This window comes from Brachyhypopomus gauderio, chromosome 18 (genome assembly GCF_052324685.1).
Source record: "Brachyhypopomus gauderio isolate BG-103 chromosome 18, BGAUD_0.2, whole genome shotgun sequence".
In the NCBI taxonomy this organism is placed as follows: Eukaryota; Metazoa; Chordata; class Actinopteri; order Gymnotiformes; family Hypopomidae; genus Brachyhypopomus; species Brachyhypopomus gauderio.
This window is the reverse complement of record NC_135228.1, coordinates 5459474-5531562: the sequence shown is the minus strand read 5'-3', so window position 1 is coordinate 5531562 and position 72089 is coordinate 5459474. Positions and strand designations below refer to the sequence as shown.

The following is a 72089-nucleotide window of genomic DNA, read 5'->3' as shown; positions in this document are numbered from 1 at the left end:
CCAAGCCAACAGTCATCTTTATTTGGGGGGAAAAGTTGTTAAGGTTAAAAATATTGTGTCTTACAGGAATGAAGTATATGTTGCATACAGTACATTTGAGCAGCATGAACCATTCTTTCAATATCCACTATCATCATCGATGTTTGGCATACATTTGGTCCATGGACAGACAAATAGAGGGGAAGGCCTTTGTTATTCCATACAAAGACAAATTTGTGTCAATTCCACTTTTGCATGCAAAAAAGCAGTAAATCACCCTTCAGAACTTGGAATCATATGTTATATATATTTTAAAGTTATTTGTAGATAGTACTGCAAGCTACACATCAAAAGGTACTGATATGTTCTAAATTACTAATAAATTACTAATAAAATACTTTTAGTATTTTGTGATCAACAATGTGATCAAAAAGAATTTATTAGATCTAATTTTCTAATTTTATGCCTGTCACGGTACAGCGGGCCCCCCCTCGCTTCCTTTTTATTTCGCACTCCCTGCCCGTCACAGAATGACCAGCAGCTTTCGGAAGCTGCCAGTCTCCTTTACTTTCTCCTTCGTTCGTGGTCATGTCTCGTGGTAAGTGTTTGTCTGCGTGTATAATATGTTGTTTGTGTCATCAGAGAGTGAACTGGGTTGGTCTCCGCTAGTCACACCGCGTTTTAACGTTTTTTTTTGTTTACTTGGTGAAACGCGGCGAGGACTAGAGTTGGTGACCGCTGTACTCCTCTCTGATGAACCTGCGCGTCCCTCGCTTCATGCTCGTCCGTCGATTGTGTTTTGTCTTTATGTGTGTTGAATGTGATAACAGGACTGGAGCAAGAGAGAGAATGTATTTTTTTTTATGTGTTTATGTGGACGTGTGGACCGGAGTGCGCTGCTCGCGTGCGTTTGATGTTGTGTATTTGTGTTTAAATGTGACACGAGCCAGTTTGGCTCGTCACCGTACGCGAGTTAGCACGTCTCATGCGTGTTCGTTTTGTCCTAGTATGTTGCGTGAATTGTTTTGGTGTAATTCCACACATGCTCCTCCCCCTTGAGTGTGTGTTGGGGGTGGACCAGTGGTGGTCCCGTGCCACGGAGTGTGGTATGGAGGGCACAGCTCCTGAGGGAGGCCCTGACCAGGAATGTGGGGGGGTTCTCTTGAGCCGGTGGACGTCCCCTGCTGCGACGGAGACCCCTCCCCCATGGTAGAGGGATCAGGGTAAGTGCGCGTATGTGTTTTGTGTTGGTATGAGTGTGTGTGTGTGAGTGTTATGTGCAGGTGCTTCTCCCTGACGGTGGATAGCACCCCTCCTGGACCTTGTGGGATCTCCCAAGTAGGCAGGAGCCCCCTTATGTGATGGGGTGACAGGAGCCTGGTCTAAAAGAGCCCCCCCTGGAGGGTGAGGGCTCCCCGGATGTGTGGGGACCTGAGGGCTCTTCTGTCTGAAGAGCTCCTGCTGAAGACAGAGGTCCCCCCTAATGCTCGGTGTGACCAGGAGGTCTTGGGGTGTAGGGAAGGAGTGTTTCCCCCCTGGAACCTCCGGTGGGGTGGAGGAGTCCACACTGCTATGTACTTCCCCGTGAGGGGCGGTCTCCTTGGCCGGTTAGGGTTGCCCAGGGTCATGGTACTCCGAGTCGAGAGGTAGGTGCGGGAGCGGTGAGTGGGTGGTGTAGCCGTGCCCCAGGGAGGTGACCTGTACACACAGACACCACGGACGAATGAGGTATCGTAGCTCCTCGTCCACACACGTGTGGGGCTAAGAGGCCAAATGCCGGTTAGGGCGTGAGGGCCCTGTGATCGACTGGGGCGTGGTTTTGTCTTGTTGACAGCCCAGTCGGTCCAGGGTCCCACCCAGGAAGGTGAGCTAATCTGTGTTTTATGTTCTTTGTTTCAGCTCCTGGACTGCAGGGAGTGTGTCCCTGCCTTGTCCCTGCCTTCCTGCCCCTTCATGTTTTGTGTTCTGCCGCTGTGTGCCACATACCCAGTGGAGGGGAGTGCGGCTTGGTGGGGGGGTCTGTCACGGTACGGCGGGCCCCCTACCGGTCGCCTCCGCCTACAGCGGTAGTTGTCGTTGTTGTTGTTGTGTTGTGTTCGTCCCTCAGAGGGGCGGAGCAGTACAGCTTACAATGTACCTCATAGTGGAGTTTGTTAAGGAGGGGCAAACTGGACCAGTGGCAAAGTCCTGGTACATGGATGGGTTCTCCTGGTCTCCCTATAAAGATCAAAGCCGACTTTTAAAAAGTGTTTAAAAAGCGGAGGTTCCCCAGCCAAATAAAGGGTGGAAAAACACAGTGTGTGAATCCTTTATGAATCAGGTAATAAAGACATGCATATGTTAACATATACAATACAAAATATTAATATGACCTTATCATAGCATGACAGATGGTTCTTTTTCATGGCCGTCATTCTTTCCCCTTCTTTTCTCTTTCCCCTTCGTCATTCTTTTTAACATTATATTTAGGAAGTCCACTTTCTCCATTCCCTTATTCCCTAACTATCTACCAACCTATCTATAACTCTAACAATCTATCTACCTATTAATCTACCTACATCTCTCTTTCTATCTATAACCATTGTGTCCTGTCCTTCCTGTCTGTCTGTCTGTCTGTCTGTCTGTCTATCTAATCTTTGACTTTTTCCTTACATTTCCATGTTAACAGCACCTACACCACAAGAAACAAGGTGGAACATGCCCAATACGTACACATGGCCATCTCAGGACACAAGACAAGGCCAGGATGTTCTTCATCATACAAATGGTGAGTGTACCTTCAACTTTACAAGCCATATACACACATGCACCTCCTTGTATCTATGCTCAGACCATCCAGAAAGTCGCGATGTTGCGATTTGCAACTTCAACGCAACTTCAAGCAAACCCCGCAAATTCAGGGCGGTGTTGCAACTTCAGCCAATCACCGCAACTTTCCCGCAAATTTGACCAATCACTGATGTCGTATTGATGTGACGTCGACAAACTCCCGCCTTACTTCCGTATATACGTTCAAGAGGAGCAGACTGAAAGCAGCATGAGCGACGAAAATAACAGCAAAAAGATAGGGAAAAGCAGTATCCCGGTACACTACATGAAAGCGGGGGTAAACTGTCCAGATCCGACCCGCGAATTGATTATCTATGGCCCCCTGGATGATATTTAACTACTATTAGAACCGGCCCGCAGGCCACAGCCGCCCGATGGTGTTTTGCACGCACAAACACTACATTCCCCACAATGCAACGGTAGCCTGCGAAGTCACTGCAGCGCACGCAAGTGGCGAGGGTCTGAGATAAAGTTTATAAGTTTAAACTTTAAACTGAGATAAAGTTTATTTATCTCTGATCCATATCTATGAGTTACTAGTTCGCTCTGGCGCCAACCACTGGCGATCGATCTCGATATAATACTTAATTTGTGTCCATTTTTCAGGCCGCCCGGTAACAACTTACGTTCGCTAACCCCGCCCCCCCCCGTCAACAATTAATGTTCGCCACCCCCTCCAGGTGCAAATCTCACTTCAAGCGATCTTGAAAAGTTGGCAACCCTGATTAAATAGGTAAATAGATAATTAAAATGGACTACTAAATAGAGGAAACCATACAACATTTACTCCCTATTGTAATGTACTCACAAAAAAGCAAAAACACACCGCAACTTCCATCGCAATTTTTTTGAGAAACACCCGCAACATCAAACATTTTAGCCCGCAACAATCACAAAATAGGCCCGCGAAATCCTGGTGGGACTGTATGCTTACTGTCTATTTTATCAGCTCCATTTTGGAGCACGTTACAGTTTGTATAGACATTTGTCAGTATGTATAAATAAACACTCATATTTACAATCACTTCTTAGATTACTAAAATTAATATGTTTATTTAAACCTTGTACTGTAAACTGCACCCACTGCACAACAGGGACCCTCAAGGAGGTTCATCAATAATCAGTGCACACGTACGTTTGGTCTTTAAGACAAAGTAGTTTATAAATTGCTTACAATGAGTAAAAGGATAATTTGTATCTTATTTTTGCAGCTATAGACAGAACAGTGTTAGAGGCACTGAGAGAGATGGACCTGAAGATTACTTACCTCACATCACTTGTTGAGTCTCTTGTGGGAGGCCAGCGATTTTGCCCCCACAACAGGTCCAGGATGAGGAGGAAATTAAAGTTTTCCCGCTAAATTCAATGGAGGCCAGAGAAGATTTTGAGAAAAGACTGTTAGACAATGGGCTGAAGCAGAGGATGGTAAGTTCATTTATAGATGATTTCCCATTACAGTTTCTCTCAATCGATTTGGTTCATTTCTCAGATCAGAATTGAAATTCTCAAAACTGTTCATTCAATCTCCACATCTCCTTATTACTTGTGCACATCATAATTGCATTTCTCATGTGTCAAACCCTAGACGTCAGATAGGCTACCATGTATGTCAATCAAAATACAACCATCAGTGCAGACGGACTATAGCCTGTCATTCATCCACTACTTTTTACAGTAATGTCATGCGATCTACCCACAATTCCTTCGCGATCGACCCACACTTCCTTCACAATCGACGTAATGGGCACCCCTGATGTATTTGATATACCATAGAACGTACAACGTTCTTGAAATCAAAAGCTTAGCTAGTTTCCATCAGAATATACAGTCTGCACTGACTGTGACTTATAGTTGCACTGACAACATGACTAAGTATTTTGACTGCATTGTTCATAGGCGATGGCACACAAACTAGATACTCTGATGGCACTGATAAATTGACTGACCTAAAAATTTGCTTTTAAGGCAAAAACAAAGTATTTTGAGTGAAGTATGTGCTTTTGCAGGTATTTCATTGAGTTCTGCTGTTTGCACTGTTTTGAGAAATGCACTAGTTGTGATGCCAATGTAAAGCATGATGTGAGAAATGAACCACATCGACTGAGAAAAACTGTAACACCAGATGTGCTGCAGCAGCAGTTCAGTTCAGCGAGGTGAAGGAAGTGTCTTCAGCTTCGGTCACAACTTTGACGATGACGATGGGGTGTATGAATCAGCAGATGATGGAGATGATGAAGATGATGAAGCTGTGTATGTCAACGACGGCGAAGGAGAGGAAGAAGATGCTGTGTACGAACCTATGGAGAGGAATGAGGTTGTAATGGTTTCGGCCGTAGAGAACCGGGTGTTCATCAGAAGACATTTACATTGACTATATCAACACCCAGAACTTTGATTCTAGTTACCTTATACTTAGCCTAATTGTGTGATTTGTTTGTGACTTGTGTATTCGTCTGTATAATTTGTTTTTGTGTAATTTGTGTGTTAATGGGCTGCCCAATGGAGGATGGGTTCCCTTTTGAGTCTTGGTCCTCCCAAGGTTTCTTCCTATTCCTCACCATCTAGGGAGTTTTTCCTTGCCACTGTCGCCTTTGGCTTGCTCATTAGGGATTTGGACCCATAGTATTGTTAACCTTGTAAATCCTGTAAAGTGCTTTGTGACAACATGTGTTGTGAAAAGCGCTATATAAATATATTTGATTTGATTTGATTTGATATAAAACAAAAATATGGAATGGCGCTTTTAACGAATAGCGGTCTTTAAACTGTGGTGGTATGACGTTATATGCCATATCATATGACATAGGTAAATATGTACGTAGTATTAGGACGTAGTATGTCCGAGGTTATGAAAACTGACCAGTCTACTAAAAGAACGCACTGCTTAAAGATTTGAGCAGAACGTACTCCATTGAAATCTAGTGCCTACGGCACGGCATGTCGGACGGAGCCACGGATCCTCCAACGTCAGAGTCTTACTATGAGGTTATCCGAAGTGAGCATTTGGAACAACAGGTCCATGAAATGGTTACTGTTACCTTTTACGATGTCAATACGCTTGTACTGTTTCTAATGAACATTTTAGTATATAATTTTAACCGGGAGGGATCTTCATTATGCAGTAGCAAAGAACTCCATGCAACACTGGACAAGCATTAGGAATGGTGAAGGTGCAAAATGTGGTAGTGGGCATGTCCCTTGTGCTGGGAACTTAATGCACTGTGACGTGATGTGGGATGTTTACTTCATTTGTGCCCAGGGGCGTGGCCTGGGGTGGGCTTCCGGGGCTTCAGCCCCGAATGATTATCCAGTAGCCCCGAACCTTTTCGCTCAGCTGTACTATTACAATTTTTGACGACTGCTAACGTGCGTTTGTCCAATCTGTAGTCACATTTTCAAAACTCCAAACACAGTGAACACAACATCAGATTTCAGTGGTTATACTATTAGTTCAATTCATGTTATGGCACAAAATGCAGTCATTTTACATGTTTTTATAATGCTTACATTTTCTATACACACAAGGTTATCCAATAACAAAATTCTGGATCGTTTTTGTCTTATTTACAATTGCTTGTACACAGCATGTCAAAATTGAAAACCTAAGGTTCAAAACCTTAAATATCATATAAAATGCCAAGTTCTGCAAAAACAAAGGAAATGTCACTTCCTCATTCTTGCAAGAAAATTCGAATTCAAAATGTAATTCGTATTGTAAAGTATTTTACAGTTTTTGACGACTGCTAATGTGAGTTTGTCCAATCTGTAGTCACATTTTCAAAACTCCAAACACAGTGAACACAACATCAGTTTTCAGTGGCTATACTATTAGTTCAATTCATGTTGTTATGGCACAAAATGCAGTTGTGACGGGCAGGTGTGAGCAACAAAAAGGAAGCGATCACGCCAAGTCTCAGGGAAAAAGGATGGTTTAATATAAAGTGTGCAAACCTAAAACCCGTGCAATAGATCCAAATTAAGGATATAATGACCAGCGGTCAACTGGTACAAAGACAAGACATATATAGGCAAACAAACGACCCTCAGGTGAGACGGATCACGGGCTCCGCCCACCTGAGGGACGCACATGACGTCACCAAACAACAACAACAACAACAGCCGCTGTGGACAGAGGCGGCCGGTAGGGGGCCGCCTCACCGTGACAGACCCCCCCACCAAGCCGCACTCCCCTCCACTGGGTGTGTGGCACACAGCGGCTGCACACAAAACATGAAGGGGCAGGAAGGCAGAGACAGGCAGGAACACACCTCCTGCCGTCCGGGAGCTGAAACATAAAACACAAAACATTACACAGCACACCTCCCCGGGCGGGACCCTGGACCGACCGGGCCGTTAACAACACAAAACCACGCCCCGGTCGGTCACAGGGCCCTCATGCCCTAACCGGCATTCAGCTGGTAAGCCCCATGGGTGTGAGGACGAGTGGCTACGGCTCCTCTCTCGTCCCTTGGGTGTGTGTGGGTGTGCAGGCTACCTCTCCAAGGCGTAGCTACTTCACCTCCTGGACCTACCTCCTCCCAGAGCTGACCCCTGCCTTCTGCTAGGGGTCACCCCAGCCTCCTGGGGAGCCAACCCCTCCCGGGGCCTCTCATCTCAAGGTGGACTCCTCCACCCAACCCAGGAGCGCCAGAGACCGAGGCCCAGAGCACCCCCGACGCGGGCTAGGAAGCAGCCCCAAGGGCCTCCTGGTCACCCCGGGCAGGAGGGAGGATCTCCATCCCCAGCAGGAGCTTTTCAGACCGGAGCCCCATGGTCCCCAAACATCCGGGGGCCCCAGCCCTCTAGGGAGGGGCTCTTCACGACCGGGCTCCGGTCACCCCACAACACAAGGGGGCTCCTGCCAGGTGGAGACTCCCACAAGGTCCAGGAACACTGCCAAGGAGAAGCACCTGCACAAGGAACACAACCTCACACACACACACACACACACCACACACATATACAAACACGAAACACAAACGCGCCCTACCCTATTCAAAGCCTCCCTTGGGAGAGACGCCTTCCGTGCCACACCCCATGGCACGGGACCACAGCCGGTCCCCCCCCCAAACACACATTTAAGGGGAGGAGCATGCGTGGAATTACATGTAACAGTTGACAACACGCTAGGACAAAACACACACGCAAAGACTAGACAAACAAAATAGTGCTGACAGTAAACGAGCGGGACAAACACGTGCGCGCTCGACATACACAGTGACGCGCCGCTCAGAGTCGCAGTCGCTCCCCACATCAAACACAAGACACACGGGGAGCGAGGCGACAGCGACGAGCGGCGACCGCGCCACACACACGGAACAGGCGAGCACGCACACAGATCCTCCGCTCGTTCACCCGTACACACAAGACACCACAAGAGAGTTTTCCCAGGCAGACACCCTGGTCCTCGCCGTGCCAAACAAACAAACGCACGGCGGAACTCTCACAACAAACAACGAACACGAAGAGCCTTCTCAGGGCAGACTGCCCTGGTCCTCGCCGTGCTACACATACACACACACACACACACACACACACACAAAACACAAAAGCACGGCGGAGCTCTTCAAACAAAACACCACGCAGACAAACACTTACCACGAGACATGACCACGAACGAAGGAGAAAGAAAAAGAGACTCGGCGGCTTCCGAAGGGTGGCTGGTCATTCTGTGACGGGCAGGGGTGAGCAACAAAAAGGAAGCGATCACGCCAAGTCTCAGGGAAAAAGGATGGTTTAATAGAAAGTGTGCAAACCTAAAACCCGTGCAATAGATCCAAATTAAGAATATAATGACCAGCGGTCAACTGGTACAAAGACAAGACATATATAGGCAAACAAACGACCCTCAGGTGAGACGGATCACGGGCTCCGCCCACCTGAGGGGCGCACATGACGTCACCAAACAACAACAACAACAGCCGCTGTGGACAGAGGCGTCCGGTAGGGGGCCGCATCACCGTGACAGCAGTCATTTTACATGTTTTTATAATGCTTAAATTTTCTATACACACAAGGTTATCCAATAACAAAATTCTGGATCGTGTTTGTCTTATTTACAATTGCTTGTACACAGCATGCCAAAAATGAAAACCTAAGGTTCAAAACCTTAATTATCGTTTAAAATGCCAAGTTCTGCAAAAACAAAGGCAACTGAAAAGTTATTACTGTTGTACACATTTTTTGCACATATAGATAAATGAAGTATAGTATAAAATATATATATATATATATATTTTAGTGGTGGGACTTTAACGCGTTAATTTCGATTAATTAATTACAGGAAAATTAACGCACTAAAAAAATTAACGCATTTTAACGCACGATACACTTTTGCATCGTGGAATGTTTCTCAGTGCACGAGTTCCAGGCGTACAGATTATATGGACGCACAATAAGATGAGCATTATGGAGATTACTGAAGAGGCTACGCTGGTGGATGGGAAATTTAAATATAAGAAACTTCCAGATGGAAGTACAAACACAAATAGTGTTATTTGCACTTTATGAAGGAAGGAGTTCGCTTATCACAGGAGCACTTCCACCCTTCGTTACCACCTCAACGCAAAACATGTTGCGGCTAGCTGGGCGTACACTGTAGGCTACGATATTTTAAATCGTGTACTCAGCTCCAGCTCAAACTGTACGACTAACTCGTTGCGGAGAGTCGGCTCGTGGAGCTGCTTCAACAGTGCGATACTCTCACGAGGAGCGATTTGAATTTCAAACACGTTTGATGTTCTTGCGACGCTGCGATTTCTGATCGGGAGTTGGTCGTGAGGTGTGAATCGCTCCTCGTTTACCTGTGTAAACTATACGATGCACGACACGCGATTGAGCCGAAACGAGTGAAAAATCGGCTGAAAATGGGCCAAAAATCGCACAGTGTACGCCCAGCTTAACGCGCAGGTCAGTAATGATAACTTAGCTGCTAAATGTATTCCTAGTACGATAGGGTGACCTAAACGTCCGCATTTCACATCCTGGACAGGTGTTGTCCCGGGTTTTTTTTTTAAGTGAGGAAATGTCCTGGTTTTTAAAGTACCTTCATTGGACCATTAAGACTGGATTAAACTTTCGCGAGTGACCGTAGCGCGCGACTCCGCACGCGTTTATACATGACGAGTCATATTATTTGTGTCGTTCGTTCTCTGTGGTCGAAGATAAAGGCTTACAAGAAGCGCTGCACATTGCGTCAACTGATGCAAGTTATGAACTACCGTCCAGGGGTGAGTTTCCCAAAACGTTCTTAGCACCAAGTACTTCTTAACCTCGTACGTAAGAACGAGGGAAAAAAAACAGGTTATTGTGAAAGGGAAGTAAAACAGGTTATTGTGAAGAGCGCCACAAATGTGGCTCTGACTGGGGATCACTGGACCTCTGTTAGCAACAAGAATGATCTTGGTGTGACAGCTCATATTATAGATGATGAATGGAAGATCCAGTCATTTGCTTTGAGCATGCAGAAGACCACTTCTAGGCACTATGGAGATGCCTGTGGCAGAGGCCTGGGAAATTTAAGAAAAGTATACCATCTAAAATGGTATTAAAAAACATCTTCTGATTTACTTCAATTCTTCCAATATCCTGAGCAAAACTCCCAAAATTAAACAACATTTTTGGTCAGAATTTCCAATGTTCTGAACTGTTTTCTGCACTCATATATTGGTCTGTGTAGTAGACTGGTGGAAAAATAAACAAGATGTTGAAGTTTATGATTATGTTCATTGATTCATTCATCATTCAAACTTAAATTAATATTTCTCATGTTAAATACTGAAATGCGATTAAAATGCGATTAATTTCGATTAATTAATTACAAAGCTTCCGATTAATTCGATTAATTTTTTTAATCGCGTCCCACCCCTAATATATTTATAAAAAGTATAAAATGAAGTACAGTAATGTACCAGGTCAGAGAGGAGCAAATATAACAATTTGTTCTGCAATCTCAAGTGCTGGTTTGGTCCTTCACAAATGCCAGATTGGTCCCTATAACAGTGACCTCCTTCTTTCGTTTTTGAATGAACTCTACCAACAACTGGTTCCAGAAGCAGAAAGGGAGCAGGTGGGAGGAAACACGAGGACATTTGTGATGGGACGATGTAGCATTTTGTCATTCTCATGTCATCACAAACTGGTTTATAGACCATCCAAGAGTGATGTCCCTTTTCCTCCCGCCCATCTCGCCTTTCCTCAACCCCACTAAGGAACCTTTTTCAGTCTGGAGGTGGAAGGTGTATGATCATCGGCCCCATGACCAAATGTCCCTGCTGCATGCAATGGATCCCGGCTGCAGAGACATTTCAGCTGAAGACTGCCAGGGGTGAATAAGGCATACCAAGCTTTTCTTTCCCAGGTGCATGTCAAGGGCCAACATCAGATGTGATGTGGATGAAAACATGTGGCCAACTGCTGAAGACCATTTAGATTAGGCCTAACAAGACTTTTCAGTTTTGTATTCTGTTTTTCCCCCTTGTGTGGCTTTTTTTGTATATGTGTATTTTTACACATATGGGACTATGGCTAATTATGTTTACAATTACGATAATTATTTTTTGGGTTAGGCCACAATTTACAGTAATGTCCCTAATACAGTAAAATATACCCTTTACTGCAAAACTGTTAGTGACTCCTTTTTTGTCTAATCTACATTCCATATAGTACCTAACAGTAAATATCACTCATTGTGTAGACAGTATGTTGCCAAAAATACACACATTTGAAAAAAAAGTCCAAATGAAGCGGATTACAGTAAAAATGAACTGACTAAGAAAACAACAGTTACTGTAAAATGTCTTTTGTTTGCTGGGAGAGGGTAAAATATTACATGTAATACTGTTTCTGTATTGCCATCAAATGTTAGTTTTTTTACAGTGGTTGTGCAGTGATTGACTATGTTCATCTCGATGTAACGTTTGCTCCGCCCCAAACCTGGGTGAGATCTGTTTTCCTTAGTTTTGGTTTTAGTTGCATCTCCGCAGTGTTCTTCTGTCACGCCCCCTGATCCTACCGCCCATTATTAGTCTCAATCAGCTGTTTACGTTTAATGTCCTGATTTGTTTGGTTTATATTCCCGTGTGCCCAGTCCTTCCTTGTGAGTCATTCTGGTATGTTCTGTTCCCCGTGTTTTGATATTTGGACCTGTCCTTGGTATTTAAACTGTGAATATTGCGTGTTCAGTGTTTGGTTGATAGTATCAGGTTTGTTTTGTGTTGCTTTATAGATCGTCCCATGTTGGGTGTTGTGATCATTATTGAGTTCGCTCGTTATGGTCCTTTGAGTGTTAAGTCAGTACGGTTAGTCTCTTTTGTAAGGTCTATTTGGCGGTGTTTCGGTTTATTGTATATTTCATCTAGAGTGTGTTTTGTTTGTCTGTTGGTTGTATAAGAACCTGTTCGTCATATGTGTATTTTCTGCTGTGCCTGAGAGGTGTTACCTGATTAATCTGTGTACTAGTATACACGCTAAGAGTTTTACTGTTACATTCACAGAGTTTCGGTGTCTGAAAGCTCTGAGTGTTTATGTGAATGTAATGCCTCGCCGTTCAAGAGTGATTCGAGCCAATCTAAGTAGGAGACAGGAGGAAACTCCCCCTCCTACTAATAAATCTGACTCTCAGCAGCATTTGTGTCTTTCTCCTAGTTCTTGCATGTTACACTCGAAAAGAGAATATGTGCTAGTGTTTGAAAGAATGATTGGATACTGAACCAGGTTTGCTGTGTTTTAATAAAGGTGTTTGCATTGTGAAATGCAGAGTTGTTATTTAATTTCAAAAATGCGCTTTTGAACACAATATTAACTATTTGGCTCTTTGTGTGAGGTCAATGTGTTGCTGTGTTTAGAGTTTTGACAATGTATCACAAGTATTGGGAAATGCACATTAGCAGTCGTCAAAAACTGTAATCTAAAAATAAGTTGTTCATGTATATTAACTTTTAAAATATAACAGTAAGCAGTGGCGTGCACACATAGACATCAGGTGGTGCTAAACCACCACCAACTCTGCCCTTTATCAACGAAAGTGCGCATATGAAACTTCGGGTTTTTAAATTTATTTTTTACTATTATTATCATTTTACTGAGGTCGGTTTGAAATTCTTTTGGAAACCTGAGCGATTAAAACAATGCCCTGAAATGAGCCACCACCTCGCACACACCCGACTTCTCTCTTCCTTTAACACAAGATGCGCTGCAGCAGCAGTTCAGTTCAGCGAGTGGAAGGAAGCGTCTTCAGCACAGCACACACGGTCACAGATAGACTTCTTCTCCCGTCCCCACCAGCCAGGTCACATACACATCAAGTCAAATCGTACCGTTTGCCCTCTAAGCCCAACGTGAAATCATTTTGTTGTGCAGTAAAATGTCTCATACAGCACCAAACTACTGAGCATTTTAGCTGACTGGTCACCTGATAAACTAGTCGCTCTAACCCAAATCAATGATAGATAACGTGAGGACGACCACATACAAATAATTAAGGTAGAGTTTGCAAATCTATTAAGCTGAACGTCTTCTGTTGTATAGGTTTTGGTAGGCAACATAAATTAACACATTCATTTGTGAAAGAAGAAACGGGAAGTTCCCCATTACCTGTGAAAAATGCCCATCTGCATTCATGTAATGACAACACTCAGTAGCCTATAACTCCTTCTCCTACTTTACAGTCTTTTTACTGTCTTAATTGTAGGCCTATATTGATTGACTAATTGCAAAATATATGCAACAAGGCCTGCAGACAGTGGAGGGTAAACAGAAGTTAACTGAAGGACATGACTGTATATAGTTAATATTGGACATGAATTTTATCAGTCGGCTGCGTGACTTTTTTCCATTGAAAACTCACGTTTAGAGAATGTTACAAATAAAAGTCAAATTTCATTCAACATGTGCTTGTAGTTTTTTTTATAATGAAGTGTTCCACGTGCGCTAAAAAGTGCCCTTCACCCCCCCCCCCCCCCCAAGCACTTGCCCCCCAAAATGTCTGTGCACGCCACTGACAGTAAGATAAAGATGACATCTTTCAGTGTTGATTATTTGAATTCAATTTTCTCTCAGTCCAGTTTATTTTATTTTATTTTTTTGCCAGGTCATTTGTGATTGCTTTTTGCATTTTTTGCCAAACGGTTTCCTTAATGGTCATGCCTCCTGAAAAACCAAAACACTGAATCTGTGCAAGAAAGACTTGACTTTTGAACTATTTTTATGATAATGTGGCAGTCAACAAATTAGATCCCGGTTGCCTTTAAGGGTTAATTGTTAGATTGGAGGTGGGTTTTAATTTGTACACGTTAGTGCTTAAAAGGGACCTAGGGGGAGGTCTTGGAGAACCTGCCTTTGAGCTCCCACCTCTTCCGGGTCGTTGCTTCAGCGCAAGATCACACTGCGTTTCGTGAATCCCCTTGGCCTGTATCCAGTGCTTGCAACCCTCAGGTAATGTTAGTGAAGGGGGAATTGGTAAAGTTGTGTGATTTTAGGATATTAATTTGCGTGTTTTATTCATTGCAGTGCTATTAGTTGGCAGCGACTGGTTCCCTAAATTTAAAGATTTCCGCGTGGTGTTGCGACCGGATTGTGCATCCAGCCAGCGCGATTGGATCAGAGCACCTGCTGTTTGTGTGTGATTGCAGCCTGCCTTGGCGTAGGAGCTGCCGTTTTGCCTTAGAATCATCGCGATTGCGTCGTTCCTGGTGTGGGGCTATTGAATTAAGCTCTTTAATTATTTGGTTTCCTATTTCTTTAACGGCCCGACTGGAAGAGTGCCGCCGCCTACTTCTAGCAAAGTGCGTGTAATTCCCGAGCGGCGTGCCACGGTCGGGTTGTTTATTTTAAGGCTGTGTAAAAATTATGATTAGTATTATTTATAATTATTTCCATTTTAGGTTGTAATCTTATTTTGGTTATTTTTGAATTATTGTCGTGTTCCTTTTTTTGTTTAAGTTTGTTTCTAGAGCTGTAGACGTGTTCACTGTTTTTCATGGCCTATTTTATTTAATTCGAATTGTGCACTTGTGTGTAGTGAAATTTTGTTTGTAAACTGGTCCTCTCCACTCTACGCCTTTATGCCTTTATTAGTGCTGGGAAAGCGTAATTGGGGAATTAGTAATGAAGGGTGCATGTTTTTAAATTAAAGTTAGAATAAAGCGCTTTGTTTTTAATATTCGTATCCATTTCCCTCGTAGGAGTGGGTTTGTGTTGTGTGGAATTGTTAATAAAACTTCATGTTGTGAATATATCTTCCTCTGCCTTTTTGGTCTCAATGAACCTGTGAGCTGATATAATTCTCAAGGTGAAAGTCCCTGAGTGGCGTAGACGGTCGTAAATTCCTTCAATTTATACACAGTTAATTCTTGGTCTCGGAATCTATCTCGTGATACACCTACACCCTCGCCACAATAACATATTTTTTATGTTACCTGGATCAGTGTAGCTCTAGTCAGAAAAGGTGGCTTAGTAAGCTGGACCCAGAAATACACAGAAGGCACTGCAAAAATAAACACTAAATCAATTAAATCATTCAGTGAAGTAAATCCATAAACACCTGCAAATGTGTGCTTTTATACATGATTTTTTAGTGTTGTCAGCCAGTTCATAAATCTAGGTGTAGTGTACCTGATCAATCATAAAAATGTATCTGTAACAGGACATCTCTGGCGCTATAATACTTAATTTGTGTCCATTTTACACCGCCCCGGTGGCACGTAGTGTATATGACAGCTTTTATTATCATATGGACAATATTACTTCCAGCAATAATATGATTAAAAAGCCACATAGTAGCATAACAAAATAACTAACACACTTAATAATTTGACCCTGACAAAATACAGGAAACTGGAAAGCTGAAACCTACATTGTTCACTCAGTGAGTAACCTCTGCAGCTTTTCTTTTTCTCTCTCTCATCTTTTCAGCGCCACGTTTACGTTTCGTAGTTTGTTTAGACCCTGGCTTAGACTGCTCCATCTTTACAGCAATGCGGACCTATTTTTTCACGTTTCAGTAGTGTGAACCGTGTGGCGGAGGGATCACATGATGAGTTAGACCCTCAGCAGTGTCAGTGTGCAACTGGCGTCTCTCTCTCTTGTCACTCGTGGGATACAAACAGGGAGATATCATTAATGTAGCATTAGTATGGACGAGGCTACTCGTGTCTACTTGTATTAATAAGTGACACAGCTGCTGTATGTTTTCGTAGTCCAGTCCAACTCATGTGTTTACAGGATCAGTTTGCGGCCCGGTCCAACTCGTTCATGTGTTTACAGGATCAGTTTGCGGCCCGGTCCAACTTGTTCATGTGTTTACAGGATCAGTCCGCGGCCCGGTCCAACTCGTTCATGTGTTTACAGGCTCAGTCCGCGGCCGCTCTGAGCAGGTTAGTGTGACTGGAGCGGGGGAGGTAATAACACCGTTAAACAGCAGCGTGACTACGGGCCGGGGCCGCAGTGTGTGGCAATGACTCCTCCACGGGCCGAGTTAAACCACCGGCGGCCCACTAACCCATCAGCCCACCGGGGAAATCCCCGGTAGTAATGTATGCCAGTCCGCCCCTGCAGTCAACTAAAACCAGTTAGGATGGAATGATAAAAGAGAGCACAGTTATTTACTGGCAAGGGTAAAACAAACTGACTAGCAGACATTTGGAACCTCCACGTATTAGAAACAAAGCAGTAGTGATATTTCTCAGGTCTTTCCGAGGATATTCACAAAAATATTTAACAATTGTTGACAAAAAAGTAAATTGGCAAAATAAATGGACAGTCCTCATTGTGAATTCAAGAGAAAAAAATGCTGACAACGCAAAATTATAGGTGTACGCTGTACACTGACATGAAAATACATTCATGCGCATGCGCAGTAGCTCTAGGTAGGACATTCGATGGGTAGCACAGATTTTGATAACACCGGAGTGGATCTGATACATGTCCAGGGCCAGAGTGGGTGTGATAAATGTCCCGGCCCAAACTACTGAGATTAACATGGGCCAGCCCAAAATGATTTGATGTCTCGGCAAATTAGCAGTTTTAGTTATTGTCTAACTGCGTTACTATGACGACACGGCATATGACGTCACAACGCAGGAGACCTATAAAAGTCGCCACAGACGCGTTTAAACCACAGATCGTCACTGAAGTTGAAGTAGCTACTACAGCGTTTCAGCGTTATATTGTGCGAGTAAAAGAGTGACTATTCCAAGTGATCCTGTTTAGACAAATGATGAGGGTAAGTTCATGTTCCTTTGAGCTTTTTCCATAATCTCACAGTTCGAGAGAGCCTAGCTTCTCAGTCGAGCATTTTCAAGTACGTTAGCCTAAATTCCAGCACTTTCAAACCTGGAACACAATGCAACATTAAAATTCATCAGGTAAATGTTCCCCTGTTTTTGAGGGGTGTTTCTTTATACTACCACATGTCGTTTCGGATACACGGCTGAACGGTTCATGTTTCAGTTTAGTTTACGGCCTCATGGACCAGGAGAGTGTTGTAGAAAATTTATAAATGTTGGGTTTATAAAATATAAATTATTATAAAATATAAATTACATTACAAATACAGTAATGCCTCCTTTATCACATTCTGGAGATTCCAGAACTACCCGCAATAACCGAAAATAGAAACGGTATAATTAAGTTTTTATACACTATATTAAGGCTTTATAAACCCTCCCCACGCCTTTACATAAACCTTTCCCGTTCACTTAATAACCATTCCCACACTGTTCTGTGCATGTGTGTGATGGTGGTTCTCGTTTCCGAGAGTAAATATGGACTATTTACTATAATTCGTACTGTTTTATTATTTATAACATTCCTTGTTAATTGTTAGAATTAATTCTTATAATATATTTTTATACATTTTGGGATTTTGTCATGTAAAAAAATCATAAAATATATATATTTTCCGCCGATCGAATTCCGCAGACAACCGGCGAAAAAGTGATGACCCGCGAATTATTTTTCCCATTAATATCTTATTAAAACCCGTGAAAGAGTGAGTTCACAAAAGCTGAAGCACGAACTGGCGCAGGATCACTGTAACATAATACAAAAAATAAGTATGAACTAACCTACAACTGATTGCAAAATAAATATTAATTTAAGAGCAACATTAAGATAAAAACTGTACATTCAGATGAAAATATCAACTTAAATGTGCAATCAAAAAGAAAATGTGAGTGAGTGGCAGTGCAAACGTGAATCACGTCCTTAGCAACAGTTCTCTGGGTGACAGTACGTTCAGTGAACGAATCAGAAAATGAATGAACGAGAGCCAGATTAACATTAATTATCCGGTTACATCCCAGTTACTTCAATTTACGGCCTCTTATCACATGTGTAACCAATTAATATTGGTTATTAACCATCTGAGGTCATTATTAAGATCGATTAATATTATCTCCTTGAGAGTCCAGCGGGGTTGAAAAAAAAAATCTAAATTATAAAATGTTCGTATTCCCCCTATCGTGTCTGCGCGGATGTCCGCAGCCTGTATTATCTTCACAGGAAAGGGTGGCATTCTACAACGTGTTTAACGCATAATGTAGCCTACTTTAACATGATGTCGTCAATTATTTCTTCACGCTATGTTTACCCATGTCAGTAAGTGTATATATAGGCCTGCATGAGAAAATCAATAGTTTTCTATGGGACACTCGTAAAGCGTCACCAGTTTCCTCCCTTTTTAGCGCGTACACAACAATTCTAATAACGCCACCTTGTGGAGGATTTTGAGAAATGCAAAATCGGTAATCATGAAACTCATTTTTTCTTCATTTTCTCTACTACAGTCTAACAAAGCTGGGCCAGCAGAAGAGCTTCCTGCAGAGGGCTGTGATGTGTCGGCCCCCGGCGTGGAAAGCAAGCAGGCAAAGAAAGACCATAGCAGATGGTTTTCAGGTGAGATTTAGCGTGATGACATGTTACCAAAACGTGATGCATTATACGGTTATTTATTCATAACAGTATAATTTTCCATAATTTATGTTTTTAGTGACATTTGTTTATGGGTATCATTAGTGTTTGCCTCATAGATGCTTAAAGTAAATGTTTCTTTCACCACAGCTGTTTGCTGTACTAGAGTGGAGGAGGCAGTGATGGAGGATCTCAACACTCCTCCATGTGGCAAAAGTGATGGAGTCGTATCCACCTCTGGGACTAATGCAGCTGTTCTAACTGAAGAGTAAGTACTCACTCTCCACACATCACATACTCAATCTTTACATACATGTGCTGGAAGATTAAACTAGGTGACAATGTAACACTTTCTTTTCAGACTTTGGCAAGAGCTGAGGAATACACTGCCAAGCGATGTGAGTACGAATCTCTATCTCTCTGTCTTCCTCTCTGCCTGTGTGTCTGTCTGTCAGTATGTCTGTCTGCAAGATGAGCCTTTGGCCATGTCTGGTCAGACCTTCATAACAGTACATGTTCTTTGCATTGGCATTTTACTTCTTAAAGAAATAATCAGCTTAAGGTTAAAAAAAGTATTAATTAAAAATCATTAAGCTTTTGGATACTGATGAACGTTTTACACTTGGCTTTAACCTAACTAGATGAAAATGGAGGATTTGATTGCAGTGCTGCAAAAAATCTCAGCATGGGTCAAAGTAGCAGTGAAGGAGGTGGTTGCTCCAGGTTTTGAGTCAGGCGTGTTAGGGGTGAGGTCCTCAGGAGGAACCTGTATCTCCAGCAGCCCTCATGAGGTGGAGCATGGAGAGACACATGATTCTCCCTCTCAGATCAACTGCGGACCGACGAGCAGGCGTAGTCGTGCCCCTCGTCCTTTAATGTATGCTACCTTGTGCATGTAAGTTAATACTCAGTCTGAAGGTTGGTGGTGAGTATTCATTTGGAGTATTGATATGCTGAGTTATTTACTCAGTTAAACTCGGTCCACGGGCACTGAGTTTAACAGTTTTGGCTTAATTTCTAATGTCATCAAGCCTGTGATTCCTTTATGTATTTTATAGTTTATTGGGAAACTTTCCTAATTTCAGCAGGTATGATGAGTACTCAAGAAGCAGCACATCATCTTTTTCAAAGCCTCTCAGGGTCGTCTTTGGCATCTCAGAGGACAGGATCTTCAGCCATATCTATGGAGAGGTCATGAGGGCCATTATGAATATGTTGCCACCTGAGATAAAGCATCTCGATATGAAAGAGACCAGCCGCGTCATATCCGCTATTGTGGATGACTCCCTAAAGCAGGTGAGGGACTAAAATGTTTTAGTTCATTTATTCTATTATTTTTATTATTATTCATGTTTTCCTCCATAGTTGATGTGTTTATATATCTATTAGCAATATATGCAGTGTGAGACCAAGGCCAGTGATCAGTGACTACAATCTTGTTTACTACTCTTGCACATGTTGTTACTCCAGATTAACTCATGTCTTGTGGACATTTATTGCAATACTGACCTCCATGAAGGTGTTACACTGCCTGTAAGCTACTTTGAGGACATCGCCCAAAATCTGATGCTTGCAGTTAAGACCAGGATGCTGGGATTTTTGGAATCCTGCACAATCACGAGTTGGTCAGCATCAGTACTGCTAAACTCCATCACCACCACAAAGAGCATTATTGAATGCCTATTGTCAGTGATTCCATTCTGTAAAGAGGAAATTGCTGGACAGCTAATTGGAAAGGATTTGTTTACATTTGTGAAGAAAAGGCTGGAGGTTTTGTGCATGAGGCAGATATTAACACCATCTGTCATGCATTTACAAGCCCTCAGTGACTTCATAATTTTAGACAGTTTTGAAGCAATTGGTGAAAAAGTTATCAGCAGTGGTGCCCTTGAGCAAAATGAGGAGTCTGAGTGTTCCTGGAAAGCACTGGACAGCATGCTCTCCATAGACTCCCTCAGGCAGTCCTCTCAGAAGCTCATCCCTATAGTGAGGAACTTGATGCTGGAAAGGATTGCGGCTCTGGACCAAGTAAAAGCACAAATGAGCTGCAAGGGGACTCGGTCAGTGTTGTCAGATACCTACCTTTCCAAGGAGGCACTCCAGTCAGGCATCGTGAGGAGCTTTGTGAACACAGCTACCGAAAAACTACTCCAACAAAGCCTTGGTCTGACGTCCTGCACCAAGCCTGACACTATATTTGGGCGCTACTGTTATGAAAGCATATCTGTGACGGAGGCTGACTTAGAAGTGGAGCAGTCACGACAGCGATGCTGCTCTGAGCTGTCAGCTGTGATTGCCCACACTGTGATCAGTGACCTCGCTGGCATCACCACCTCTCAGTCAGAACAGGACCGTACAGGCTCTGCTCTGCTGAGTGCTGCCCAGACGGTGGACGTGGGGCTGGAGAAGAAATCTTCTCGGTGGTTCAGGTGTCCAAGATTTCTGAAGCTGAGATTCAAGGTATCTGTTTTTAAAGTGTATTTATTCCCAGTCACACCATTAGCTTTAGACTCTGCTCTTCTGAATGATTTTCAACCATACATTTATGCTACTGTCAGAATCATATTTTGAATGATTTTTATCAAATTGTCTTCTCTTTGTAAAGAAACAGACAAAAGTGTGTGTTCACATGGAGGACCAGGTGGTGGACAAACATATTCCAAATGGTACGTGTTTTAGTATTTCTTTGGTGAAGTTTAATTCATGAGAGTATTATGCATAAAGAAGTGAGGAGTCCGTGGTATAGTAGTCTTCCATGGTTTAGTTGTCTTTCATGCTGCACAACTAACAAGGCATGAACAACAATAATGACAACAGGATGGAAGACTACACACAGCATCCCTCTCACACCGTCTATTTGCTTTGACCATTTCTTTGGCACATCTTTCCTCTTTAGCACCATCCACCTCTGACAAGACCATCCCTAATCTCAGGAGAAAGTCGATGCGTACCAGACTGGCAACAGCTTTCTCCAGGATCTGCAGAAAATGAGGGAAAACACCTACTTATGTGATATTGCTAGAAGTAGAAAATGTGTTATTCAATTAAAATGGAAAAAAAAAGAAAAACAGACTGCTTGATTGTGACACCTGCATGGCTACACATGACATTAAAGAGTTAGACTTCTTATTATGGTACAATTCCCATTTTTATTGTACAGAAACTAAAAAGTGAACCCTTTGATAAGCTTCTACAAAACAAGACTCTCAGTAGAAGGCAATATGCATGACTATTGTTGGCAGATTGGACGGATGATTTCAAGCCCAACAATTGTTAAAAAGTCTAAATTCAGTAATAACAGTACTGCACAGCAGCATCCCCACCCTCAAATAGCAAAATAACTACCAATAATATTCTAGTTGGACCCCATCATCTCATAGAGAGAAATAGGGACTATCGTATCTAAACAAATAAATATAATAATAATGAAACTAATTTGTATAATAGTTTGTTAAGCAAGGTCTATGGTAATTTACAAAAAAAGGATATGAAAGGATAATAAAGCCTATATGTACCTGAGATCAATCACATCAGGAAGGTATTTGCCTGTAACGCTGGCGAGGGAGGCAGGACTCCGAGACGAGCATACATTTCAATGGCTTTTATTTAGCCAAGAAGCTGCACAGTTAGCGCCTCTGCTGATGTCTCCCGTCAAAAGGAAACCTCTGTGAACTGAATGAAAAAATATTATATACTTAAAAATCTCTTGAATTTATCAAGATAGTAAATTGAACATGTACCTTCAACACTAAAACTCCACAGTGTCGAGGCGTCGTTCCCACGCGTTAATTATCTCGTTCCCAAAAAATGTAAAATTGGACACGAATTAAGTGTTATATTGCGATCGATCGATCGCCAGTGGTTGGCGCCAGAGCGAACTAGTAACTCATTGAATCATAGATATGGATCAGAGGTAAATAACCTAGATATTTTTTTGGCGTGAGATATCAAATGTGTGGCGTGTGAGCGTGTGAAGACAAATGCGTGTGTCTCACGCGCAATGCGTGAGAGTTGGTAACCCGGTCACTTACCTAATTAATATATACATATTTGACAAATGTTGGGTTTAATATGTTCGTATTTAATGAGCACGTTCCACTTGGAGTCCAGTTTGTAATCCAGCACTTTTGTTTGTAGAAACCCACCATCCACGGGATGGCGGAGTGTTAGTCAGGGGGCCAAAACTGACATTGTAACTGATGCGGACATCTCAGGGTACAAGCTGACAACCTATAAAATATTATTATTTGACCCCTAGGGATGTAATCTAGTCTGGTTGTCAGCTTGGAAAATGAAATTTTATCCATTTTATGACTATATCTTTAAAAGTGGCAAAAATCTGAAGTTTTTCCTATGTGTTTTCTTCTCTTCTTAACCCCTGCTGTAGGCTACTCTTGAACATACTTCCAATATAATCCATCTTATGTGCAAATATAACCTTTGATAAAATTAATAATAAGCATACCAAAGGGGCCACAGGGGCACTGTTTTGTTACCACATCTGTGCTATGAAGCCTGAAGAAAGAGATTCAATGGAGATCATCGCAGAAGGTGTTTTCACAAGAATTCATTGATTAGTTTCACTAATTTCTAATTGTCTACAACAACAACAACATCTCACTCATTTTCAATTGTCTACAACAACAAACGAGATCTAACCACGAAATATCAGAAAAGGTAGGAGAACCTGTTTTCAGCTAAATTAGCTAAACTAGCTAAACGTCACAGCTAGATAATTAAGGTAATGTACCTTGGTAATAACTACATGTTGATGTGTAGTGGTGATATTTATTTCTGCATAATATTCTGTTCTACATTCTGCTATATAAGTGTTGACCACCTTTTTAACTAGCATAGCATATTACTCAGCACAAATGATCCATATTTTTGTCTCATAAGGAGATACAAGCAGGCTAAAGAAGGGTTTATTCCTTGATTTCCTTGCTTTTCAGATAAGTAAAAATGGATATAGATGGAGCAGTAAGCTTAGAACCCCCTGAATATCCAATAGCAAGATGTATGAATTGGCAGAAATGTTTTATTTGTCAAAAAGACCATGGGAAGTACAGCAAAGATAAGCAGCTTAAAAAACCATCTGATGAAGGCCTGAATTGTATCAGAGTCAGAGCAAGTGAAAGAGCAAAATACAAAAGATGTGAAATATGCTGATGCTCTGAATCGAATCCAGGCATTCCTAGACACAGAAACAGACAAGATCAAGTGGCACAAAACATGTTATGCTGCTTTTACCAATGTCACTTACATTTCTCGCCTTAAAGAAGAGTTTTGAAAAAGCTAGTGCATCACAGGAACCTATGAGCACCCTCTGCCCCCGCTCCACTAGACAATCAGTATCTCCAGTCACTTGGGAAAAATGTATCTTTTGTCAAAAAGATAGCAGAGACAAACTTTGCAACATCCAAGTCTTGAGTACATCTGAAAAGATTCTTAACCTAGCTCAGCAAGACACAGAATTACAACCAAGGCTTGCAGGAGTCAATGACTTGATTGCAGCAGAGGGCAAGTGCCATCTTATCTGCTACAGGGCATTCTTAAGGAAGTACCAGAGTACACCATCAGGAGGAAATGATCCATATTCCATTTGTTTACATAATGTAGCAAATGAGCTTAGAGCAGGACTTACCAGAGGTCAAATATACTCATGCAACAGTGAAGGGGTTTCAGCGGCTCATCGTTCAGTGCAGAGACACAGATGTTCTGGTGTTGCTGCTTGCCTTTGCACAACATTTGAGTCCTGAGGTTTGGATGAAGGCAGGAACAGCCAAGAAACCCTGCTTCATCAAAGTGCATGAAATCAAATTACCACATGTCACCAACCAATATAATATAACCAATGGTTTATTGGCATTTCATGCCATCACCGGATGTGATACAACTAGCCAGTTCACTGGTATAGGAAAAAGGACTGCATGTAAAGTGTTCCAGCAGTATCCTCATCTTCTTCAAAACTTTGGTGAGGAAGAAATGCCAAGTCAAGACACTCTACGCATGGCAGAACAATTTGTATGTAAATTGTATGACCCAAAATCAAGCAGTGAATCAATTCATGAGGTTCAATGTGCCCTGATTTGGAAGGTGAAAGCCAATGTGGATACTTTAGCTCCAACAAAGGATGCCTTGTCTCTGCACCTCATGAGGGCACACTATCAAACAAAGATTTGGAAACAATCACTAGTGTCTCATCCACAGTTTCCCTCACCAACTAGTTGTGGTTGGCATATGAAGGATGGTGTGCTGGTACCAAAGCTTTTAACCAAAGAACCATTACAGGCAAGATCTTTGGAGCTGACGACCTGTGGGTGCAAGGAGAGTGGAACTCAGTGCAGCACTAGGCAGTGCCGATGTGGAAGAGGTGGGATGTTTTGCTGTGGGGCATGTGGTTGTGGTTCAGCAGCTTGGTGCAAGAATACTCAGGTAACCACATCACATTATCATATGTATCATATTATGTTCAAAATAATAATTTTCCTGTTCATGTGATGCTTCTTAACAAAATTAAACCACAAAGTCTTCTGTTAAATCCCTGTTCAGGACTTTGACTGAAAATGTGGACATGGTGGCGAACGTAAAATGGACACAAATTAAGTGTTATATCGCGATCGATCGATCGCCAGTGGTTGGCGCCAGAGCGAACTAGTAACTCACTGAATCATAGATATGGATCATAGGTAAATAAACTAGATTTTTTTTCTCGGCGTGAGATATCGGAAGTGTGGCGTGAGAGCGTGTGAAAGCGGTCAAATGCGTGTGTCTCACGCTCAATGCGTGAGAGTTGGCAACCCTGTGGTACACTTCAGGCGGATATTGATTTTTATTGATGTTCAAGCTATTATCTCCCAGAGTGTAATAGGTATGTACATGCTTCACACTGTTGTCGTGAAGCAACAGTGCACGGGCGGAGCCACCGCGATTACGATTACGGTATAAAGCTGTGAAGTTTTCTCAACAGATGGCAATATTGTTACTGCACAAAGGAGCTGTCTCACTCCTCAACATGTTGATCAGCTCCTTTTCTTGCAGAAAAAATTGACAATTTCCAAGATGTCACAAAGCAGTCACGAATAAATCTTAGTTTTTGGACCTTAATGTTTACAATATACAGAACTATGTTCATAAACGTTTTTGTTACATGTAAACAAAAAAAAAAACTAAAACTTAATTTGCACTTTAAAAGGCTGTTCAAAACCGCTTTCAATGCATTTTCTGGTAAAGGAGCTACGTGGAAGTGGGCATTAATTGTTGTTCACAGTATAACCACTAATATCTAAATACATTTTAATAAAGTTTGAGTGTTCCTTGTATCATTACAACATTTCACATTCAAACTACACTTTTTATTGTAACTGAAATTTCCCTACAAGAATCGATATTGAATCGGATCGAATTGAATCGAAAATCGAATTGAATCGAAAATCAAATTGAGTGGGGACCTTGTGAATCGGAATCGAATCGAACTGGGAAATCAGTAGTGATACCCACCCCTACTCATAAAAGTCATAAAAACATTTTTTCAGCCTGACAACCACTCTAGAATTTCACCTGTGTGTCCCTTCTGACTAAAATAATAGGTTCTCATCTTGTACCCTGACATGTCCGCAAAAGTATTAATGGAAGCACTTTTCAGAAATGGCCCCCTGACTATGTCATGGTTTTCGATAACGTGGCAGGCGGATTTGGTGCGGCTGCGGTAGCGGGCGATGCTACACAAAATATTGAACACCAGTTAGCTTGATCAGTTTAGATTAATATAGCAGCCGTTAAGCTTTTCGTGAATCACTTTAATGTAATGTTTTCAGATCGAAATGTTTATTATACCTGAGAAACAAACAGAAGAAACTTACTGTTTTCAAGCTGGTTTGCAACATCCCGCAGAAGATCTGCCAGTGGTCTCCCACTTGAAGCCATTGCTTAATTGAAGGATAGCGTCACCAAGTAGAGTCACTTAACGTTCGAGTTGTAAGAAATCGGTTGCTTTTGTCTGATTCACCGGCTGACCAATTGTGCTTTAGAGTGTGGCTAGCACCGCTCACCTCATTAACACACAAACGCAGAAATACAGAAATAAATAAATGTGGAAATACAGGAATAAATGAATAAATAAATAAATACACGTGGAAATAAATAAATGTATAAATGAATACATAGTACATGTATTTATTTATTTTTATGTCATGTTTTGTCCTCCATATTTGTGAAGATGAGAAAATCACAGACTTATTACATCCATCCTGTAACGGTGGGGCTGTAGTATCATCAAGGGGCGGACACATTTGCGAAGCAGACTGTACAATCATAGAGTTTATTACGCGTTCTACCTTGCCTGAGGACACGCAAGTAGAACGCGAACGACGAGGCATGACGAACAGAGTACACACACTTAAACTCCAAGACAGTGGAAACAACAAAGGCACTAGACTGGACTAAACACAAGAGCACAACTTACAGTAGTATACATTGACATGACCAGGCACACGTGACGCAAGAAACAACCATACACGAACACGAAATCTAAATACAAAACAGAACTAAGAGAACGTACTAAAAGCACAAGGGACCGTACATGAACAAGATACACGCACTCAACCAAACCTTTAACTTAAAAATACAGAACAATGTGATAACTTTGATTGGCAAGGATTGTGTTAATATATTTTTATACAAAATGCATGGTCTAATTTTACATTGTTTTCCCTACTATAGGCAAGAAAATATATAGGTGTAATTTAGGATGCCGTAATGGAATACACTATCATTGTTTAAAATGCAGTAGTACAATACTGCAAAAAAACCTAGCAAAAAAAACCTAGCCACTAGGGTGCACACACCAGTGTATTTTAATGCCGGTCCCAAGCCCGGATAAATAGGGAGGGTTGCGTCAGGAAGGGCATCCGGTGTAAAAACTGCACCAAATCAAATGATGCGAATCAAAAACAGAAATTCCATACCGGATCGGTCGAGGCCCGGGTTAACAACGACCGCCACTGGTGCTGTTGGCCAACAGGGCATTAGTGGAAATTGGACTAGCTATACTAGCTATAGCGGCAACAGGCAATGTCCAATCCAGTAATATAGATCAATGGTATCACCCCTCCCCTGCCAGGGGCCTCAGGCCAAAGCCTCCTTGTTCCTCTGGTTCTCCAGGCATGCCAGATATACTACCATTCTGACACCAGACGCCCTTATCTACAGGCCCGAGACCTTCAGGACTGTCTGCCTTCAACTCACGAGGAGTACTACGAGAAAGTGAAGAGAGAGAGAGAGAGAGAGAGAGAGAGAGAGAGAGAGAGAGAGAGAGAGAATAGGCCTGCAGAGCAGAGCTGGTCAACGTGTCAGAGGCCTGACATATTCTTAATATACTTTAATAAAGTGATTTCCTTTCCATTGCTTACTAATAGTGGTCAATACATATATGAATACTGATGAATATGATTACAGAAATACCAAATATAAATTTTGCCCCAACACTGTGGAGTTTTAGTGTTGAAGGTACATAAGTATATATTTTTCATTCAGTTCACAGAGGTTTCCTTTTGACGGGAGACATCAGCAGAGGCGCTAACTGTGCAGCTTCTTGGCTAAATAAAAGCCATTGAAATGTATGCTCGTCTCGGAGTCCTGTCTCCCTCGCCAGCGTTACAGGCAAATACCTTCCTGATGTGATTGATCTCAGGTACATATAGGCTTTATTATCCTTTCATATCCTTTTTTTGTAAATTACCATAGACCTTGCTTAACAATTATACAAATTAGGTTCATTATTATTATTATTTTCATTTATTTAGATACGATAGTCCCTATTTCTCTCTCTATGAGATGATGGGGTCCAACTAGAATATTATTGGTAGTTATTTTGCTATTTGGGGGTGGGGATGCTGCTGTGCAGTACTGTTATTACTGAATTTAGACTTTTTAACAATTGTTGGGCTTGAAATCATCCGTCCAATCTGCCAACAATAGTCATGCATATTGCCTTCTACTGAGAGTCTTGTTTTGTAGAAGCTTATCAAAGGGTTCACTTTTTAGTTTCTGTACAATAAAAATGGGAATTGTACCATAATAAGAAGTCTAACTCTTTAATGTCATGTGTAGCCATGCAGGTGTCACAATCAAGCAGTCTGTTTTTCTTTTTTTTTCCATTTTAATTGAATAACACATTTTCTACTTCCAGCAATATCACATAAGTAGGTGTTTTCCCTCATTTTCTGCAGATCTTGGAGAAAGCCGTTGCCAGTCTGGTACGCATCGACTTTCTCCTGAGATTAGGGATGGTCTTGTCAGAGGTGGATGGTGCTAAAGAGGAAAGATGTGCCAAAGAAATGGTCAAAGCAAATAGACGGTGAGAGGGATGCTGTGTGTAGTCTTCCATGCTGTTGTCATTATTGTTGTTCATGCCCTGTTACTTGTGCAGCATGAAAGACAACTAAACCATAGAACACAACTAAACCATGGAAGACTACTATACCACGGACCCCTCACTTCTTTATGCATAATACTCTCATGAATTAAACTTCACCAAAGAAATACTAAAACACGTACCATCTGGAATATGTTTGTCCACCACCTGGTCCTCCATGTGAACACACACTTTGTTTGTCTGTTTCTTTACAAAGAGAAGACAATTTGATAAAAATCATTCAAAATGTGATTTTGACAGTAGCATAAATGTATGGTTGAAAATCATTCAGAAGAGCAGAGTCTAAAGCTAATGGTGTGACTGGGAATAAGTACATTTTAAAAACAGATACCTTGAATCTCAGCTTCAGAAATCTTGGACACCTGAACCACCGAGAAGATTTCTTCTCCAGCCCCACGTCCACCGTCTGGGCAGCACTCTGCGGAGCAGAGCCTGTACGGTCCTGTTCTGACTGAGAGGTGGTGATGCCAGCGAGGTCACTGATCACAGTGTGGGCAATCACAGCTGACAGCTCAGAGCAGCATCGCTGTCGTGACTGCTCCACTTCTAAGTCAGCCTCCGTCACAGATATGCTTTCATAACAGTAGCGCCCAAATATAGTGTCAGGCTTGGTGCAGGACGTCAGACCAAGGCTTTGTTGGAGTAGTTTTTCGGTAGCTGTGTTCACAAAGCTCCTCACGATGCTTGACTGGAGTGCCTCCTTGGAAAGGTAGGTATCTGACAACACTGACCGAGTCCCCTTGCAGCTCATTTGTGCTTTTACTTGGTCCAGAGCCGCAATCCTTTCCAGCATCAAGTTCCTCACTATAGGGATGAGCTTCTGAGAGGACTGCCTGAGGGAGTCTATGGAGAGCATGCTGTCCAGTGCCTTCCAGGAACACTCAGACTCCTCATTTTGCTCAAGGGCACCACTGCTGATAACTTTTTCACCAATTGCTTCAAAACTGTCTAAAATTATGAAGTCACTGAGGGCTTGTAAATGCATGACAGATGGTGTTAATATCTGCCTCATGCACAAAACCTCCAGCCTTTTCTTCACAAATGTAAACAAATCCTTTCCAATTAGCTGTCCAGCAATTTCCTCTTTACAGAATGGAATCACTGACAATAGGCATTCAATAATGCTCTTTGTGGTGGTGATGGAGTTCAGCAGTACTGATGCTGACCAACTCGTGATTGTGCAGGATTCCAAAAATCCCAGCATCCTGGTCTTAACTGCAAGCATCAGATTTTGGGCGATGTCCTCAAAGTAGCTTACAGGCAGTGTAACACCTTCATGGAGGTCAGTATTGCAATAAATGTCCAGAAGACATGAGTTAATCTAGAGTAACAACATGTGCAAGAGTAGTAAACAAGATTGTAGTCACTGATCACTGGCCTTGGTCTCACACTGCATATATTGCTAATAGATATATAAACACATCAACTATGGAGGAAAACATGAATAATAATAAAAATAATAGAATAAATGAACTAAAACATTTTAGTCCTTCACCTGCTTTAGGGAGTCATCCACAATAGCGGACATGACGCGGCTGGTCTCTTTCATATCGAGATGCTTTATCTCAGGTGGCAACATATTCATAATGGCCCTCATGACCTCTCCATAGATATGGCTGAAGATCCTGTCCTCTGAGATGCCAAAGACGACCCTGAGAGGCTTTGAAAAAGATGATGTGCTGCTTCTTGAGTACTCATCATACCTGCTGAAATTAGGAAAGTTTCCCAATAAACTATAAAATACATAAAGGAATCACAGGCTTGATGACATTAGAAATTAAGCCAAAACTGTTAAACTCAGTGCCCGTGGACCGAGTTTAACTGAGTAAATAACTCAGCATATCAATACTCCAAATGAATACTCACCACCAACCTTCAGACTGAGTATTAACTTACATGCACAAGGTAGCATACATTAAAGGACGAGGGGCACGACTACGCCTGCTCGTCGGTCCGCAGTTGATCTGAGAGGGAGAATCATGTGTCTCTCCATGCTCCACCTCATGAGGGCTGCTGGAGATACAGGTTCCTCCTGAGGACCTCACCCCTAACAGGCCTGACTCAAAACCTGGAGCAACCACCTCCTTCACTGCTACTTTGACCCATGCTGAGATTTTTTGCAGCACTGCAATCAAATCCTCCATTTTCATCTAGTTAGGTTAAAGCCAAGTGTAAAACGTTCATCAGTATCCAAAAGCTTAATGATTTTTAATTAATACTTTTTTTAACCTTAAGCTGATTATTTCTTTAAGAAGTAAAATGCCAATGCAAAGAACATGTACTGTTATGAAGGTCTGACCAGACATGGCCAAAGGCTCATCTTGCAGACAGACATACTGACAGACAGACACACAGGCAGAGAGGAAGACAGAGAGATAGAGATTCGTACTCACATCGCTTGGCAGTGTATTCCTCAGCTCTTGCCAAAGTCTGAAAAGAAAGTGTTACATTGTCACCTAGTTTAATCTTCCAGCACATGTATGTAAAGATTGAGTATGTGATGTGTGGAGAGTGAGTACTTACTCTTCAGTTAGAACAGCTGCATTAGTCCCAGAGGTGGATACGACTCCATCACTTTTGCCACATGGAGGAGTGTTGAGATCCTCCATCACTGCCTCCTCCACTCTAGTACAGCAAACAGCTGTGGTGAAAGAAACATTTACTTTAAGCATCTATGAGGCAAACACTAATGATGCCCATAAACAAATGTCACTAAAAACATAAATTATGGAAAATTATACTGTTATGAATAAATAACCGTATAATGCATCACGTTTTGGTAACATGTCATCACGCTAAATCTCACCTGAAAACCATCTGCTATGGTCTTTCTTTGCCGGCTTGCTTTCCACGCCGGGGGCCGACACATCACAGCCCTCTGCAGGAAGCTCTTCTGCTGGCCCAGCTTTCTTAGACTGTAGTAGAGAAAATGAAGAAAAAATGAGTTTCATGATTACCGATTTTGCATTTCTCAAAATCCTCCACAAGGTGGCGTTATTAGAATTGTTGTGTACGCGCTAAAAAGGGAGGAAACTGGTGACGCTTTACGAGTGTCCCATAGAAAACTATTGATTTTCTCATGCAGGCCTATATATACACTTACTGACATGGGTAAACATAGCGTGAAGAAATAATTGACGACATCATGTTAAAGTAGGCTACATTATGCGTTAAACACGTTGTAGAATGCTACCCTTTCCTGTGAAGATAATACAGGCTGCGGACATCCGCGCAGACACGATAGGGGGAATACGAACATTTTATAATTTAGATTTTTTTTTTCAACCCCGCTGGACTCTCAAGGAGATAATATTAATCGATCTTAATAATGACCTCAGATGGTTAATAACCAATATTAATTGGTTACACATGTGATAAGAGGCCGTAAAATGAAGTAACTGGGATGTAACCGGATAATTAATGTTAATCTGGCTCTCGTTCATTCATTTTCTGATTCGTTCACTGAACGTACTGTCACCCAGAGAACTGTTGCTAAGGACGTGATTCACGTTTGCGCTGCCACTCACTCACATTTTCTTTTTGATTGCACATTTAAGTTGATATTTTCATCTGAATGTACAGTTTTTATCTTAATGTTGCTCTTAAATTAATATTTATTTTGCACTCAGTTGTAGGTTAGTTCATACTTATTTTTTGTATTATGTTACAGTGATCCTGCGCCAGTTCGTGCTTCAGCTTTTGTGAATTCACTCTTTCACGGGTTTTTATAAGATATTAATGGGAAAAATAATTCGCGGGTCATCACTTTTTCGCCGGTTGTCTGCGGAATTCGATCGGCGGAAAATATATATATTTTATGATTTTTTTACATGACAAAATCCCAAAATGTATAAAAATATATTATAAGTATTAATTCTAACAATTAACAAGGAATGTTATAAATAATAAAACAGTACGAATTATAGTAAATAGTGCATATTTACTCTCGGAAACGAGAACCACCATCACACACATGCACAGAACAGTGTGGGAATGGTTATTAAGTGAACGGGAAAGGTTTATGTAAAGGCGTGGGGAGGGTTTATAAAGCCTTAATATAGTGTATAAAAACTTAAATAATTATACCGTTTCTATTTTCGGTTATTGCGGGTAGTTCTGGAATCTCCAGAATGCGATAAAGGAGGCATTACTGTATTTGTAATGTAATTTATATTTTATAATAATTTATATTTTATAAACCCAACATTTATAAATTTTCTACAACACTCTCCTGGTCCGTGAGGCCGTAAACTAAACTGAAACATGAACCGTTCAGCCGTGTATCCGAAACGACATGTGGTAGTATAAAGAAACACCCCTCAAAAACAGGGGAACATTTACCTGATGAATTTTAATGTTGCATTGTGTTCCAGGTTTGAAAGTGCTGGAATTTAGGCTAAAGTACTTGAAAATGCTCGACTGAGAAGCTAGGCTCTCTCGAACGTACTCGGACTAAAGTGAGATTATGGAAAAAGCTCAAAGGAACATGAACTTACCCTCATCATTTGTCTAAACACGATCACTTGGAATAGTCACTCTTTTACTCGCACAATATAACGCTGAAACGCTGTAGTAGCTACTTCAACTTCAGTGACGATCTGTGGTTTAAACGCGTCTGTGGCGACTTTTATAGGTCTCCTGCGTTGTGACGTCATATGCCGTGTCGTCATAGTAACGCAGTTAGACAATAACTAAAACTGCTAATTTGCCGAGACATCAAATCATTTTGGGCTGGCCCATGTTAATCTCAGTAGTTTGGGCCGGGACATTTATCACACCCACTCTGGCCCTGGACATGTATCAGATCCACTCCGGTGTTATCAAAATCTGTGCTACCCATCGAATGTCCTACCTAGAGCTACTGCGCATGCGCATGAATGTATTTTCATGTCAGTGTACAGCGTACACCTATAATTTTGCGTTGTCAGCATTTTTTTCTCTTGAATTCACAATGAGGACTGTCCATTTATTTTGCCAATTTACTTTTTTGTCAACAATTGTTAAATATTTTTGTGAATATCCTCGGAAAGACCTGAGAAATATCACTACTGCTTTGTTTCTAATACGTGGAGGTTCCAAATGTCTGCTAGTCAGTTTGTTTTACCCTTGCCAGTAAATAACTGTGCTCTCTTTTATCATTCCATCCTAACTGGTTTTAGTTGACTGCAGGGGCGGACTGGCATACATTACTAAGTGGTTGTGGGCGTCGCTGTTACTTTGCGTGAAGGTCTGTCTAGGGCTGTGTTGTGGTCTGAGTACTTGGCAGTTGAGGCAAGTGACCATGAACATAGTACGCTGTGATTCTGGATCCTTGCCGAGCCAGTATCAGATTGTAGCTGTTGTTGTGTTCTGCTCAAACAACTGGTGTGTGTTTAGGATGTCGTTGTTGCTTTGTTTGAAGGTCGCTGTTACTTTGCGTGAAGGTCTGTCTAGGGCTGTGTTGTGGTCTGAGTACATGGCAGTTGAGGCAAGTGACCATGAACATAGTACGCTGTGATTCTGGATCCTTGCCGAGCCAGTATCAGATTGTAGCTGTTGTTGTGTTCTGCTCAAACAACTGGTGTGTGTTTAGGATGTCGTTGTTGCTTTGTTTGAAGGTCAGTCCAGGTTGATGTGATGATCTGAGTACTTGGCAGTTGAAGCAATGGACCATGAACATAGTACGCTGTGCTTCTGGATCCTTGCCGAGCCAGTATCAGTTTGTAGATGTTGCAGTGTTCTAATAGTGGTTGGTTGGTTAATAACATGCACGGTTATGGTTGTTGGAGAGAAGATGGGCGGTAGGGCCTTGTGAGGAGTATGGGAGTGGCATAGGATATTTTACCATCTTATCCTGTGTTTAAGTATAATCTATTCTCTAGGCTACCTAGTGACCGCTGCGAACAGGGCAGTTGACAACAAAGGAAAGTCTTTGTGGCAGCTTGGAGAGACAGCTGACAAGGGGGAATAGACCCCACCGGGGCTGTCATGGGCTAGCTACTCATGATGGCGGCACTTGCGGAAATATCCGTGTGCGTGCAACCTTAAGAGCTACAAAGAGACTTAAGAAAACAATACCCCTTGAGTCTGCGAGAGCTGGGGTGGAAGATGACTCACAGGATGGTCACATGGCTACGAACTCTGGAATGGAATCGACAATGAGAAAAAGCTCTAGCACAAAGGTATCTGCCGCGGTAGGAGGTGAGATGCAGGAGTGTGTCTGTGGATGGAAGAAGGTTACGTCACTTAGAGGGCTGAGGATTCATCAAAGTAAGAAGAGATGTTTGGAGGTGGTAGTGCAGGGGCACCGCATTGAACAGTACTTCTTACGGAGTAGTTCGAATCAGTCGGGTGAAGTCCAGCGGCAGGTTGTACACCACAGCCCGCAGGATATCAGTACCTCTGTTGCTAAGGAAGTGAACTGTAGTAAAGACATACAGGATGATGAGTCTGAGGTTCAGCAGATGAGAAGCAGAAGGCTGGCGAAGGAGAAGAGATTTGTCCAGAGAAATAAGGTAAAATGGCCCGCAGCAGTAGATAAAGCAGGCTGGAGAAGCGTAAATGATGATCTTAGAGGTTTACTGGCTAGTCTGAAAGGGTCAGCAGAAAGTAAATTGAATAGATTAGGTGGAGTCATTTATGAGTATGGATTGGCTAGGTTTGGGAAAGTACAGGTGAGGGAAAAAAAGCAAGAGTCTGTGAAATCTAGGCGACAGGTAGAAATAGCTGGGCTTGTCCAGGAGTTGAGAGCTCTGAGAAAACAGTGGAAGAGGGCAATGGATGAGGATAAAGAGGGTATCAATTGGCTACAGAGAGATCTGAAGAGTAGGTTAGCAACTTTAAGGAGGGCAGAGGTGTTAAGGAAAAGGAGAAGGAAGAAGGAACATGCTAGGGCAGCCTTCTTCAGAAATCCCTTTGGGTTTGTAAAGACTTTATTTAGCAAAGAGAAGTCTGGTAGACTAAATGTGGAAAGAAAGGTATTAGAAGAGTACTTTGAATGTATGTATAGTGATAAGGATAAGGACAAGGAGTTGGAGCTCCCAGCAGACATTCCACCAGTGGGCACAATAGGGGGCTGCATGGATGTCAGCCTCCCAAAGTGGAAGGAAGTGCAAAATGTGGTTCGCCATGCAAAGGCTGGATCTGCGCCAGGGCCTAATGGTGTGACGTATCAAGTGTATAAGAATGCATCTGATGTCCTGAAGTTTTTGTGGAGAATGATGGTCATAATGTGGAAAAAAGGGACTATCCCAAAAGAGTGGAGGAGAGCAGTGGGCATCCTGATTCCAAAAGAAAAGGATTCCAAGGAGATAGAGCAGTTTCGACCAATAAGTCTCCTTAATGTAGAAGGTAAAATCTTCTTTAGTGTAGTAGCAAGGAGATTAGTAGAGTACCTAAAAGCAAATAAATTAATTGACACCTCAGTTCAAAAGGCAGGGATTCCTGGTTTTGCAGGTTGTTTGGAACATAGTAGTATGATCTGGAGTCAGATCCAGGCAGCGAAGAGAGAGGGTAGGGACCTACATGTGGTGTTTTTAGACCTAGCTAATGCTTTTGGGTCCGTGCCGCATAGCCTAATATGGAAGGCGTTTGAATATTTTCAGGTGCCAGCAAATATTACTAGGCTGGTTAAGGCATACTTTGAGGATATTCAGTTATGTTTTAATACAGGAGAATTTGTTACAGCATGGCAAAGGTTGGAAATGGGTATAATGGCCGGATGCACCATTTCGCCTTTGGCATTTACTATGGCCATGGAGGTGATAATTAGGGCCTCAAAGTGGGTGGTAGGCGGTGAAAGACTGCGAGATGGGTTACGGCTACCTCCAATTAGGGCATTCATGGATGACATGACAACACTAACAACGACAGTACCTTGCACGCGGCGGTTATTGGAAAAAATACAGGGAAATCTTAGGTGGGCTAGGATGAAGGTAAAGCCTAATAAATCTAGAAGTATATCAATAGTTAAAGGCAAGTTGGTGCAGGAGAGCTTTTGTATGGAAGGGGAGTGTATACCATCGGTACAGGAGAAGCCAGTTAAAAGTTTGGGCAGATGGTATAGTGCAGCATTAAATGATAAGGAGCAGGTGGCGATCTTAAAGACAGAATTGGTGCAGGCAATTAATAGAATAGAGAAGTCGCTGTTACCAGGAAAATTAAAATTATGGTGTATCCAGTTTGGCTTGCTTCCTCGTATTAGATGGCCACTGACAATTTATGAGGTACCTATCACAGAGGTTGAGAAGTTGGAAAGGATTTTGAATAAAACAATAAGGAAATGGTTAGGTTTGCCACGTTGTTTAAGTAGTGTAGCATTATATGGAAAAGGCATACTAGAACTACCTATGACTAGCTTAGTTGAGGAATTTAAATGTGCGAGGGTGAGTCGAGAGGTGATTCTATTAGGATCTAAGGATAATGTCGTAAGAACAGCAGCATCAGTGGCTAAGGTAGGGAGGAAGTGGAATCCACGGGTAGCGGCGCAAGCGGCCGAAAGCGCGTTAGTGTTGCGCGATATAGTAGGCTATGTCCAATGTGGAAAAGCGGGCTTTGGATCAGGTGACTCATGGAAAACATTTAATAAAGCCACGTCACCAGAGAGAAGGCGAATGGTAGTGAGTTTTATAAGGGAACAGGAAGAAGATGCTCGACGTGCATTAGCAGCGTCTCAGGCAAAACAAGGCCAATGGCTTCGTTGGCAGAGTGTAGAAAATAGGCGGCTCACCTGGCAGGAAATTTGGGCGATGGACGCGGGGCGCATCAAGTTTCTACTTGGAGCAACATATGATGTCCTTCCAACTCCTCAAAACCTCGCACAGTGGGTAGGTGAAGATCCTAAATGTAAGTTGTGCACGGGAGTTGGCTCGCTAAAGCACATTTTGTCCGCATGCCATGTTAGTTTGTCACAGGGGCGATATACATGGAGGCATAATCAAGTTCTAAGTGTGCTAGCGTGTTTATTTGATAAGAAGCGCTTAGAGGTTAATGCATTGACTAGTGTTGGTAATCGGTACGCAAATAGGTTTGTGAGGGAGGGTAAATGTGCAGGAGAACGCGATTGTGCCGTTGATGTTGGCAGGTGGGGTGAAGCACGAGATTGGAAACTTCTAGTAGATATAGGGAGAAAACTACAGGTTCCGGAGTGCATAGCAGTAACTTCATTGAGGCCCGATATGGTGTTGTACTCGGAAAGTAAACGGATTGTTTACTTTATCGAATTAACGGTTCCATTTGAAGACGCGGTTGATGAAGCATTTGAGAGGAAAAAGTTAAAATACGCTGACTTGGTGGCTAATGTGCGAGAACGCGGATGGCAGGCGCACATAAGACCAGTAGAAGTAGGTGCTAGGGGCTTTGTGGCTAAATCTATGACATCGTTGTTAACACAGTTCTGCCTTAGAGGGAGAAAGCTAAGATCAGCTGTGAAGGAGCTGTCGGTGGTAGCTGAAAGAGCTAGCCAATGGCTGTGGATTAAGAGGGCACAGACTACTTGGGGGCATGTCCCATAAAGGTGGCTTGACCGGTCTTATGAGTGAGACGTTGGGAAGGTGGTTGAACAGCAAGCTTTGAGGGGGGTGAGGCTGGGACGCCAGCCCTCACCGTTGAGCCTCCTGGAGGTGTTGTGGGCTCAAATCAATGAAACACCAACGAAGGGAGGTGCCCACCTGATGACCCCAGTGAAGAGCTTGTAAGTGGTTGTGGGCGTCGCTGTTACTTTGCGTGAAGGTCTGTCTAGGGCTGTGTTGTGGTCTGAGTACTTGGCAGTTGAGGCAAGTGACCATGAACATAGTACGCTGTGATTCTGGATCCTTGCCGAGCCAGTATCAGATTGTAGCTGTTGTTGTGTTCTGCTCAAACAACTGGTGTGTGTTTAGGATGTCGTTGTTGCTTTGTTTGAAGGTCGCTGTTACTTTGCGTGAAGGTCTGTCTAGGGCTGTGTTGTGGTCTGAGTACATGGCAGTTGAGGCAAGTGACCATGAACATAGTACGCTGTGATTCTGGATCCTTGCCGAGCCAGTATCAGATTGTAGCTGTTGTTGTGTTCTGCTCAAACAACTGGTGTGTGTTTAGGATGTCGTTGTTGCTTTGTTTGAAGGTCAGTCCAGGTTGATGTGATGATCTGAGTACTTGGCAGTTGAAGCAATGGACCATGAACATAGTACGCTGTGCTTCTGGATCCTTGCCGAGCCAGTATCAGTTTGTAGATGTTGCAGTGTTCTAATAGTGGTTGGTTGGTTAATAACATGCACGGTTATGGTTGTTGGAGAGAAGATGGGCGGTAGGGCCTTGTGAGGAGTATGGGAGTGGCATAGGATATTTTACCATCTTATCCTGTGTTTAAGTATAATCTACCGGGGATTTCCCCGGTGGGCCGATGGGTTAGTGGGCCGCCGGTGGTTTAACTCGGCCCGTGGAGGAGCCATTGCACTGCGTCCCCGGCCCGTAGTCACGCTGCTGTTTAACGGTGTTAAACAGCAGTCACACTCCAGTCACACTAACCTGCTCAGCGCGGCCGCGGACTGAGCCTGTAAACACATGAACGAGTTGGACCGGGCCGCGGACTGATCCTGTAAACACATGAACAAGTTGGACCGGGCCGCAAACTGATCCTGTAAACACATGAACGAGTTGGACCGGGCCGCGGACTGATCCTGTAAACACATGAACAAGTTGGACCGGGCCGCAAACTGATCCTGTAAACACATGAACGAGTTGGACCGGGCCGCAAACTGATCCTGTAAACACATGAACGAGTTGGACCGGACTACGAAAACATACAGCAGCTGTGTCACTTATTAATACAAGTAGACACGAGTAGCCTCGTCCATACTAATGCTACATTAATGATATCTCCCTGTTTGTATCCCACGAGTGACAAGAGAGAGAGACGCCAGTTGCACACTGACACTGCTGAGGGTCTAACTCATCATGTGATCCCTCCGCCACACGGTTCACACTACTGAAACGTGAAAAAATAGGTCCGCATTGCTGTAAAGATGGAGCAGTCTAAGCCAGGGTCTAAACAAACTACGAAACGTAAACGTGGCGCTGAAAAGATGAGAGAGAGAAAAAGAAAAGCTGCAGAGGTTACTCACTGAGTGAACAATGTAGGTTTCAGCTTTCCAGTTTCCTGTATTTTGTCAGGGTCAAATTATTAAGTGTGTTAGTTATTTTGTTATGCTACTATGTGGCTTTTTAATCATATTATTGCTGGAAGTAATATTGTCCATATGATAATAAAAGCTGTCATATACACTACGTGCCACCGGGGCGGTGTAAAATGGACACAAATTAAGTATTATAGCGCCAGAGATGTCCTGTTACAGATACATTTTTATGATTGATCAGGTACACTACACCCAGATTTATGAACTGGCTGACAACACTAAAAAATCATGTATAAAAGCACACATTTGCAGGTGTTTATGGATTTACTTCACTGAATGATTTAATTGATTTAGTGTTTTCATTTTTGCAGTGCCTTCCAGAGGTGGGGACTCGAGTCACATGACTTGGACTCGAGTCAGACTCGAGTCATTAATATTAAGACTTTTGACTTGACTTGAAAAAATATTCAGAGACTTAGACTTGACTTGGACTTTTACACCAATAACTTGGGACTTGAATTGGACTTGAACCTGTTTACTTGCAAAGACTTGATTTTTTAACCCTAAATCTAAATTTTAAAACGCATATTAATATTTATAAAGTGTGCCCCATTAATTTCATTTCCGTCCTTCTGATGCAGACCGGTCCTCTGCTTTTCCACACTCTGTACGTGTGTGTGTGCATGAGCTGCAGCACAACCAATCAAATGGGGGGTTGGCGAACGTAAATTTTTACCGGGCGGGGTGTAAAATGGACACAAATTAAGTATTATATCGCGATCGATCGATCGCCAGTGGTTGGTGCCAGAGCGAACTAGTAACTCATTGAATCATAGATGTGGATCAGAGGTAAATAAACTAGATTTTTTTCCGGCGTGAGAAATCGGATGTGTGGCGTGAGAGCGTGTGAAGACGGTCAAATGTGTGTGTCTCACGCTCAATGCGTGAGGGTTGGCAACCCTGGGTTCTGTATCTGAACTCGGGGAAGAGAGCCTCTCTCTGTCACCATCATAATATCCAGTTCTATCTCAGCATGGATTGTGTATTTGAAGACATCTACGTCGAGAAAAAAATATATTGACAAAAGTGGAGCGAGTTTTCAGCTATGGGGACATCATTCATCGTGCACAAATGACATACAGACTTTTGGCCAGCAAATGCAATGCAGAATAGTTTACTGAAATGTCTAAAGTTGCAGATTCCTGTTAATTGTTCAGTTCTTATATTTGTTTGTCTTGTGTCACTCACACATGTTCTCCAAGAAACCAGATAAGAGAAGAGAGGGAAAATGCTGTTATGGTTCTTTGTATTGTACTGTGAAAATATCACAGTACAATCACCTGATATCATAAATATCAATATGGAGTTCTACTTATGACTTTTTCACAGAATATTTATTTCTGGAAAATTGTAGTTTAAAGTATGAATATTTTTGCAGCTAAGTTTAACAAATTGAACTGTGCAATAAAGAGGTGTAATTTTAATTTTTTTTTATACTTCGTGTTTTCAGTTGCACATGTTTTATCAAGATTTGAGGAGAATACAGATTTAAAAAAGAATTTACAATTTAAATTTATTTACATTTAAAATATACCTGCAACATTGGTAAAAAAAAAAAAAAAAGACTCGAAAGGACTTGAAATTCCAAGTTTCAGACTTGGGACTTGACTTGACTGTTGCCTGTCTTGACTCGAGACTTGACTTGACTTGAGTGTCTTTGCTTGAGACTTGACTCGGGACTTGAGGTATAAAGACTTGGACTTACTTGAGACTTGCAAAACACTGACTTGGTCCCACCTCTGGTGCCTTCTGTGTATTTCTGGGTCCAGCTTACTAAGCCACCTTTTCTGACTAGAGCTACACTGATCCAGGTAACATAAAAAATATGTTAACATAAAAATAGTTCAAAAGTCAAGTCTTTCTTGCACAGATTCAGTGTTTTGGTTTTTCAGGAGGCATGACCATTAAGGAAACCGTTTGGCAAAAAATGCAAAAAGCAATCACAAATGACCTGGCAAAAAAATAAAATAAAATAAACTGGACTCAGAGAAAATTGAATTCAAATAATCAACACTGAAAGATGTCATCTTTATCTTACTGTCAGTGGTGTGCACAGACATTTTGGGGGGCAAGTGCTTGGGGGGGGGGGGGGGGGGGCACTTTTTAGCGCACGTGGAACACTTCATTATAAAAAAATTACAAGCACATGTTGAATGAAATTTGACTTTTATTTGTAACATTCTCTAAACGTGAGTTTTCAATGGAAAAAAGTCACGCAGCCGACTGATAAAATTCATATCCAATATTAACTATATACAGTCATGTCCTTCAGTTAACTTCTGTTTACCCTCCACTGTCTGCAGGCCTTGTTGCATATATTTTGCAATTAGTCAATCAATATAGGCCTACAATTAAGACAGTAAAAAGACTGTAAAGTAGGAGAAGGAGTTATAGGCTACTGAGTGTTTTCATTACATGAATGCAGATGGGCATTTTTCACAGGTAATGGGGAACTTCCCGTTTCTTCGTTCACAAATGAATGTGTTAATTTATGTTGCCTACCAAAACCTATACAACAGAAGACGTTCAGCTTAATAGATTTGCAAACTCTACCTTAATTATTTGTATGTGGTCGTCCTCACGTTATCTATCATTGATTTGGGCTAGAGCGACTAGTTTATCAGATGACCAGTCGGCTAAAATGCTTAGTAGTTTGGTGCTGTATGAGACATTTTACTGCACAACAAAATGATTTCACGTTGGGCTTAGAGGGCAAACGGTACGATTTGACTTGATGTGTATGTGACCTGTGTGGTAATTTTTAGATTAGTCAGGAATGACTCAAACTACAGCTTGTCTTTAGCCAGCAGGCATAGTTTACTTAACTCTCCTTTTACCTGTGCCCATACATGTACATAATCCCGCCTTCAGTACGGAACGCCCAGAGGACCACAACTCACCACATCTCCCTTTCCCCCAAAGTAGTGATAAAATCTTAACAAAAACATGAACTACTGAAAACCTATAGTCTGACACTTAAAACAGGACTCCTGAGAAAACCCCAAAATAACATTTCACACCCTTTCAATTATTCTGTCTTACTATTGTACATAATCTTTAAGCCATGCTGGTGCCTTCACCTCCCTCCTTGGTTGAGCCCGTTCCACCTGCTCGCCCTCTCTCTCTTCTGGTCCTGCTGTCTGTTCTGTCTCCCCCTCAGTCTGTGCAGGGGTTTGTATGTCTTGTAAGGGTCTGAGATGTGCCTTGTTTCTTCTCACCACTTCCGAATCGGTCTCCACAACAAAGGAACGGGGAGTGTCTGCTTGTCTTAGCACCGTAGCAGGCTCGTGGGTGTTTGTAATCCAGACCCGCTGACCTGCTATTAGCTCTGGCCTGACCCCAGCTCTATGCCTTTTATTGTAGGCCCGTGTCTGTGCCTGTTTTAACTCCTTGTCCTTGTCTGCAAATTTCTTTTGGTTTGGCCATTGTGGTTTAAGTTGTCCCGGTGAGACTGGCAATGGTGAGCGCAGCCTTCTGCCCATTAGGAGTTCAGCTGGTGAAGGGCCTTGATGCAGCGGTGTGACCCGGTATGCCAATAGGGCTTTGTAGGGGTCATTGTTCTTCTTCAAGAGGCTTTTCACTGTTTTAACAGCCCTCTCTGCCTCCCCGTTGCTCTGGGCGAAGAATGGGCTGAAGTCGTAGTCTGTGGCAAAAAGGGAGAAAGAGCTAGAAGAAAACTGAGGTCCATTATCTGTTATCAAAATTTCAGGCACCCCATGTCTAGCAAAAATAGATTTCAGGCCATTAGTTACCCCTGCTGACGTAGTTACAGGTGTCTTCATTATTTCAATATATCTTTAATAGTAGTCTACTACCAGTAAATAAGAGTCATTTTGCCAGTAAAACATATCTGCGCCGATTTTCTGCCAAGGCCGCTTAGGCAGCTCTGAGAGTATCATCGGCTCTGGGTGTAGCTGTTGGTGCTTAGCACATATCTCACACTGGGCCACGACTTTTGTGATTTGAGCACTCAGGCCTAACCACCACACAGACTGCTGAGCTCTCAGCTTGCATTTGGATATCCCCATATGTCCCTCGTGCAGTCGGGCAAGTATTTCATTTTGCAGTGTCTCTGGAATGACAATACGTTGTCCTTTCATCAAAAGATCACCATTCATGTGTAACTCCCCTTGGTGAACCCAATAAGCCTTCAGTTGCTGGGGAAGCTCCTCTTGTCATGGTCAGCCTCTTTTGCACTGAAGGATCAGCTGACTGCAGATGGCTTCCTGCCTCTGATGTTCAGCTATCTGCTGGAGTTTGGACTGAGATGCAGGTAAGCTGTCATGTACTGTGTTAACGAAAACTTCCATCTGTGTTTCTTCTGCTGTCATTGGACGCCTTATCGGAGCTCTGGACAGTGTGTCTGCTGTGATGAGGGCTTTTCCGGGAACATGCACAATGTTGTATGTAAACCTAACCAATCGCAGGCGGAATCGCTGAATCCTGGGAGGTAAGCCCCTCCAGTCATCCAGTGCTTTTGTCCCCAACAGTGCGAGGAGGGGTTTATGGTCAGTTTTTATTGTGAACTGTAATCCAATGAGGTATGAACTTAGCCTCTCACAGGCCCAGGTGACGGCCAGTGCCTCCTTTTCCACCTGGGCATATCGTTGCTCTGTCTCAGAAAGGCTCCAAGAAATGTAGGCAACTGGACGCCACTGCATGTTTTCGTCTCTCTGCATTAAGATTGCCCCAAGGCCAAAGGACGATGCATCCGCAGACACCTTTGTCTTGGCTTGTGGTCTGTATTGAGCCAAGACCGTTGGTGATGTCAGCTCATTCTTGAGTTTGTCAAAGGCTGTCTGCTGTATATGACGCCAGGACCAATCATTGTCTTTTACCAGCAGATCTCTGAGCGGTTTGGTCGAATCTGCAAAGTGAGGAATGAATATTGCAACATATGTCACCATCCCCAAAAACCGCCTAATGTCTGCTGTGTTCTGTGGCACAGGCATGTCTGTAATGGCTCTGATTTTGTCAGGGTCAGGTTCAATGCCTGCTGCACTGATTTTATGTCCTACAAACACAACTTCCGACTGTGCAAAGGTGCATTTCTCATTTAGTGTTAGTCCTGCCTCTTGAAGTCGTGTCAGGACAGCTGTGAGCTGCTCATCATGCTCCACTGTATTTTCTCCAGATACAAGAACATCATCTGCATGGCATATAACCCCTTTAAGACCCGCCAAGAGCTGGGACATGCGTCTTTGAAAATGTTCTGGCCCAGAATTTATCCCAAAAGGGAGTACATTGAAACAGAAACGGCCAAAGGGAGTAATAAATGTTGTTAGTTCCCTACATTCTTGTGCTAATGATATTTGCCAAAAGCCACTACGTACATCCAATTTTGTGAAAAATTGTGCACCATTCAGCTGTGCTAATGACTGGTCCACTGAAGGCAAGATATGTCTTTCTCTGCACACGCTTTCATTGAGCTTGGTGAGGTCAACACAAAGTCTGATTTTGCCACTGGGTTTTGGGACTACTACAATCCTCGCACACCACTCAGTGGGTTTCTCTATTCTGGAGATGACCCCCATTTCCTCCATCCTTTTCAGTTCCTCTTTGACTTTTTCAGTTAGGGGTATTGGCACACGGCGAGGGGTTGTAAGGGCGTAGGGGACCGCATCTTCTCTCAGGCAGATACGGTAGTCACCTTCCAGTCTCCCTAATCCCATGAACACCTTTGGGAATTTCTTTTTGAATGTTTTCTCTGGTTCCCCATTCACTTCCGGTGTGTCAATTTCCTCCATTCGCTCAACAAGGTGTAGTGCTGTAAGTGCTGGTAAGCCCAGCAGTGGCCTGGCTAAATTATCGATGATAAACACTGGCTGAGTCAAATCTCTGTTCTTGCTTTCAAGACTACACTGAATCTTCCCTACCACCGCCAGCCTGGCAGAATTTGGGCCAAACAGTTTTTGGGGGGTGTGCAGTAGGGGGCCGTCTCTTTTATAGCTATACAGTCTGGTAGGAATGGCGGTCACCGCTGCCCCTGTATCTAGTTTAAAGGAAACTACTGTGCCATTCAGTTTGACGTCTGAGTACCAGCCAGTGCTGTCTGACCTCACCTCACCTAGAAACAGGCTGTCCTGGCAGAGTTCCTCTTCATCTGCCACCTCGTGTACAGGCTGCTTAGACTTGCAGACGGCTGCAAAGTGTCCTCGTTTGTGACATTTCCTGCATGTAGCCTCTTTGGCAGGACAGTCTTTCCAATTGTGTGACTGAGCCCTCCCACATCTATAACAGACAGATGATGTAGCATACTTGTTCTGTTTAGCTCTCTGTTGTGCACTCCCCTCTTTCTTCTGGGCAAGTGAAAGCACGTGCATCTCTTCACTAGGCTCTTTAATGGGCGCCTGGCCACTCGCACCGCGCAGCAACCCCTGTTGTTATTTCACAGTTTCGCTCTGTTTTACTCGCTGTACCGCTGTAGTCAGGGTCAGTTTTGCATCCATCTGTAATTTCTCGGAGAGGGTGACATCTCTTATGCCGACAACAATGCGATCGCGGATCAGTTCATCTCTGAGAGCCCCGAACTTGCAATAATCCGCCTGTTTGTGAACCGCGGTGATAAAGCTATCTGCCGTTTCTCCCGGTTCCTGTTTACGCATATTAAACTTTGCCCTTTCGAAAATGACATTGTGTTCTCCAATGAAATGGGCGTCAAAGCACGTTTTTACTTTTTCGTAGACCAACTTGTCCCCCTCCGTTAGCTCTGATGCATTTAAAATATCTTCGGATTCATCTCCCATAGAATATATCAACGTATTAACTTGAAAAGCTTCTTCCCTTTTAGCCAACCCCGATACAACCCTGTACCTCTCAAACCGTCGGATCCATTTGGGCCAGTTTTGAATATCTCTGCAGTCAAACTTTTCTGGTGGGTTTATGCGAAACACCTCTCCATCGTAGCTAGCTGCAGCGGAGCCTCCCGCGCGTTCCCTCTCTGTGTCGGACATTTCGAATACAAATCAATGCTTAATCCTCGCTATGCAGTTCTTGTGACGTTAATTTCGTTTACATCAGGAATAAAACGCACATCATTGAAGAGGCACCACTTCTGACACCATGTGGTAATTTTTAGATTAGTCAGGAATGACTCGAACTACAGCTTGTCTTTAGCCAGCAGGCATAGTTTACTTAACTCTCCTTTTACCTGTGCCCATACATGTACATAATCCCGCCTTCAGTACGGAACGCCCAGAGGACCACAACTCACCACAACCTGGCAGGTGAGGCACTGGAGAAGAAGTCTATCTGTGACCGTGTGTGCTGTGCTGAAGACGCTTCCTTCCACTCGCTGAACTGAACTGCTGCTGCAGCGCATCTGGTGTTAAAGGAAGAGAGAGGTCGGGTGTGTGCGAGGTGGTGGCTCATTTCAGGGCATTGTTTTAATCGCTCAGGTTTTCAAAAGATCATTTCAAACCGACCTCAGTAAAATGATAATAATAATAGTAAAAAAAAAAAAAAAAAAACACTGAAGTTTCAAAAGCGCACTTTCGTTGATAAAGGGCAGAGTTGAGTTTTCTTGCAAGAATGAGGAAGTGTGAAATGTCTACTTTTCACAAAAGTCACAAACAGGGGCGTTGCCTGGGTATGTAAAGAGCCGGGGCTCAGCCGAATTAATTATATATATATTGTTTCCTTGCAGAGTGGCATAGCAAAACTCACTATATTGCAAGATATAACAGGTATAGAGGGTAGACACCATACCTGGACATATTGTTGGTGGAGTTCCTTAACCCTCTCACTGTTCCTCTCAAAAGGAACTGTGTACAATTGCTTCATGCGAACTTTGTGTTTAGTCAGAGTCCGGGCAATGGTTGTCAGGCTAATGCTCTCCACATTGTGAAATAACTGGTCATTTTCTATTATTTTGGTCTGAATTTCTTTAAGTTTTATTCTATTGTCAGCAATGACCATGTCTACAATGGCATGTTCCTGGTCTTCACTCAGGAGTTTTCCCCTTCCCCCAGAGGGAGGCAGACGTTGCAGCCTTTAGTGTAAAAGAACAAAAACACAACATATGTATTAGTGGTAGGACTACAGGTACTATAGTGTCAGATATAGCATCAATAGGAATATACTTGTGAAATGTATTGTTTACCTGCTAGTTTGTTTAAAGGTCCGGATAATGGAAGCCACAGTTGAGCGACTGAGGTTAGGCTGCACTCTTTCACCAGCTTCTCTCAGTGATAGACCATGGTTTATCACATGATCTATGATGGTGGCTCTAATATCATCAGTGACAGTAGTTCTTACCCTTCGTTGAACACCACCACGCATTCTTCCTCCTCTCCCCCTACCTGGCCCTGGCCCAGCTGTACGTCTTCCTTGTGCAGACATGACTTTTCTTTCCTATGTTACTCTCTCTGCCCTGTGCCCATATTGACCAAACTCAGTCCAAACAAGCCCGTTTTTATGTGTCCCTGTCACTGACAACACCTGCTTGTATTTCCAAGGAGGATCTGAATCAGCTGTAGATGATCTATTACTTCATTTTATTTCAATGATCTGGATGTGCCAAAAAATGTGTAATATCTTTTCAGCTGCCTTTGTTTTTGCAGAACTTGGCATTTTATATGATATTTAAGGTTTTGAACCTTAGGTTTTCATTTTTGACATGCTGTGTACAAGCAATTGTAAATAAGACAAAAACTATCCAGAATTTTGTTATTGGATAACCTTGTGTGTATAGAAAATTTAAGCATTATAAAAACATGTAAAATGACTGCATTTTGTGCCATAACAACATGAATTGAACTAATAGTATAACCACTGAAAACTGATGTTGTGTTCACTGTGTTTAGAGTTTTGAAAATGTGACTACAGATTGGACAAACGCACGTTAGCAGTCGTCAAAAATTGTAATAGTACAGCTGAGCGAAAAGGTTCGGGGCTACTGGATAATCATTCGGGGCTGAAGCCCCGGAAGCCCACCCCAGGCCACGCCCCTGGGCACAAATGAAGTAAACATCCCACATCACGTCACAGTGCATTAAGTTCCCAGCACAAGGGACATGCCCACTACCACATTTTGCACCTTCACCATTCCTAATGCTTGTCCAGTGTTGCATGGAGTTCTTTGCTACTGCATAATGAAGATCCCTCCCGGTTAAAATGAATAATAATAATAATAATAATAATAATAATAATAAATCTGTTTTATATAGCGCTTTTCTTAGTACTCAAAGTCACTTTACAGTAATTTCACACAAAAAATTCACATACAAACATACACACAAAAAAAGAAAGAAAACAAAACGGAAAGATAGGGTAATGACTTAAGTGTTATATGCAGACTGGAAAAGGTGTGTCTTGAGGTTTTGTTTGAAAGAGTGCAAAGAATCAGAGTTACGGATGGTCAGGGGTAGAGAGTTCCAGAGGGTGGGGGCAGCAATGGCAAAAGCCCGGTCCCCAATGGACCTGTGTTTGGTGGAGGTAGTAGGAGTGAGGAGGTTAGCATCTGCAGAGCGGAGTTTGCGGGTGGGGGCGTGACGGTGCAGGAGATCTGATAGGTATGAAGGGGCAAGGTTGTTGAGGGCCTTGTAGGTAAAGAGGAGGATCTTGAGGTGTATGCGTTGTTTTATGGGAAGCCAGTGAAGTTGACGAAGGACAGGGGTGATGTGTTGTCTGAAGGGGGAGCTGGTGAGAAGAAGAAATTATATATTAGAAACATTAGAAACAGTACAAGCGTATTGAGATCGTAAAAGGTAACAGTAACCATTTCATGGACCTGTTGTTCCAAATGCTCACTTCGGATAACCTCATAGTAAGACTCTGACGTTGGAGGATCCGTGGCTCCGTCCGACATGCCGTGCCGTAGGCACTAGATTTCAATGGAGTACGTTCTGCTCAAATCTTTAAGCAGTGCGTTCTTTTAGTAGACTGGTCAGTTTTCATAACCTCGGACATACTACGTCCTAATACTACATACATATTTACCTATGTCATATGATATGGCATATAACGTCATACCACCACAGTTTAAAGACCGCTATTCGTTAAAAGCGCCATTCCATATTTTTGTTTTATATCAAATCAAATCAAATCAAATATATTTATATAGCGCTTTTCACAACACATGTTGTCACAAAGCGCTTTACAGGATTTACAAGGTTAACAATACTATGAGTACGTTCTGCTCAAATCTTTAAGCAGTGCGTTCTTTTAGTAGACTGGTCAGTTTTCATAACCTCGGACATACTACGTCCTAATACTACATACATATTTACCTATGTCATATGATATGGCATATAACGTCATACCACCACAGTTTAAAGACCGCTATTCGTTAAAAGCGCCATTCCATATTTTTGTTTTATATCAAATCAAATCAAATCAAATATATTTATATAGCGCTTTTCACAACACATGTTGTCACAAAGCGCTTTACAGGATTTACAAGGTTAACAATACTATGGGTCCAAATCCCTAATGAGCAAGCCAAAGGCGACAGTGGCGAGGAAAAACTCCCTAGATGGTAGGGAATAGGAAGAAACCTTGGGAGGACCAAGACTCAAAATGGAACCCATCCTCCATTGGGCGGCCCATTAACACACAAATTACACAAAAACAAATTATACAGACGAATACACAAGTCACAAACAAATCACACAATCAGGCTAAGTATAAGGTAACTAGAATCAAAGTTCTGAGTGTTGATATAGTCAATGTAAATGTCTTCTGATGAACACCCGGTTCTCTACGGCCGAAACCATTACAACCTCATTCCTCTCCATAGGTTCGTACACAGCATCTTCTTCCTCTCCTTCGCCGTCGTTGACATACACAGCTTCATCATCTTCATCATCTCCATCATCTGCTGATTCATACACCCCATCGTCATCGTCAAAGTTGTGACCGAAGCTGAAGACACTTCCTTCACCTCGCTGAACTGAACTGCTGCTGCAGCGCATCTGGTGTTACAGTTTTTCTCAGTCGATGTGGTTCATTTCTCACATCATGCTTTACATTGGCATCAAAACTAGTGCATTTCTCATAACAGTGCAAACAGCAGAACTCAATGAAATACCTGCAAAAGCAGATACTTCACTCAAAATACTTTGTTTTTGCCTCAAAAGCAAATTTTTAGGTCAGTCAATTTATCAGTGCCATCAGAGTATCTAGTTTGTGTGCCATCGCCTATGAACAATGCAGTCAAAATACTTAGTCATGTTGTCAGTGCAACTATAAGTCACAGTCAGTGCAGACTGTATATTCTGATGGAAACTAGCTAAGCTTTTGATTTCAAGAACGCTGTACATTCTATGGTATATCAAATACATCAGGGGTGCCCATTACGTCGATCGCGAAGGAATTGTGGGTAGATCGCATGACATTACTGTAAAAAGTAGTGGATGAATGACAGGCTATAGTCCGTCTGCACTGATGGTTGTATTTTGATTGACATACATGGTAGCCAATCTGACGTCTAGGGTTTGACACATGAGAAATGCAATTATGATGTGCACAAGTAATAAGGAGATGTGGAGATTGAATGAACAGTTTTGAGAATTTCAATTCTGATCTGAGAAATGAACCAAATCGATTGAGAAAAACTGTAATGGGAAATCATCTATAAATGAACTTACCATCCTCTGCTTCAGCCCATTGTCTAACAGTCTTTTCTCAAAATCTTCTCAGGCCTCCATTGAATTTAGCGGGAAAACTTTAATTTCCTCCTCATCCTGGACCTGTTGTGGGGGCAAAATCGCTGGCCTCCCACAAGAGACTCAACAAGTGATGTGAGGTAAGTAATCTTCAGGTCCATCTCTCTCAGTGCCTCTAACACTGTTCTGTCTATAGCTGCAAAAATAAGATACAAATGATCCTTTTACTCATTGTAAGCAATTTATAAACTACTTTGTCTTAAAGACCAAACGTACGTGTGCACTGATTATTGATGAACCTCCTTGAGGGTCCCTGTTGTGCAGTGGGTGCTGTTTACAGTACAAGGTTTAAATAAACATATTAATTTTAGTAATCTAAGAAGTGATTGTAAATATGAGTGTTTATTTATACATACTGACAAATGTCTATACAAACTGTAACATGCTCCAAAATGGAGCTGATAAAATAGACAGTAAGCATATAGATACAAGGAGGTGCATGTGTGTATATGGCTTGTAAAGTTGAAGGTACACTCACCATTTGTATGATGAAGAACATCCTGGCCTTGTCTTGTGTCCTGAGATGGCCATGTGTACGTATTGGGCATGTTCCACCTTGTTTCTTGTGGTGTAGGTGCTGTTAACATGGAAATGTAAGGAAAAAGTCAAAGATTAGATAGATAGACAGACAGACAGACAGACAGACAGGACACAATGGTTATAGATAGAAAGAGAGATGTAGGTAGATTAATAGGTAGATAGATGGTTATAGATAGGTTGGTAGATAGTTAGGGAATAAGGGAATGGAGAAAGTGGACTTCCTAAATATAATGTTAAAATATATTGTTAGTAAGTAACATTTTTGTGACTACACTCCAAACATATACAGATTAATATTGATGATCTCAGTATTTCTAGTGTTACTTAATGATTGGTATTACCTTGCATATTTAACAGATCTGCATAAATATTGTCTCCCTGCTGATTGTCCTGGGCTAAAGATCAAACAATTTTGGTAAGTTAACTGCCATACTATAAATTGACATTGTTTGTTCAGTTGTTTAAAGAAGCATATATTGTATTACTGTTGGGCTACTAAGTAGTTTTGACCTGCTTTCCTGTACATTCTTGTAATAACTTGATTATCCAAGGATTTTACTTGGATTTTACTTGGATTTACTTTTTATATTTACAGGAAATCGTTTAAATGATTGTTCATGGCAGTTGGCCATGTGCTGTAGATGCTGTAGTATTTATTTAAATACATCTAGGCATTATATCATGAACATATGATGGTTTGATGCACCACTCTTGTTCTGCTCTTCCTCCCGACTGGAAGGTGCTTGCTTGTTTCAGGGCCTAGTTTTCTCTTCAGCATATGGAATGTGTACTGATTTTTTATATAAATCTTTCAGCTGTATCAAGGATGTGTCTTTGTCTCAAACAGTACTGTAAAAGTACAGTAATAAACCATTATGACAGCATCCATATTGTGAAGTTAAATGCAGTACCATTATGTGTTTGTCCAGACTGTCTACATGTCTGTGGTGGGGCTGGGGGTCTTGGGGTAGAAGGAATTTGTTTTTTCATAGGTGGCGTTTCATCTTCATCCGATGAAGAATAATCTTTTCTTCTACAAATAAAATTATGTTAATAACTGATTCTATCACAGAACTGTTTTAAAACATTAATTGTACAGAATGCACAGCTTACAGCCGACTCTTTCCTAAAACCTCTGTGTCAGAGTTAAAATCTGATGTATAGCACGACTTTTTCCATTTAGAAAAAAACTTATCAAATGATTCTGGGGGGAAAGAGTGACGGCCATGAAAAAGAACCATCTGTCATGCTATGATAAGGTCATATTAATATTTTGTATTGTATATGTTAACATATGCATGTCTTTATTACCTGATTCATAAAGGATTCACACACTGTGTTTTTCCACCCTTTATTTGGCTGGGGAACCTCCGCTTTTTAAACACTTTTTTAAAGTCGGCTTTGATCTTTATAGGGAGACCAGGAGAACCCATCCATGTACCAGGAGTTTGCCACTGGTCCAGTTTGCCCCTCCTTAACAAACTCCACTATGAGGTACATTGTAAGCTGTACTGCTCCACCCCTCTGAGGGACAAACACAACACAACAACAACGACAACTACCGCTGTAGACGGAGGCGACCGGTAGGGGGCCCGCCGTACCATGACAGACCCCCCCACCAAGCCGCACTCCCTTCCACTGGGTATGTGGCACACAGCGGCAGAACACAAAACATGAAGGGGCAGGAAGGCAGGGACAAGGCAGGGACACACTCCCTGCAGTCCAGGAGCTGAAACAAAGAACATAAAACACAGATTAGCTCACCTTCCTGGGTGGGACCCTGGACCGACTGGGCCGTCAACAAGACAAAACCACGCCCCAGTCGGTCACAGGGCCCTCACGCCCTAACCGGCATTTGGCCTCTTAGCCCCACACGTGTGTGGACGAGGAGCTACGATACCTCATTCGTCCGTGGTGTCTGTGTGTACAGGTCACCTCCCTGGGGCACGGCTACACCACCCACTCACCGCTCCCGGACCTACCTCTCGACTCGGAGTACCATGACCCTGGGCAACCCTAACCGGCCAGGGAGACCGCCCCTCACGGGGAAGTACATAGCAGTGTGGACTCCTCCACCCCACCGGAGGTTCCAGGGGGGAAACACTCCTTCCCTACACCCCAAGACCTCCTGGTCACACCGAGCATTAGGGGGGACCTCTGTCTTCAGCAGGAGCTCTTCAGACAGAAGAGCCCTCAGGTCCCCACACATCCGGGGAGCCCTCACCCTCCAGGGGGGGCTCTTTTAGACCAGGCTCCTGTCACCCCATCACATAAGGGGGCTCATGCCTACTTGGGAGATCCCACAAGGTCCAGGAGGGCTGCTATCCACCGCCAGGGAGAAGCACCTGCACATAACACTCACACACACACACTCATACCAACACAAAACACATACGCGCACTTACCCTGATCCCTCTACCATGGGGGAGGGGTCTCCGTCTCAGCAGGGGACGTCCACCGGCTCAAGAGAACCCCCCCACTTTCCTGGTCAGGGCCTCCCTTAGGAGCTGTGCCCTCCATACCACACTCCGTGGCACGGGACCACCACTGGTCCACCCCCAACACACACTCAAGGGGGAGGAGCATGTGTGGAATTACACCAAAACAATTCACGCAACATACTAGGACAAAACGAACACACATGAGACGTGCTAACTCACGTTCGGTGACGAGCCAAACTGGCTCGTGTCACATTTAAACACAAGTACACAACATCAAACGCCCGCGAGCAGCGCACTCCGGTCCACACGTCCATATAAACACAACAAAAAAAATACATTCTCTCTCTTGCTCCAGTCCTGTTATCACATTCAACACACATAAAGACAAAACACAATCGACGGACGAGCATGAAGCGAGGGACGCACAGGTTCATCAGAGAGGAGTACAGCGATCACCAACTCTAGTCCTCGCCGCGTTTCACCAAGTAAACAAGAAAAAAGAACGTTAAAACGCGGTGTGACTAGCGGAGACCAACCCAGTTCACTCTCTGATGATACAAACAACATATTATACATCAGGCCCGTAGCCAGGGGGGATCGGAGGGTTCGTTCGACCCCCCCCCCCGCCCCCTCCCCCTCCCCCGTACACACATGCCCCTCAAGATAGGTAGGCTATTCAACGAATGAATTGTTAATCTCCGGTGGATATACAGACAAACAAATAAGGACAGCAACAACAGACTCACAACAAACTTATAACAGTGTTGCCAACTCTCACGCAATGAGCGTGAGACACTCGCATTTGACTGTCTTCACACGCCATACATTCGATTTCTCACGCTGAAAAAATCTAGTTAATTTATCTCCGATCTACATCTATGATTCAATGAGTTACTAGTTCGCTCTGGCGCCAACTACTGGCGATCGGTCGCTTTAGGCGCAACATAGAGGAAACATATAAGACATAACCCCCCCCCCCCCCCCCCCCCCCGCATCAAATCTCACTCCTAGTGATTTTGAAAAGTTGACAACCATGCTTATAATGAATAAAATATGTGTAAATTAAAAGGTTTGAAGTGCGCTCGTGTACTTAGGGGGCATTGGAGTAGAGAGGCAAATAAAGTCCACTTTTGGGGGAAAAAGATCCCCCCCATCACAATGCTGGCTACGGGCCTGTACATGCAGACAAACACTTACCACGAGACATGACCACGAACGAAGGAGAAAGTAAAGGAGACTGGCGGCTTCCGAAAGCAGCTGGTCATTCTGTGACGGGCAGGGAGTGCGAAATAAAAAGGAAGCAATCACGCCAAGTCTCAGGGAAAAAGGATGGTTTAATAGAAAAAGTGCACAAACCAAAAACCCGTGACATGATCCAAATTAAGGATATAATGACCAGCAAAACGACCGACCCTCAGGTGAGACGGATCACGGGCTCCACCCACCTGAGGGATGAACACAACACAACAATAACAACGACAACTACCGCTGTAGACAGAGGCGACCGGTAGGGGGCCCGCCGTACCGTGACAGGCATAAAATTATAAAATTAGATTTATGATCTAATAAATTCTTTTTGATCACATTGTTGATCACAAAATACTAAAAGTATATTAGTAATTTAGAACATATCAGTACCTTTTGATGTGTAGCTTGCAGTACTATCTACAAATAACTTTAAAATATATATATAACATATGATTCCAAGTTCTGAAGGGTGATTTACTGCTTTTTTGCATGCAAAAGTGGAATTGACACAAATTTGTCTTTGTATGGAATAACAAAGGCCTTCCCCTCTATTTGTCTGTCCATGGACCAAATGTATGCCAAACATCGATGATGATAGTGGATATTGAAAGAATGGTTCATGCTGCTCAAATGTACTGTATGCAACATATACTTCATTCCTGTAAGACACAATATTTTTAACCTTAACAACTTTTCCTCCCAACATTGTAGGAGACAAATTTAGGGCCATACAACTCTCCAACATGAGACACAAAAAGACCCAATATGTCATTGGCGTAGCCCAAGTAGTCCTCGATCAGGCTATTATTGCTAAGTATGAAAATTCCCACAAAGCAGAAAATTTTCATACACTGCGGTGTGCAGTACATCTTACAATAATAATTGCCTAAATTCTGTGGCTTTCCATCTGTCAATTTCTCTGAGAGGTCTACGTGCAAACTCTAGAGGCACGCAGCTCTGAGCACCCAGCAGTCGTTCTGTTAATAGATTTTGCTGAAACCCAGACAGCCTGCAAGTGAGAGGACCTAACTTCAACCACAGGTGAAGAAGTCGCCACATGACACCTAGGCACACAAGGTGCATATAATCAAGAGGGAACCCAGATACCATTCCTGAAGATGTTCCTTCTAAAGGTGAAATGCCAAGGTGGTGATCTGAATCTCTTATTTTTTAAACTTTCATTGGTTCTGAGAGGCATGTCTCTGGTTTCTGACAACATGTCATTCTGTTGTCCATGTAAACTCCATTCTGTGTGCATTTCTCACAAATGTGTGACCTTTTACACATTTAACAAAAGCACGTGCCGGTGCATTGCAAACCACAGAGGAGACCTTTCTTTGGTGGCATGCTGAACTTCAATGACAAAAAATTTTTAAGGTTTTCTGACTAGACAAGACTAACATTAATGTTAGACAGTAAGGCCGTGTCCCAAACAGCACACTCTGGAACATTACATACTGCACTACCAGTGTTGCAAATAACGCCGTTAAAAATAACAGCTTTAGGTAACGGCATCATTTTGACAGTAACGGGATAATATAATTAATTCCTTTTCCTGTCGTTACAACGTCGTTGACATTACTGGTCATTAAAAGCGGTGCGTTACTATATACTGATATACTAACAGTAATACGAGCGGACCGCTGCCCAGGCTAGTGAGGAGTAACAGATCTCGATAGTTCACGGTTCTCGGTGTAACACCTGTTTAACTTAACAAGTCAGTAAGCGATTGGGTAAGGCAGCGTTATGGTAGCCAATCAGAGCCAGTGTTTTTACACGCGCGCCCCGAAACACACCAGTGACACGACACCAACGGAGAAGAGGCAGAAATGGCGAGTCAGGAGCAAGCCGAAGAAAAGTTAGCATTTTCAAGGTGGCGATATAAACATTATTTAAGAAAATACTTGAAGTTCCTGAATGTCTACCAGACTGGGTATTTGATTTATTTAATTAAGAATAGAAGTTTTATTGTTAAGTTTACTTCTGTTGTGAACAAACCAGTTGTCTCAGGTTGAGAGATTTTAATTTGATTTGATAGATGTAAATGCACTTTATATAGTGTAACTGTTTACTTTTGCTTTTTTTTATTTTATTTTTTACAAAGATTTGGGATTTTAAAATGTCCTTGGCATATATTCATTATTATTCATTGGCATATAACTTTTTTTTAGCTGTAATGCAAATAGTTACTTTCCCTGGTAACTACACTGCTCAAAAAAATAAAGGGAACACTCAAATAACACATCCTAGATCTGAATGAATGAAATATTCTCATTGAATACTTTGTTCTGTACAAAATTGAATGTGCTGACAACAAAATCACACAAAAATCATCAATGGAAATCAAATTTATTAACCAATAGAGGCCTGGATTTGGAGCCACACACAAAATTAAAGTGAAAATGTCCTTAAAACAAGTCAAAATGAGGCTCAGTATTGTGTGTGGCCTCCACGTGCCTGTATGACCTCCCTACAACGCCTGGGCATGCTCCTGATGAGGTGGTGGATGGTCTCCTGAGGGATCTCCTCTCAGACCTGGACTAAAGCATCCGCCAACTCCTGGACAGTCTGTGGTGCAACGTGACGTTGGTGGATGGCGCGAGACATGATGTCCCAGATGTGCTCAATCGGATTCAGGCCTGTGGAATGGGCGGGCCAGTCCATAGCTTCAATGCCTTCATCTTGCAGGAACTGCTGACACAATCCAGCCACATGAGGTCTAGCATTGTCCTGCATTAGGAGGAACCCAGGGCCAACCGCACCAGCATATGGTCTCACAAGGGGTCTGAGGATCTCATCTCGGTACCTAATGGCAATCAGGCTACCTCTGGTGAGCACATGGAGGGCTGTGCGGCCCTCCAAAGAAATGCCACCCCACACCATTACTGACCCACTGCCAAACCAGTCATGGTGAAGGATGTTGCAGGCAGCAGATCGCTCTCCACGGCGTCTCCAGACTCTGTCACATGTGCTCAGTGTGATCCTGCTTTCATCTGTGAAGAGCACAAGGCACCAGTGGTGAATTCGCCAATCCTGGTGTTCTCTGGCAAACGCCAAGCGTCCTGCACGGTGTTGGGCTGTGAGCACAACCCCCATCTGTGGACGTCGGGCCCTCATAGAGTCGGTTTCTAACCGTTTGTGCAGACACATGCACATTTGTGGCCTGCTGGAGGTCATTTTGCAGGGCTCTGGCAGTGCTCCTCCTGTTCCTTCTTGCACAAAGGCGGAGGTAGCGGTCCTGCTGCTGGGTTGCTGCCCTCCTACGGCCTCCTCCACGTCTCCTGGTGTACTGGCCTGTCTCCTGGTAGCGCCTCCATACTCTGGACACTATGCTGACAGACAATGCAAACCTTCTTGCCACAGCTCGCATTGATGTGCCATCCTGGATGAGCTGCACTACCTGAGCCACTTGTGTGGGTTGTAGAGTCCATCTCATGCTATCACGAGTGTGAAAGGACCACCAACATTCAAAAGTGACCAAAACATCAGCCAGAAAGCATAGATACTGAGAAGTGGTCTGTGGTCCCCACCTGCAGAACCACTCCTTTATAGGCGGGGTTTTGCTAATTGCCTCTTATTTCTACCTGTTGTCTATTACATTTGCACAACAGCAGGTGAAATTGATTCACAATCAGTGTTGCTTCCTAACTGAACAGGTTGGTTTCACAGCCAAGTGTGGTTGACTTGGAGTTATATTGTGTTGTTTAAGTGTTCCCTTTATTTTTTTGAGCAGTATATATATATATATATATATATATATATATATATATATATATATATATATACATATATATATATATATATTAGTGGTGGGACTTTAACGCGTTAATTTCGATTAATTAATTACAGGAAAATTAACGCACTAAAAATATTAACGCATTTTAACGCATGAGACACTTTTGCACCGTGGAATGTTTCTCCGTGCACGAGTTCCAGACATACAGATTATATGGACGCACAATAAGATGATCATGATGGAGATGACTGAAGAGGCTACGCTGGTGGATGGGAAATTTAAATATAAGAAACTTCCAGATGGAAGTACAAACAAAAATAGTGTTATTTGCACTTTATGTAGGAAGGAGTTCGCTTATCACAGGAGCACTTCCACCCTTTGTTACCACACCAACGCAAAACATGTTGGGGCTAACGCGCAGGTCAGTAATGATCACTTAGCCACTTAGCTGCTAATTGTATTCCTAGTACGATATGGTGAACAAACGTCCGTATTTTCCGGGACATGTCCGTATTTCACATCCTGTCCCGGGCGTCGCGGGTTTTTTTTAAGTGAGGAAATGTCCTGGGGTGAGTTTCCCAAAACGTTCTTAGCGCTAAGTACTTCGTAACCTCGTTCTTACGTACGAGGTTAAGATGTACTTAGCGCTAAGAACGTTTTGGGAAACTCACCCCTGGTTTTTAAATTACCTTCATTGGACCATTAAGACTGGATTAAACTTTCGCGAGTGACCGTCGCGTGCGACTCCGCACGCGTTTATACGTGACGCGTCATATTATTTACAGTGTTGTTCGCTCTCTGTGGTCGAAGCTAAAGGCTTACAAGAAGCACAGCAAATTGTGTCAACTGATGCAAGTTAAGAACTGCCGTCCAGAAAGACAATGTCGAAGAAAATCCAGCAGCTGTATGATGAGGAAAGGGAAGTAAAACAGGTTATTGTGAAGAAACAAATGTGGCTCTGACTGGGGATCACTGGACCTCTGTTAGCAACAAGAATTTTCTTGGTGTCTGTGACAGCTCATATTATAGATGATGAAGATCCAGTCATTTGCTTTGAGCATGCAGAAGACCACTTATAGGCACTATGGAGATCCCTGTGGCAGAGGCCTGGGAAATTAAAGAAAAATATACCATCTAAAATGGTATTAAAAAACATCTTCTGATTTACTTCAATTCTTCCAATATCCTGAGCAAAACTTCCAAAATTAAACAACATTTTTGGTCAGAATTTCCAGTGTTCTGAACTGTTTTTTGCACTCATCTATTGGTCTATGTAGTAGACTGGTGGAAAAATAAACAAGATGTTGAAGTTTATGATTATGTTCATTGATTCATTCATCATTCAAACTTAAATTAATATTTCTCATGTTAAATACTGAAATGCGATTAAAATGCGATTAATTTCGATTAATTAATTACAAAGCTTCCGATTAATTCGATTAATTTTTTTTGATCGCGTCCCACCCCTAATATATATATATATATTAGGGCTGGGTATCGATTCAAATTCCAAGAATCGATCCGATTCCGATTCTGAAGATTAAGAATCGATTTAATCCGATTTAATCGATTCGATCCAATTCGGGGTTTAGTGTTATTAAAAATGTATTTATTTGAGCTGTTTCCTGACTATGTACAGAAGCAACATGTTAAAACTAGTATTATATCAATATTAATCAGCAAATAGTTACTGGTAGTTGGTAGTTACTGATGGCTGGAAGACTGGTGAAAAGGGTAATCATAAATCTACCTTCAAGAAAGGTAATCCAGGACAATAAACAGAGGACCTTTGAGGTGTCTATATCTGCAACAGTGGACTCCTACTGGGACACTAACCATTGCATTATTATTATGATTGAAATAATTAAGAAGTCACCCAAAAGCTGTTGCTACCAAATGCATTTTTATTTTAAAAGTGCTCACACTTAATAAACTGAAAGTATAAAATGTAAACGTGTATTTTTCTTTAAAGAATATAATAACAGAACTGTCACGTTACGGTCCCCGACCCCTCCCTGCGTCTACTCGTCTGCGTATCTCCGCGGGTGCGGGTGCATCTTGTGATAATCCTCACCTGTAACTCGTCTCGCCATCACGTGGGGTTTATGTGGTTTGTCTATTTAATGTGTGTTCGCGCAGCGTCCTGTGCTCGTCGTTGTTTGAGTCACACATGTTCTATGTAAACGTGTTTTATGTGCGCTGTCTGCGCTTCGGTAAATGTAATAAACGTAACGATTTGGAAAGTGCAAAGGATTCTGTCTCGTCCATCGCCTTGCGCCCAACGTTACAAGAGCATTTTAAGTTTACACTGGGTAAACTGTCAGTGACATGGACTAAATGTAAATAGTCACTGACACTGGATAAACTGTCCTTCTGTTTTTAGATTGCCGATTTGACTATCGTCGTTACCGTCAGTGTCCGTCGCCATGTTGTTTTACAGTTAGTTAGACCGTGCACGCCTGCTTGAATTCAGTGACGAGGCGGGGGTAAAAGTTCACAAAAAAATCGATCTTTGGACGTACGAATCGATAATCAGATCATCATATGCGAATCGATTCTGAATCGGAAAATCGATTTTTTCAACACAGGCCTAATATATATATATATATATATATATATATATATATATATATATATATATATATATATATATATATATATATATATGTAATTAATTAATTGAGCTGAGCCCCGGATCTTTACATACCCAGGCAACGCCCCTGGTTAAGAGTAATGCTGGCCTTTCACATAATGGCCTTAGAATCGTTTTACTTTCCCAGACAAATTTGCAGTGTCGGAATAAAATCAAGAGTTTTTATGAAGTCCCGTCATCTCGATCGATGGATGTAAGGCGGTCAGGATGTGTCACGTCTGGCTCCGCCCCCTTTCTTGTAACTCGTTGTTATCACGCCCCCCCCCCCCCCCCCCCCCCCCTGTCCAGCTGTACTGTGTTAGCTAATCTTGGTTCTCAGTAAGTGTGTGTATATATACATCCTATGTCTCTACTTACCTTCGGGCATCATTACTCTAGCTCCTGGTTATACTTTGTCTTGGTTGGTCTTTGATTACCTTCAAGTTTTCTTACAGTTTATGTCTCTCTCCCTTTTTCTGATACGTGGTGTTTTGGGTTTTCGGTATGTTTGGTCTCTGTGTTGTGTAACGTGGTTTATGTTAAGGGTTTGGTTGAGTGCGTGTTGCTTGTTCATGTAGTTCGATAACGTGGTTTATGTTACAGGTTTGTCTAGAGCGCGTGTTGCTTGTTCGTGTAGTTCTATGACGTGGTTTATGTTAAGGGTTTGGTTGAGTGCGTGTTGCTTGTTCATGTAGTTCTATGACGTGGTTTAAGTTAAAGGTTTGGTTGAGTGCGTGTATCTTGTTCATGTACGGTCCCTTGTGCTTTTAGTACGTTCTCTTAGTTCTGTTTTGTATTTAGATTTCGTGTTCGTGTATGGTTGTTTCTTGCATCACGTGTGCCTGTTCATGTCAATGTATACTACTGTAATGGCGCATTTCCACTAGGGCCTGCTTGGCGCGGTACGGTTTGATTCGCGACGGTTTGTGAGTGTTTCCATTAGTACCAGGACCCGTTTAGCCGGTACTTTCGGGTACTATTTTCGTACCGACTCGCTCGAGGTTCTAACCGTTCCGAAGCGGTACAGTTCTGTGACGTGGAGGGACAGCATGACACTGATTGGCCAGGGAGTGTCATCACAGGTTGCGTCAGGAGAGCGACTCCTCCGCTATGCTATGGACTCCTCAGCCATTTTTAAAACCCAAGGAGCGAAGTCTGTTCCCTGGTCAAACGCCGAGGTACAAACCTTTCTGTTAATAATCAGCGATCAAAAAATCCAGGGCGAACTGGACGGGGCCACTAGAAATGTAAAGGTCTTTAGCGAGGTTTGCGCGCTAATGGCCACTCATGGCTACCAGCGGTCCGTTCAGCAGTGCCGGTCGGTCCAAGCTAAAAAAGCTTAACGCGATTACCGGGCGGTGAAGGACCATAACGGACGCAGCGGAGCAAACCGCAAAGACTGGAAATGGTTCCAGCAAATGGATGTCATATACGGTCACCGGCCAGTAACGGAAGAGAAAACGTGCTGGACACGACAATGTCGGTGCTGGAGGCCACGGAGAATGGTGAGTGTATTGTGATTTCACAGTTTTACTACTAGGCTCGTAAAAGATGTAATATGAATGCATCTATTGTAAACGCAGGAATTTAGAGCTGTGTTTGTAGTTAATGTTACCACCACAGTCACTACTGTACAATAGCTAGCTCTTAGCCTTGCTAGTTTCTAGTTAGCTGTAGCCATAGCAGCGATGACGTGCTACACAGTTTGTGCAGTTACGCTATATTGTTGTTGCTTTCACGGGAATACTTGTGTTTAATATTTGTTATTTTTTACGTTCAAGATTCCCCTTCCACTGACGAGGCGAGCGGAGTTGGCGGAAAATGTTTCCTTCAACCGGGCTTTCCTCGGGGTGCTTGGCGAACTTGTGAACACCATGCGAGACAGACGCCAGTAAAAGCACACAAAGTGTTGCTTGTAGTACTATAAATATTTATTTCATATAAAGCTATACGTATATATTTGCTTTTTGCACTTTTTTAAACTATAACTATATTATTTACATATGTTGTACTTTAAATATCTATATTTCATAATAAAGTTTGATTTCATTTGATTGTATGACTGATGCTTTTTATGCAAAGTGTGTTCAGCCTGTTTGAGTAATACCAAATTATTATCAATAATTAGAGCAACCACATACAATAATGAAGATAAAGATAAATAAGATACAATAATGCTATTTGTTAAGGGGTGTTGTGCCGGTGTTGTGGTCGCATACAAATGCCGGTGTTGTGGTCGCATACAAATTATGTCACGACACTACCCGCGCGCCAACAGCGACTCCACCCACATTGGGGTGGTTCACCATTGTAATGGAAACACAACGCGACCGTACCGTTCCGTTGCGAAGCGACCCGTATCGAACCGTACCGTGCCAAGCAGGCCCTAGTGGAAATGCGCCATAAGTTGTGCTCTTGTGTTTAGTCCAGTCTAGTGCCTTTGTTGTTTCCACTGTCTTGGAGTTTAAGTGTGTGTACTCTGTTCGTCATGCCTCGTCGTTCGCGTTCTACTTGCGTGTCCTCAGGCAAGGTAGAACGCGTAATAAACTCTATGATTGTACAGTCTGCTTCGCAAATGTGTCCGCCCCTTGATGATACTACAGCCCCACCGTTACAGGATGGATGTAATAAGTCTGTGATTTTCTCATCTTCACAAATATGGAGGACAAAACATGACATAAAAATAAATAAATACATGTACAAATAAATCAGTATATACATAAACATATAAACAAATAAATAAATAAATGCACAAATAAAGTATTAAATACATTAATATATAAATAAATAAATGTACAAATAAATCCTTAAATACATAAATAAATGTATTTATTTCTCTATTTCTATATTTATCTATGTATTCATTTATACATTTATTTATTTCCACGTGTATTTATTTATTTATTCATTTATTCCTGTATTTCCACATTTATTTATTTCTGTATTTCTGCGTTTGTGTGTTAATGAGGTGAGCGGTGCTAGCCACACTCTAAAGCACAATTGGTCAGCCGGTGAATCAGACAAAAGCAACCGATTTCTTACAACTCGAACGTTAAGTGACTCTACTTGGTGACGCTATCCTTCAATTAAGCAATGGCTTCAAGTGGGAGACCACTGGCAGATCTTCTGCGGGATGTTGCAAACCAGCTTGAAAACAGTACGTTTTTTCTGTTTGTTTCTCAGGTATAATAAACATTTCGATCTGAAAACATTACATTAAAGTGATTCACAAAAAGCTTAACGGCTGCTATATTAATCTAAACTGATCAAGCTAACTGGTGTTCAATATTTTGTGTAGCATCGCCCGCTACCGCAGCCGCACCAAATCCGCCTGCCACGTTATCGAAAACCATGACATAGTCAGGGGAGCATTTCTGAAAAGTGCTTCCATTAATACTTTTGCAGACATGTCAGGGTACAAGATGAGAACCTATTATTTTAGTCAGAAGGGACACACAGGTGAAATTCTAGAGTGGTTGTCAGGCTGAAAAAATGTTTTTATGACTTTTATGAGTAAGGGTGGGTATCACTACTGATTTCCCAGTTCGATTCGATTCCGATTCACAAGGTCCCCATTCAATTTGATTTTCGATTCAATTCGATTTTCGATTCAATTCGATCCGATTCAATATCGATTCTTGTAGGGAAATTTCAGTTACAATAAAAAGTGTAGTTTGAATGTGAAATGTTGTAATGATACAAGGAACACTCAAACTTTATTAAAATGTATTTAGATATTAGTGGTTATACTGTGAACAACAATTAATGCCCACTTCCACGTAGCTCCTTTACCAGAAAATGCATTGAAAGCGGTTTTGAACAGCCTTTTAAAGTGCAAATTAAGTTTTAGTTTTTTTTTTTGTTTACATGTAACAAAAACGTTTATGAACATAGTTCTGTATATTGTAAACATTAAGGTCCAAACACTAAGATTTATTCGTGACTGCTTTGTGACATCTTGGAAATTGTCAATTTTTTCTGCAAGAAAAGGAGCTGATCAACATGTTGAGGAGTGAGACAGCTCCTTTGTGCAGTAACAATATTGCCATCTGTTGAGAAAACTTCACAGCTTTATACCGTAATCGTAATCGCGGTGGCTCCGCCCGTGCACTGTTGCTTCACGACAACAGTGTGAAGCATGTACATACCTATTACACTCTGGGAGATAATAGAGCTTGAACATCAATAAAAATCAATATCCGCCTAAAGTGTACCACAGGGTTGCCAACTCTCACGCATTGAGCGTGAGACACACGCATTTGACCGCTTTCACACGCTCTCACGCCACACTTCCGATATCTCACGCCGAGAAAAAAAACCTAGTTTATTTACCTATGATCCATATCTATGATTCAGTGAGTTACTAGTTCGCTCTGGCGCCAACCACTGGCGATCGATCGATCGCGATATAACACTTAATTTGTGTCCATTTTACGTTCACCACCATGTCCACATTTTCAGTCAAAGTCCTGAACAGGGATTTAACAGAAGAGTTTGTGGTTTAATTTTGTTAAGAAGCATCACACGAACAGGAAAATTATTATTTGTGAACATAATATGATACATATGATAATGTGATGTGGTTACCTGAGTATTCTTGCACCAAGCTGCTGAACCACAACCACATGCCCCACAGCAAAACATCCCACCTCTTCCACATCGGCACTGCCTAGTGCTGCACTGAGTTCCACTCTCCTTGCACCCACAGGTCGTCAGCTCCAAAGATCTTGCCTGTAATGGTTCTTTGGTTAAAAGCTTTGGTACCAGCACACCATCCTTCATATGCCAACCACAACTAGTTGGTGAGGGAAGCTGTGGAGGAGACACTAGTGATTGTTTCCAAATCTTTGTTTGATAGTGTGCCCTCATGAGGTGCAGAGACAAGGCATCCTTTGTTGGAGCTAAAGTATCCACATTGGCTTTCACCTTCCGAATCAGGGCACATTGAACCTCATGAATTGATTCACTGCTTGATTTTGGGTCATACAATTTACATACAAATTGTTCTGCCATGCGTAGAGTGTCTTGACTTGGCATTTCTTCCTCACCAAAGTTTTGAAGAAGATGAGGATACTGCTGGAACACTTTCCATGCAGTCCTTTTTCCTATACCAGTGAACTGGCTAGTTGTATCACATCCGGTGATGGCATGAAATGCCAATAAACCATTGGTTATATTATATTGGTTGGTGACATGTGGTAATTTGATTTCATGCACTTTGATGAAGCAGGGTTTCTTGGCTGTTCCTGCCTTCATCCAAACCTCAGGACTCAAATGTTGTGCAAAGGCAAGCAGCAACACCAGAACATCTGTGTCTCTGCACTGAACGATGAGCCGCTGAAACCCCTTCACTGTTGCATGAGTATATTTGACCTCTGGTAAGTCCTGCTCTAAGCTCATCTGCTACATTATGTAAACAAATGGAATATGGATCATTTCCTCCTGATGGTGTACTCTGGTACTTCCTTAAGAATGCCCTGTAGCAGATAAGATGGCACTTGCCCTCTGCTGCAATCAAGTCATTGACTCCTGCAAGCCTTGGTCGTAATTCTGTGTCTTGCTGAGCTAGGTTAAGAATCTTTTCAGATGTACTCTAGACTTGGATGTTGCAAAGTTTGTCTCTGCTATCTTTTTGACAAAAGATACATTTTTCCCAAGTGACTGGAGATACTGATTGTCTAGTGGAGCGGGGGCAGAGGGTGCTCATAGGTTCCTGTGATGCACTTGCTTTTTCAAAACTCTTCTTTAAGGCGAGAAATGTAAGTGACATTGGTAAAAGCAGCATAACATGTTTTGTGCCACTTGATCTTGTCTGTTTCTGTGTCTAGGAATGCCTGGATTCGATTCAGAGCATCAGCATATTTCACATCTTTTGTATTTTGCTCTTTCACTTGCTCTGACTCTGATACAATTCAGGCCTTCATCAGATGGTTTTTTAAGCTGTTTATCTTTGCTGCACTTCCCATGGTCTTTTTGACAAATAAAACATTTCTGCCAATTCATACATCTTGCTATTGGATATTCAGGGGGTTCTAAGCTTACTGCTCCATCTATATCCATTTTAACTTATCTGAAAAGCAAGGAAATCAAGGAATAAGCCCTTCTTTAGCCTGCTTGTATCTCCTTATGAGACAAAAATATGGATCATTTGTGCTGAGTAATATGCTATGCTAGTTAAAAAGGTGGTCAACACTTATATAGCAGAATGTAGAACAGAATATTATGCAGAAATAAATATCACCACTACACATCAACATGTAGTTATTACCAAGGTACATTACCTTAATTATCTAGCTGTGACGTTTAGCTAGTTTAGCTAATTTAGCTGAAAACAGGTTCTCCTACCTTTTCTGATATTTCGTGGTTAGATCTGGTTTGTTGTTGTAGACAATTGAAAATGAGTGAGATGTTGTTGTTGTTGTAGACAATTAGAAATTAGTGAAACCAATCAATGAATTCTTGTGAAAACACCTTCTGCGATGATCTCCATTGAATCTCTTTCTTCAGGCTTCATAGCACAGATGTGGTAACAAAACAGTGCCCCTGTGGCTCCTTTGGTATGCTTATTATTAATTTTATCAAAGGTTATATTTGCACATAAGATGGATTATATTGGAAGTATGTTCAAGAGTAACCTACAGCAGGGGTTAAGAAGAGAAGAAAACACATAGGAAAAACTTCAGATTTTTGCCACTTTTAAAGATATAGTCATAAAATGGATAAAATTTCATTTTCCAAGCTGACAACCAGACTAGATTACATCCCTAGGGGTCAAATAATAATATTTTATAGGTTGTCAGCTTGTACCCTGAGATGTCCGCATCAGTTACAATGTCAGTTTTGGCCCCCTGACTAACACTCCGACATCCCGTGGATGGTGGGTTTCTACAAACAAAAGTGCTGGATTACAAACTGGACTCCCAGTGGAACGTGCTCATTAAATACGAATATAAAAAACCCAACATTTGTCAAATATGTATATATTAATTAGGTAAGTGACAGGGTTACCAACTCTCACGCATTGCGCGTGAGACACACGCATTTGTATTCACACGCTCACACGCCACACATTTGATATCTCACGCCAAAAAAATATCTAGTTTATTTACCTCTGATCCATATCTATGATTCAATGAGTTACTAGTTCGCTCTGGCGCCAACCACTGGCGATCGATCGATCGCAATATAACACTTAATTCGTGTCCAATTTTACATTTTTTGGGAACGAGATAATTAACGCGTGGGAACGACGCCTCGACACTGTGGGAGTTTTAGTGTTGAAGGTACATGTTCAATTTACTATCTTGATAAATTCAAGAGATTTTTAAGTATATAATATTTTTTCATTCAGTTCACAGAGGTTTCCTTTTGACGGGAGACATCAGCAGAGGCGCTAACTGTGCAGCTTCTTGGCTAAATAAAAGCCATTGAAATGTATGCTCGTCTCGGAGTCCTGCCTCCCTCGCCAGCGTTACAGGCAAATACCTTCCTGATGTGATTGATCTCAGGTACATATAGGCTTTATTATCCTTTCATATCCTTTTTTTGTAAATTACCATAGACCTTGCTTAACAAACTATTATACAAATTAGTTTCATTATTATTATTATATTTATTTGTTTAGATACGATAGTCCCTATTTCTCTCTATGAGATGATGGGGTCCAACTAGAATATTATTGGTAGTTATTTTGCTATTTGGGGGTGGGGATGCTGCTGTGCAGTACTGTTATTACTGAATTTAGACTTTTTAACAATTGTTGGGCTTGAAATCATCCGTCCAATCTGCCAACAATAGTCATGCATATTGCCTTCTACTGAGAGTCTTGTTTTGTAGAAGCTTATCAAAGGGTTCACTTTTTAGTTTCTGTACAATAAAAATGGGAATTGTACCATAATAAGAAGTCTAACTCTTTAATGTCATGTGTAGCCATGCAGGTGTCACAATCAAGCAGTCTGTTTTTCTTTTTTTTCCATTTTAATTGAATAACACATTTTCTACTTCCAGCAATATCACATAAGTAGGTGTTTTCCCTCATTTTCTGCAGATCTTGGAGAAAGCCGTTGCCAGTCTGGTACGCATCGACTTTCTCCTGAGCTTAGGGATGGTCTTGTCAGAGGTGGATGGTGCTAAAGAGGAAAGATGTGCCAAAGAAATGGTCAAAGCAAATAGACGGTGTGAGAGGGATGCTGTGTGTAGTCTTCCATGCTGTTGTCATTATTGTTGTTCATGCCCTATTAGTTGTGCAGCATGAAAGACAACTAAACCATGGAAGACTACTATACCACGGACCCCTCACTTCTTTATGCATAATACTCTCATGAATTAAACTTCACCAAAGAAATACTAAAACACGTACCATCTGGAATATGTTTGTCCACCACCTGGTCCTCCATGTGAACACGCACTTTGTTTGTCTGTTTCTTTAAAAAGAGAAGACAATTTGATAAAAATCATTCAAAATATGATTCTGACGGTAGCATAAATGTATGGTTGAAAATCATTCAGAAGAGCAGAGTCTAAAGCTAATGGTGTGACTGGGAATAAATACACTTTAAAAACAGATACCTTGAATCTCAGCTTCAGAAATCTTGGACACCTGAACCACCGAGAAGATTTCTTCTCCAGCCCCACGTCCACCGTCTGGGCAGCACTCTGCAGAGCAGAGCCTGTACGGTCCTGTTCTGACTCAGAGGTGGTGATGCCAGCGAGGTCACTGATCACAGTGTGGGCAATCACAGCTGACAGCTCAGAGCAGCATCGCTGTCGTGACTGCTCCACTTCTAAGTCAGCCTCCGTCACAGATATGCTTTCATAACAGTAGCGCCCAAATATAGTGTCAGGCTTGGTGCAGGACGTCAGACCAAGGCTTTGTTGGAGTAGTTTTTCGGTAGCTGTGTTCACAAAGCTCCTCACGATGCCTGACTGGAGTGCCTCCTTGGAAAGGTAGGTATCTGACAACACTGACCGAGTCCCCTTGCAGCTCATTTGTGCTTTTACTTGGTCCAGAGCCGCAATCCTTTCCAGCATCAAGTTCCTCACTATAGGGATGAGCTTCTGAGAGGACTGCCTGAGGGAGTCTATGGAGAGCATGCTGTCCAGTGCTTTCCAGGAACACTCAGACTCCTCATTTTGCTCAAGGGCACCACTGCTGATAACTTTTTCACCAATTGCTTCAAAACTGTCTAAAATTATGAAGTCACTGAGGGCTTGTAAATGCATGACAGATGGTGTTAATATCTGCCTCATGCACAAAACCTCCAGCCTTTTCTTCACAAATGTAAACAAATCCTTTCCAATTAGCTGTCCAGCAATTTCCTCTTTACAGAATGGAATCAATGACAATAGGCATTCAATAATGCTCTTTGTGGTGGTGATGGAGTTTAGCAGTACTGATGCTGACCAACTCGTGATTGTGCAGGATTCCAAAAATCCCAGCATCCTGGTCTTAACTGCAAGCATCAGATTTTGGGCGATGTCCTCAAAGTAGCTTACAGGCAGTGTAACACCTTCATGGAGGTCAG

General features: G+C 42.3%; 3 protein-coding genes across 4 annotated transcripts in view; 1 reads left to right on the top strand and 2 right to left on the bottom strand.

Annotated features, from left to right (window-relative positions):
• Positions 1 to 16939: 16939 nt before the first annotated feature.
• LOC143482372 (uncharacterized) lies at positions 16940 to 23115 on the top strand. The gene is made up of 9 exons (XM_076980719.1): positions 16940 to 17029; positions 18594 to 18702; positions 18868 to 18985; positions 19079 to 19115; positions 19359 to 19612; positions 19803 to 20013; positions 20188 to 21177; positions 21323 to 21383; positions 23105 to 23115. Exons 1-9 carry the CDS (start codon positions 17021 to 17023, stop codon positions 23113 to 23115), a joined length of 1800 nt encoding a protein of 599 aa, XP_076836834.1. The 5' UTR covers positions 16940 to 17020.
• Positions 23116 to 28891: 5776 nt separating this feature from the next.
• On the bottom strand, positions 28892 to 47725 carry LOC143482417 (uncharacterized). Of its 2 annotated transcripts, none has more exons than XM_076980771.1 (9): positions 47516 to 47725; positions 31959 to 32067; positions 31676 to 31793; positions 31546 to 31582; positions 31049 to 31302; positions 30648 to 30858; positions 29484 to 30473; positions 29275 to 29338; positions 28892 to 29028 (listed from the first exon to the last, which is right to left on the bottom strand). In XM_076980771.1, the coding sequence occupies exons 1-9, from the start codon at positions 47621 to 47623 to the stop codon at positions 28934 to 28936; spliced, it is 1986 nt and encodes a 661-aa protein (XP_076836886.1). In that variant the 5' UTR covers positions 47624 to 47725; the 3' UTR covers positions 28892 to 28933. The 2 variants fall into 2 exon arrangements, with proteins under 2 accessions (XP_076836886.1, XP_076836887.1); XM_076980772.1 differs by lacking the exon at positions 47516 to 47725 and adding an exon at positions 33649 to 33773.
• Positions 47726 to 70554: 22829 nt separating this feature from the next.
• LOC143482031 (uncharacterized) overlaps positions 70555 to 72089 on the bottom strand; it is a 4866-nt gene continuing 3331 nt past the window's right edge. Inside the window, exons 7-9 of the mRNA XM_076980282.1 lie at positions 71134 to 72089; positions 70925 to 70988; positions 70555 to 70694 (exon numbers count right to left, since the gene is read on the bottom strand). The exon at positions 71134 to 72089 is cut by the window's right edge and continues 34 nt beyond it. Of these exons, the coding sequence (XP_076836397.1) occupies positions 70600 to 70694; positions 70925 to 70988; positions 71134 to 72089 (1115 nt within the window). The 3' untranslated portion in view covers positions 70555 to 70599. The remainder of the gene's footprint in view (positions 70695 to 70924; positions 70989 to 71133) is intronic.

What these genes read in the sequence shown, in the direction of transcription:
- LOC143482372 (XM_076980719.1), top strand. An exon ending in GGAATACACTGCCAAGCGAT is followed by an intron (nt 19,116 to 19,358) that starts GTGAGTACGAAT and finishes TAACCTAACTAG; the next exon opens with ATGAAAATGGAGGATTTGAT. An exon ending in TGGATGACTCCCTAAAGCAG is followed by an intron (nt 20,014 to 20,187) that starts GTGAGGGACTAA and finishes TTGTTACTCCAG; the next exon opens with ATTAACTCATGTCTTGTGGA.
- LOC143482417 (XM_076980771.1), bottom strand. Translation starts at nt 47,623, where the DNA reads ATGCGCTGCAGCAGCAGTTCAGTTCAGCGAGTGGAAGGAAGCGTCTTC. An exon ending in CCATAGCAGATGGTTTTCAG is followed by an intron (nt 31,794 to 31,958) that starts GTGAGATTTAGC and finishes CTTTCACCACAG; the next exon opens with CTGTTTGCTGTACTAGAGTG. An exon ending in GGACAAACATATTCCAGATG is followed by an intron (nt 29,029 to 29,274) that starts GTACGTGTTTTA and finishes TTTCCTCTTTAG; the next exon opens with CACCATCCACCTCTGACAAG.